At 38.4% G+C, this 72,089-nt stretch overlaps 3 protein-coding genes across 3 annotated transcripts; 2 read left to right on the top strand and 1 right to left on the bottom strand.

The window, feature by feature from the left end:
- Nucleotides 1–12,197: 12,197 nt before the first annotated feature.
- LOC116303078 (uncharacterized) lies at nt 12,198–21,152 on the top strand. The gene is made up of 7 exons (XM_089035345.1): nt 12,198–12,263; nt 12,630–12,701; nt 13,408–13,587; nt 14,098–14,238; nt 15,487–15,782; nt 16,252–17,548; nt 17,999–21,152. The coding sequence occupies exons 5-7, from the start codon at nt 15,570–15,572 to the stop codon at nt 18,181–18,183; spliced, it is 1,695 nt and encodes a 564-aa protein (XP_088891471.1). The 5' UTR covers nt 12,198–12,263; nt 12,630–12,701; nt 13,408–13,587; nt 14,098–14,238; nt 15,487–15,569; the 3' UTR covers nt 18,184–21,152.
- On the bottom strand, nt 18,666–33,366 carry LOC116303077 (uncharacterized). Its single transcript, XM_089035344.1, has 22 exons — nt 33,260–33,366; nt 33,102–33,187; nt 31,153–31,211; nt 30,606–30,664; nt 30,026–30,186; nt 29,886–29,926; nt 29,354–29,454; nt 28,848–28,934; nt 28,320–28,431; nt 27,392–27,554; nt 27,157–27,244; nt 26,554–26,660; nt 26,182–26,276; nt 25,943–26,035; nt 24,961–25,397; nt 24,128–24,261; nt 23,424–23,640; nt 22,942–23,174; nt 22,284–22,388; nt 21,775–21,896; nt 21,301–21,427; nt 18,666–21,115 (listed from the first exon to the last, which is right to left on the bottom strand). The coding sequence occupies exons 1-22, from the start codon at nt 33,358–33,360 to the stop codon at nt 21,000–21,002; spliced, it is 2,844 nt and encodes a 947-aa protein (XP_088891470.1). The 5' UTR covers nt 33,361–33,366; the 3' UTR covers nt 18,666–20,999.
- Nucleotides 33,367–34,707: 1,341 nt separating this feature from the next.
- LOC116303075 (cadherin-23) lies at nt 34,708–70,735 on the top strand. Its single transcript, XM_089035991.1, is given in 34 exon segments — nt 34,708–34,780; nt 36,064–36,318; nt 36,822–37,004; nt 37,519–37,776; nt 38,026–38,727; nt 39,554–40,395; nt 40,982–41,186; nt 41,744–43,534; nt 44,033–44,319; nt 44,743–45,409; nt 45,785–45,849; nt 45,851–46,389; nt 46,886–46,976; nt 46,978–47,191; nt 47,482–47,720; nt 48,429–49,164; nt 49,762–49,926; nt 50,581–51,054; nt 51,819–52,036; nt 52,223–52,628; nt 53,238–54,128; nt 54,493–54,798; nt 55,284–55,607; nt 56,216–56,451; nt 57,097–57,262; nt 57,846–58,535; nt 58,961–59,057; nt 59,059–59,723; nt 60,016–60,201; nt 60,861–61,125; nt 61,449–61,617; nt 66,552–67,093; nt 69,758–69,847; nt 69,930–70,735. Coding segments are annotated over 34 exon segments (13,164 nt in total). The 3' UTR covers nt 70,057–70,735.
- Nucleotides 70,736–72,089: the final 1,354 nt, after the last annotated feature.

Genomic DNA, 72,089 nt, shown 5'->3' with positions numbered 1-72,089 from the left:
TATACAAGTCCAGAAAAGCACAACGAACTAACGAGCAAAAACAACAAACATTCAAACAAGAGTAAGATCAAAATGTGAGTCCCTTAGGGGTGGGCCCTAGGGGCCGCAACTCCTTCTTTATTTTTGTTAACTATTATTAGAGTCGAAAAAAGGTTCCTCATAATGTATGGCAGAGGGGGGGGAGGGCAGGTGAGATTTAGGGGGGATCGGAAAAACTATTAGAGTCGAAAAGAGGTTCCTCTCACGCCTCTAAGGCTGCGTTCATGATGTATGGCAGAGGGGGGAGGGCAGGTGAGATTTAGGGGGGATCGGAAAATTTTTTACCAGTAAAATGGTGGGGGGGGTTTGAAAATATTTTTCAGAGAATTGGGGGATGCAATTTTTTAGAAGAAGCTACGAGAGATTGCCCGGGGGGATAGTTATTATTTGGGGGACTTCAAGGGGGGATCTTAAGAATTTTTTTGTCATTTAAAGATTTCACCTGCCCACAACCCCCCTCCCCTCTGCCATACATTATGAACACAGCCTAACTTGTCAAGCGTTTCAGCAAATAATCGTGGACTCAAAAGAACTACATTACATTTTTTTGTATTGTGATTTCAGGCCCTTATCTTATTTTTACCAATGATGCTGGACAAAACCAGGCAACGTTGGAATATCATCATTTTACTGGAATGGGTTACCTATGGTTTTCCTGTGTTTCATTTGGTTCAGTGAAACTCGAGGTGTTGGTAGGGAAAAAGTCGGTTTTTAGCGTTCAAAATAAACGAAAACCCAAAACCATGGTTTGGAGTAGTGTTGGTGTGAATATCAATTCAACAAACGAAACAGTAAGTTTTTAAACGAAACGCTTTCTCAAAAACAGCGCCGCCAAGTTGGCACTATGCGCCATGTGTCGTTTTTCTTTTTGTCTCGAAACCTATATTTATTTTACTTCATATTCTCTTGTTTTTCATATATTTAATGGTGAAAAACAAAAACCAAACGAAACAGACCGAACAACGCAGGAGCGAGCGACACAAAACCAAATAATAATAATAAAACCAAATAATAACTAAACGAACGATACGCGACTGAACGAGACAAGAACGAACATAACAAACGCAAAAAAGAAAAAGCGAACAAAACAAACAAAAACAAAACAAAAAAAGAAAGAGACAAATTAAAAATAATTACCAATGAAATATCTATTTTTCTCTATTTCGAAAAATTGATATCTTCACACGTGAAAATAACATGTTATTTTCACGTGTGAAAATAACACCATTGCGATGGCTATTCAAAAATACACGGAAAAAATTGCCTGAAAAAGCCAAAACATACTTCATTGATAATCATATAATAAACAGAATATTACATGGCCGCTGCGCTCACTTGTGAGAGATCTTTTCAACACTCGAAGATAAATTTCGTATCTCCGCGCGCCCATGTAATATCCTCTATATATTACTCACTCTGTAAGAAAAAAGAGTACACAAACGAAACATTAATATTTTGCAGGTTTCTATCCAAGGGTCAGTAAGATATGGCGGTATATTAGGACTAGATGACTTGGTCTTCAAGGAAAAGAATGGCAAGTATATGTATACTAATGATGATATAGAACTTAGATTTTGCTCGTGTTGATTGAAACAGGCATTTACAGAACCTTATTTATGACGCTTCGATTGATCCTTTTCCAAAATGGCGGCCGCAAATTTAAAAAGTTAAAATTACATTAAGTGAAAAATCTTTATCAAAATCATATAAAAAAGTGCCTTTACATTAATAACCCTTCAAAGATTCATTATATAGGGTTTTTTTCATTGCTGGTATGGGTTTTGCACTCCGTTTAATTTTAACTCATTTGAATTTGCAGCCGCCATTTTGAAAAAAAAAGGGGGTCTATTAAATCTAAGAACGGAATGGAAAATAATGCCTCTGACACTAGGAGCCGAATTTCCATAAACAACAACATTTCCTAATATGAATGAGAATTGCAAGGAAAATCTTTACAGCGTCGCTTTTCATCTTGATGATGTGTTTTTCCTCCGTACGAATGACATCACATAGTTTTATACGATGTTTACAAATGATAAGGTAAATCTACTAAAATTAGCAGACAATATTCTACGCGAATTTTCTCTCGTATTTCAATTTTTATTTCCTTAAGAGAATAGTATGACAATTGCTGCTAATTAATGACAAAGGAAGGTGTGCAAGGGATTCTGGTAGTGGCAGTATATGACGCTTTTAAGCAACTCTGCCATCTTTTATAGGAAATATTTAACTAGATACGCTTTCATTCGGCTTACTTGAAGTCTCAAATGTAATTCCTGTCAATTTGAATTTGAGGCCTTTTTTATAGCTTTCCTTTTGTATTGGCGAGATGTGTCATGTAACATTCCGGTCCCCTTTTAAAAATTCTGGATTTCCCATGATAAAATATGATACATTTATTGTCAAACTAGAAACCATGTGCGACAAACTAGCACCAGCCAACGGGACACTAAATTGCACATTGAACAATACCGTGCACAGCGTCTGTTCCTTTCGATGTCCTGGAGGAGTGCATGTAGTTGGTTCACCGGAGAGAGAATGTCTTCCATCGGGGATGTGGTCGGGATACAACGCCTCATGTCAGCGTAAGTAAATATACCTTTTATCAAAAAAAATGTTTATTTATTTATTTTGGTTTTAAAGATCGGTCATTATTTATGGCCTTGGGAGAATTTACGGGAAGGGGGTCATAAGCTTTTAGATAATTGGAGGGGGAGGGAGGGGGGATTTGGGGGTTGGAGGGGGAGGGGGGGTCATTAAAAGATAGTGAGGGGTGATCATAAAAAAATACATTCAAAAATTAGAAGATGAGGGACTTAAACTAATTCTCCAGGGTGTGGGTGTGGGTGTGGGTGTGGGTGTGGGTGTGGGTGTGGGTGTGGGTGTGGGTGTGGGTGTGGGTGTGGGTGTGGGTGTGGGTGTGGGTGTGGGTGTGGGTGTGGGTGTCTGAATTTTATCATCTTCCATAATAGTTTTCCCTTGATCTTAATTCCCTCTCTAATTAACCCTAACTAAATCAAACTGGTTAAAGCTGTGCTACGGGGTCATATATAAACTGTACAGTATAGAGGCACCAAGTGGCGCCTTAACATGTTTCCAGTTGGACCCCGTTGAGCTGTGTTACTACTGTTCTTGCGGTGGTGACAAGCGATAACACGTTTTTTTATATTTCCCCCTCCCAACAACCGTACCGCTGAGCATTAATGGGTACAGTTATGGCTTTCCTATTTACAAACTTAAGTGTCCTTGCGACTGACGAATGGCAAAGAAAAATATGGAAAAGTAGAAGCTTTAATAGATGGAAAATGGGGTGCTCTTTGTCGAAACAAAGACATAAACTCCGACGCAATGGCTCGTGTAGTGTGCCGGACGCTGGGATACAGTGCAGAAGCATTCGAGCTACCGTCATATGAAGTAGAGCCCGAGCTGGAAGACGCATGGATTGAAATCCAGCAGTGTAGTGGAAGCGAAAAAACGATATTGGATTGCAAGAGAACAGCTGTTGAGAGACGTGCTTGCAATTTGGATTCTGGTATTTACGTTTTATGTGGAAACTTTTCATGTAAGTAAAAGCAAAAAAAAGAAGAAAAAAAAGGTATTGTAAATTACGCCATTAGATCAACACGTCTTACAAATAAGGGCCCCTTAACACTAAAATTAGCACAAATTTATACACGCTAAAGCACATATATGGTAATCAGGTGTGGTGTAGTATTAGATACATCAATGTTGCTGAGTTTCAATTAGCTGATAATTAGTCTTTGAACCTTGTTACCTCCTTCAAATGGTAGTGGTCAAACACTGACCACCATGTGCTGTCAGCCAGAAAGAATTCTATTGAAAACTGCTGACGAACATTCCGCAAGGGACAGGAAATGCATCAAATGAACCCAGCAATTGCACTATCCTCTCAGCTTTGGCGTCTTGATCCAAATCGCTGGACTAGATCACATGTTTCTCCTCGAGGGTTAAATTGCCCTGCTCAAAAACAAAACATAAATAAATAAATTAAGCTGTAAGTTCCAATTCAAACTGTGAGTTAGCCAACGTGCCCTGACTTAATTAGGTCAGCCTATAAGTTGTAAAGGGTATGATCTGCGAGTTAGTCATATATATGACTTGACTAGATGAATATCACTGAGGTCAAACGTTGCTTCATGATATAAAATTTAAACATTGTTTGAAGTTTTTCTTTAAATTCAAGGTCCACCAGGTTGTAGTTGCGAGTCGTCAAGTCCTTTGAGGTACACCATTATATGCACCTCGACAGCAAGTAGAAATACACCTTTGATGGCTCCTCCCTACACCACGAAAATGTAAGTGGAATATGTCAATGAAACACTATTCTATAAGTGCCAAAAATAGCAAACGGATAATTAACATAAAATGACATCCCATGATGCAGCGCGTTGCATATTTTAACCAGCCATCGGACCTTTTTGACGGTTTCTCTTGACGTCCCGAGGAGCAAGTGCACATAGTGACGTTCCCCCCTCATCACACCCACTCCCACCAGCGTGGCGCGACCATTGACACACTAGCACATTAACCATTTTCCATACATCGGTTCATCACTGGTCAAACACAAAGCACTCAGTCGAGGTTTCAAGGCTCAAACTTGAAATAATCCTTTGGAAGTACCTTGGCGCCTCGCTTGAGCGCTTTGTGTTTGACCAGTGAACCAATGTATGTAAGATGGTGAATTAGTCACTCCCCTCTCTCCCCTTGCTTTCCGCGGCTGTGGACGCAAAACTCCCACCATATCTCATTAGTTATTCGTGTGTATTGTCGGCACTTAGAATATATTATTACGAGAATTATTCGTATCTACAAAAAACCGTGTGGGACATTATGCTTTTAGACACAATTAATTAATCAGCTTGTGTGTCAAAGACAAAGGCTTACTTAATTGGGTCGTTTATGCAGAACTTAAGAAAGGTTTTGATACTATTCATCATAGGATCCTCATTCAAAACCTGCCGTCTTAGTATGGGGTCGATACAAAACGTGTGTCACGTGAATGCTCATTTATCGAGTGCACGACGAGGTACTTACGGGGTGAAACAGAGGTCAATACTTGGACTTTTGGTCTTTTTGATCTTTATGAATGATATTTCAAACTCTATTAATGAAGTAAAACCAAGAATGTATAATGCTAATGACACCAGTATGAGCTTTGCTGACTCAAAACAGAACGATACTTAAACGAAAATAAACCTAGACTTAGATTTTGAGACCTTCCAATCTGGCTTAGAGCCAGCAAACTATAATAAGCCTGCATGTCGTGGATCTTCATTGCTTAGCAAAACTACACACACAAAAAGATTGCTTCTGTGCCCTCGCAATTCAGACGTAATATAAGCTTCCTTTTGATTGATTCATTTAATTCTTTCTTTCTTCCTTTCTTTCTTTCCAGCTCGATGGAAGGTGTAGACATGAGTCATTTAACCAAAAAAGTGTTAAAGAATATACCAATTATACATGACATGTAAGTAACAATTATCAGCGCCTTTGATAACATTTCAATAGTATGTTTAAACATGTGGGCATACCCTTAGTTGTGCGGACAATGGCTGTAGTGAGTTTCACTTGACATATGACTTTTTCCGATACCAGAATTTTTATGAAGGCAACCATTGAAATAGTGAAAAATGGAACATTTGCCAGTCGGTTACCGAATTTAAGACTTATGTAAGTAAGAAAGATATATATATATATATATATAATTGATATGCTTTTTTCATTCCAATTTTTGTCGTTACCCAAAGTCAAGGGACAGCTACATTCAGTGATTGAATTGGAATTTAGCGTGTTAGGTTTTGTGAAGGGAGGAGAACCCGGAGAAGCTAGAGAAAAACCCCCAAATCAAGGGAGAGACCTAAAAAATTCTACTCAAACGGATACCAAATTTGAGAATGAGGCCCGAGGGTGGCAGACCCCAGGGGTGAGAGGCGAGTACACTATCGCTACGCCCTTGATTCCATTTTTGCTTTAATATTGTAATAACTAGCCTTCAGTGAAATGGAAACTCTGCCCTCCTTGCAAGTTAATACATGTAATTTGCTATTGAAAACTTGCCATCAACCACGTCGTAAAATATCACACCAAACAAAGAGGACCCAGAACGAAAAACACATGCATGTAAATTATGTTTCTTCAATCATTTAGCTCTCATATACCTACTCATGATCAACATTCGCTATTTCCTATTTAGAGATCTAAGTGGAAATTGCCTTTCGAGTCTCGCAAGCATCGAATCTGGTTGGTATGGCAACAAGGCAGTATCTCATACTTTGTAAGTAAGAACGTGACGCGAATGAAGCAGGCCACGTGATCGCTTTCTACTATCTCGGATGGAAAAAAGATGTAGTAAAATGAATTATCGTTCTTACTTATAACTAGGGTAATACTTGATAGCATTGTCAGTACCATGGCTAACTAACAATTTGTCACCCTTTTTCCTCGGTCGAGAATAGACTTCATTTGTTCATTTTTGTGGAGAGGAAAAACTCGGAGAACCTGACCGGAGAAGAACCCTCGTGGCACAGGGGAGAACCATAGCAAAGAACGAACTCATGATATATTCTCGTAATTAATTCAACAGAATTCTCATTCTTAACGACAACAAAATTCGAAACATCACAAAGTACTCGACAAAGGGGAAAGGAATGTTGAATAGTTTGTACGTAACTCTTATTTTGTTTTATATATAGAGGGCTAGTAAAACTGATAAATATCCATGTTACTTTGATAGGCGTTTGATACGGTTGATCATTCGATCTTGTTAAGCAAGCTTGGTTCTTATGGATTAAGTGGGAATGCACTCAATTGGTTTCGATCATAATCAAGTAATCGTTCACAGAAATGTTTTGTGAATAGCGCTTTGTCTGAATCTATGGGAATATCTTGCGGAGTTCCCCAGGGATCAACTTTAGGTCCCTTATTGTTTATTGTGTATATTAATGATCTGCCGCATTCCCTTGAAATTGCTAAGCCCAGAACGTACGCTGATGACACCTCAATAACAGTAGTTGCTAATAACGTAAAAGATATTGAGTCAAGCATTAACGCTGAACTTGTGGGTGTTGGAAATGGCTAATTGCTAAGAAACTCAGTTTGAACGTTGCGAAAGCTGAGTTTATTCTCCTCTGTTCAAACCCAAAATTGGCTTCTCTTCCAACATTTCCTGTTATCAAAATAGGGAATACTCCTGTAAAGAGAGTAAAAGTATCTAATTGCTGGGCGTTTTCATTGATCAAACGCTGTCATGGTCTGACCAAGTTGATCATATTGCTAAAAAGGTGTCAATGGGCATTAGTGCTTTAAAGCAAGTCCGTTCATTTGTTACATTTGATACCTTGATTATCATTTATAATGCCCTTATTTTACCATATTTCGACTACTGTGACTAGTGTGGGGTAATTTTAATAAGGATTCAGCTGAAAGATCAGCTGGGATCCCAGGGTTCCAGGGAGAACCTATATATAGATTCAGCTGATTTAATGTATTCAGGATAACTATTGTATTCTCTATTGTCGCTCTATCTATAGTGTATTAGATGTGAATCATTGCATTTTTTATGAATACATTACATCAACTGCTTGCTACGTACTCTCTCCCATCCCAATATTAATACAACACAGAGGTCTAAAACTTCAGTAATTGAGTCTGTTTTTGCGAGTCAGAGGATTAAAAAGAAACCTGATCAGTTTTATCGAAGAAGGAGCATTCGAAGAGTTACATTGGTTAGAACATGTGTGAGTAGCGTAATTTATTTTGGCAGTAATTTAAAAAATTTAATCGCTCGTAAATAACTATCTCTGTTCTTTAAAATCGTACGTCTTACACAAGTTGCATATGTGACATCCTTAAAGAAACTTATCTTAAATAACTCTTGTTTCAGAGACCTCTCGAACAACTTGATCGCTAATTTGGAACCAAACACATTTGTTGGAATTGGAAAAGAAATATTCAATATTATGATGTAAGTGTTAAAATACTCTTTCCTGATAAACAGCATCAGAAACCAAATACACCTATTCGAAATATGGCGACCAATTTGAATAACTATTGTTCTGGACTATATGACTTGCCTCTCATACACGCGAAAACTTTTTTAATTTTTGTACCGGTTTCCACGTGAACCATTTAAACCATTTACTTTTAGTAGTTATTCAATTGGTCGCCGCCCTATTTCTATTCGGCAAATTAATAAATAATAAAATGAGGTATATAAAAAAGGAATACCATACATGAGCGTACATTCCAAATACCAAAATGAGAAACATAGGAACATAGGTACCCTTGCAAGTTGTAAATTTTGCATTCTTATTGGTTAGGAGCGCGTGCATTATGATAGCACATAGCACGCCAGCGCACTTTCTATTTCGTCATTTGTGTCCAAAATACACTAATATATATTTGATTAAACTCATCGTTAATGATGAGCTTGGCGTTAGGTGCATATTCGGTGGGATGGGCGGAGCCAGGCACAAATTAGCGGTAACCATGGTCACCCTGTCACCACCCACCGAACACCTGTCACATTGACCGCGACCAGTCAATGGAATACTTACCTCTACTTACCTGTACCAGTGGTAGGGATGGCGGGCGGGAAATTAAACTCGTGTTGTAGCGTAATAGCGTAATAGCGTAATAGCGTAATAGCGTAATAGCGTAATAGCGTAATAGCGTAATAGCGTAATAGCGTAATAGCGTAATAGCGTCGTATAGCAAGTGCTAGCGATAGATAGCGATGGCGAATAAAGGTTCGCGTGGTTGGCATTAAGCTAGCGTGATCACGTGTGTAGCGTCTTATCGTATTTCGTAATGATAGCTATGATCCATATCTCATACAGGCCACAGAGATCGACTAGAATAGATTGCGACATGCTATAAACAACTTGCTAGCTGAGTCGATCAACGATCGCGTGAGGTAATAAATGCGTTGACAGCGGAGATAGCGGTATGCGTCCGGACAACGCTACTGCGAGATGTCCTTGACCTCGAGTCTAACTTAGCCTAAATTACATTTAACCACATTATATGAACTTTCGAGTTTCAAATTACCGCTGCGTTTCTTGATTACAGACTCATTTACTCAGGCTTAGCCTCGATTTTGTGAAGAATATTCACTTGTTCCAGTCAAAGTCCGTCAAGTTTCAAAGTGTTCGTATTGTTGAAGTTGTGCATTCTTTACTTTACCGTTGGTATTTCGGCGAGTAATTAGACACTGATTCGAGGCTAAGTCTGAGTAAATGAGTCTGTAACCAAGGAACACAGCGGTAATTTGGAACTCGAAACTGGACTATTGCTTAGTAATGTGTTTTGGTCTCTTTACAGTGATGTTTCTTCCAATCGCCTCACTTGCATCAAAAGAGGAGTCTTTGCACAGGATTTGTATATAAATTCTTTGTAAGAAGGAGTTTATGTTTCGAAAGTGTTTAGCTATAGTATATAAATATGATGAGACCTTTAAGTATATTTATAAACCCCAAGTAAAATGGTTTAAATAAAGGAAGCGAACAAGAAAAAAAATTCAAACACAGAGTAAAAAGTCTGTAACTATAAAGCCTTTGCACCATCACGTGACTGCAGCCATGTTAGATGGCAAGAACAATGCAATCATTTTACATGAGAAATAATTCAATTCCCAAGAGCAAAGGCATTTTATTGTTTAGATTTTCAACCACAGGCATCCCAAGCTGTATTATTGTCGTGGGCACGTGATGGTGCAAAGCTTTTATACTGACGTTTTGGACCCGTCATTGATTCGTCAGTTATATTCATACTATAATTGTTAAGCATGGTTGCACATTGAATAGCTAATTGATTTGTTGTATTTTACGCACCAACTAGTGACCGCTATTCTAAACAAACGTTGATGAGAGTTAACTTGCTTTTTATTTCGTTATAGGATCTTGTTCAATAACAGTATCGAAGCAATTGAAGAAGGATCAATAAACAGTATACACCTCGATACCTTGTAAGAACTATCACTATATTAATTCAAGAATCCCCTTTAAATGATCACGTGACCCAACATGCTGTTACCATGGTTATGTACTGTCTACATTATATATGATGTTATTTCACCGACTCATTTGCACTCTAGGGATATACGAAATAACATGTTAAAAGACATCTCCATTTTACCCTGGGGATCGCTTGACGATATCTTTTATCTGTAAGTAAACGACCAATAGTGCTTCTATGAAGTTAAGAGACCTAACTTTAGATTTGCATTGCCTAACGAGTGATACGGGCGACGATTTAAATCACGCAACAGTCGCTAGTAAGGCAAATGAGCAAATAATTTTTGAATTGTCACTCCTTTCGCAACAATTTTTTGTTGTTGCAAAAAGCAAAGAGATTGCGCACAGGGTAGCAAATTACGAGCAATTGCAATCCCAAACACAGCAAACTTGCAGAGCACTATGACACGATTTTGTCTCCCATATTATCACTCCTTAAAAGTTACTTTACTTTACTGATGCTGCGAGCCAAGAGCCCTTCGTCGTCGGAGTTCACATGCAGTCGTACACACACAAAAACTCAAGGTCTGAAACGTCTGTAAAGGTATCAGATTCTATACTTCATAATTTTTGTGATATTTACGCGATACACCGACGCACTTCCTACTTGTTTAATACTCGCTATTTGATTTGATTTGATTTTATCCATCGTTGGATTTTAATCAGCTTATAAATCCTTTGAAACTCGACTGATAGAGACAGTATTCTATTGAAAACTTGAATGATATAAGCTGATAAACATTCCATGCAATAAAAAGAAAGTAACGTCACATTTAACTAAACCATCACATTCTATAATCTTACCTCAAGGTATCTTGGGAACAACTCAATTCAAAACCTCACAGTCAAGATGTTTGAAGGAAAAAAAAACCTTCGAATTTTGTAAGTTTAATTGGATATTTAAAAACAACCCGAGACCATACTTCTCCAGACATCGGATGCTGACCGTCGCATGGTAGCGCGAATCATTTTGGACTATGCTAGAGATTTCGGCCCCAACACCGCTGTCCCGGGAGGAATTACAGACTAATCTAATACAGACACGGCAGAGTACATTTCACACGTAGCGATCCACCTTCCAGTCGTCGTTGTCGTCGTTATCGTGTGTTTGCCGTCGATGTTTAAGCTTCCTACACCACACACACACACACACACACACACACACACACACACACACACACACACATACACACACACACACACACACACACACACACACACACACACACACACACACACACACACACACATACACATACACATACACACACACACACACAAACATATATTGCCAGTAACTGACAGATGGTCTTTACTTGCGCAGGGATATTGGCTACAATGAATTGGGAATCATTAGAAAAGATTTATTTACTGGCTTGAAGACGATGCTTTTCCTGTAAGCATTTAACATCTTTCCCTGTATGTGGGCGAGTAATGAAGAAAAATTATGGAAATTGAATGGTAAGAGAAAGGAAAGAAAAAAAGGATAGGAATGGATAGAGAAGGAGGGGGAACATAGGAAAGGAGAGGAGAGAACAGAAGAAGAGTAGACGAGTTGAGATAAGGAAAGGGAAGGTAATATTAAGGAAAATTGAAGTAAAGAAAACAAGAGCATGCAAACAAAGTAAAAAATGAGAAAACGAAATGAAAATTCAAGTATGCTCAAATTTGAATTAAAGTTTAACGTTAGGATAGTTAGGCCTGTCAATTTCCTCAATTTAGAAATGCAGTCAAATCGAGCATCAGATACATCGAGGACAATGCATTTCAAAAGAACAGTTGGCTAGGATATTTGTAAGTATATCAGTCGCAAAACGTTTTGTGGCCTTAATTAATATTGATTAGGTAATTTTTAAGCAATATACTATTTCCATCTTTAGATTCTTAGATGGCAACGAACTGACAAAGATTGGTAAACTCACCTTCACTGGGCTGCAATACATCTTGTACATGTAGGATGGCATATCAAAATGATATATCGAGGCGGAGAGCTCTATATTTATTTTTCCTTGCCCTTGCCCTTGCCCTTGCCCTTGCCCTTGCCCTTGCCCTTGCCCTTGCCCTTGCCCTAAATAACTCTTAAATCTTTTTCAAGATAAAAGTATTATATTTTCTTAGAACGATGTCAAATAATCCTCTACAAGTGATTGAGGAAGGAGCCTTTCAACACATGACAGATCTACAAGCATTGTAAGAAAAAATATTTGCCTCTTTGGAAAGTAATGTATGACTTTGTAGTTCTAGAGTGAAGACGACGTATAGCCGCAATAGATACCTTTAACTATCATGCATACGTCAATAGACAATCAGCTCGCGAATAACAGGACTTTTGATGAGCTACTTTATGAAAAGTTGTCAGACACTTTTACTCAGGGGACAAGGTACTTAGGCCTGTGTTGAAGCTACTCGCCACAAAGCACAAGCCAACCCATTTCAAGGAAACATTGCAAGTCCTAATGAAATCAAGGTCATCCTTGCGCATGCCTCGATGCAGTCAGCTGAACATTTGTGTTATCGTTTGAACTACTAGTCTCAAGGCAGGATTTTTTGATTCAGGTATTTAATTCAGACGAATATTCGCACAATCAACATCAACAGTTTTGGCTCTAAGTACCTGGAAATAGCCCAGTAAGTGGAATGAACAGATTTTACAGGAGAATATCCAATTGTAGCCCTATCTTTAACTATCTTCCTCATTTCATAATTCATAGTTCTGACTCACCTTAGTTACCGTTGCTATCTCAGAAATATAAATCGTTTCAATAGTTTACTGTCCTGCGAAAAGAGTAGAAAATTGTCCTCGTAATCCTTGTAGTACTCTTTAAAACAGATACTGTATAGTTGTTGGGGGACACCATTATAATTCCATGCTTTTTGGGAAAACTGCTGCGACAGTGATTGGTTTGCTATTGTCTGATTCGGAACTATGAATGACAAGCTCTGTAATCCCATGGCTACTTTATTGTGCTGTGAATATTACGGTTGTGAGGTTACGGCAAGCGACAAAAATGTGTTTGAGTAGACTATTAAGAAAATTGAAGCAAAAGGCATACTCGTACTACATAAAATGTATCATTAAATTTGCTCAACCGGCAATCCATTCAATCAAGACTTCAAACAATTCCAAAGTCTTTTTACGTGTTTTCTGCATTTCAGTTGAATAACAAGTTTTATTAACGTTGAATATTTATTTGTTGGTTTATAAATTTAACCATTTCTTAGCGAATCCGGGCATAAATAAAGAAACTTTCTGCCAGAGAGTGTTTCTATTTAGATACAAAAATTTCCCCACCCACTACTTTTGGCTCAGTCCTTTTAATAATATCTTCAACAGTAATTTTGGAGAAAACCTTCAAGGAATTGAAGTATTGGATCCTGAGCGAATTTTTCTTCAGTCTGCTGGTTACCGCTGTACATCGGCTACACATACAATCTGGCAGTTCTGCTTCCCTTGTCAACAAGGGAGAATTCAAGATAGATGTTCGCGAACGTGGATGTCGAAAATGTCCACCAGGTGAGGCTAATTAATTAGTTAGATTGTACCCTGTGTCCTAGTGTACCCTGGGTTCCACAGGCTTTTCGCTTCAGTGCTTCTCGGTCCGTCTAGGTCGTGATAACGAAACCCTTACAACCGTGAAGCACTGGAGCGAGAGAGCTTCTGGAACCCAGGGTAGTTCTAGTGGTGAACCTTGGAGATACCTTATGCCTAATACTCTAGTTTCGAGTTGTTTGTTGCTCAGGGCTAGCCGCTGTAAAATGAGTTCACGTGTTTCATTGAAGGTACGTGGAATTTCAAAGGGTTCTCATTTAGGAAGTTGTGTAATCTTTACTTCACTGTTGGTGAATATAATTTCTGAGTTAGGCCAAATCTGAAAGAATGACTTTGCAATCGAGGAAGACAGCGGTATTCTGCGAATTCAGTGATCCAATCATTAAATTTTAAGAATTATTATTATTATTATTATTATTATTATTATTATTATTATTATTTGCCCTCTAAATTATGTTGCTACTATGATTGCAGGGGGATTTTATCAAGATAGGATAGCACATGTTGGTGAAATTATCCACGGACTTGGCTGCAAACAATGTCCTCCTGGAACTTATGTTAGCATTGCAAACGCCCCAGGAAGAACTGAAGCATCGTGTTCTGCTTGCCCAGAAGGTACGTCAAGTTGCAACCCTTTTTGGCTTTGTCTTCTGATATAACCTAAGGTTAAAGAGCTTTACTAATTACCTGTGTTGCCTCTAGCATTGATTCAATGCAGCTGTTCTTAAAGTGCATATGAACCCTTCGACAATACTTTCAGTACTGATTCTACATGAAGTAAATAGTTGATTGGTAAGATATTTCTTGATTTGAGTGATGCGTCTCTACGTTATGAAGGTTTATACTTCCAATATGCTAATGAGTGTGACGTCTATTAAGGCTTAATTAAATATACAAAATCGAACTGGTTCGTAGATACAGTATTTAAAAAGCATCATTATTTTACACAAGGTTTACATGAAAGCTATTCAAAATTTTTATTTTCAAAATGGCCAGCATTTAGTATTACTAGTTACAACAAAAACACTCAAATACCTTACCTGACGTCATCATCATTAACATATTGGAAGTATAAACCTTTATAACTTAGAGACACATCACTCAAATCAAGAAATATTTTACCAATCAACTATTTACTTTATGCAGAACCAGTACTGAATGTATTGTCAAAGGGTTCATTTGCACTTTAAGTAGAAATAATCGGATTTTAAAAGAAAACATATTTAATTCGGTGGGATTTCTTTCCTTTTTTGCTCATCATTACATACTATCTTTGATGTGAGAAGTGGACAGAAGAAATGATTATAAGCACGTTTTATAGAATATTCTAGATTTTCCAGGACTTTCTTGAATAGCCTTTGTTATAGAAAGTTCTAGTAAGTTAGGATCATAAAGTGTCTATTTATAGATTAAGCTTGACTTGTTTATCGTAATTTCTGGAAAATTCTATGATGGAATGTTAGAACATTCTAAAAAGATTGTAAAAGACTATATAAGAAGTTGCAGTAGTGTGTGTGTTCAGAGTTCATCGTGAATTGTACGTTCGACACAAGTGCGAAGAAAATATAGTGTTAAAGGGAAAAATTGATCTCAAGGTTTATCGCGAAACCAAGAAGGAAGTTATATATTTTGGGAATTTCAGTATGGTTTATTATCATGTTGTAGCTGTTTTTGCGGTAACATTGGTGGTAAAGGCATAGTGCTGGTTGGTGGGGTTAGTCGTAATTTTGCTGATGGTTTTATAATGGTGTAGGTGATAATTATAAGATGGTGGTGGTGGTGGTCCGTTATGGTGTTGATGATATTGCAGAAATGGAGATTAGAAATGCAAACTAATATTTCTCGTTTTTAATTCTTATAAAGGCACAAATCTTAAAAGATTTGCTGGATTCAGGGCATGCCCTTGCCTGGAAAACTTCTACCGTTTTGATCGCTTTGGAAGGTGCATGGAATCTCCTCTCGGTTACAAATCGATCAACGAGACGGTTGATTTACGTCCCGGCTTTTATTGGATATGGAGTGAAGACGAAGTCAGGAAATCATACATAACTTTCTCTGCAAAGCTGCAAGAGGAAAACCAGGGCTACGATGCCGAATTGAAAAGCTTCAACGAAATCCTTCCTCCAGCATACCCGTGCCCATTCATAGGATCATGCAAGGTATTTTTTTTGGAAGAATTAATGAAAACTACCACTTATATTTGATTAGAGTGGCTTTATACCTAAGTGTTATTTCGACCTCGTGCTATGATGCCACCTCATCAAATACAAGTGGTATTTCTAATTGATTCTTCCAGAACTAAGGAGGTTTTTCCTATTACCTAATAACAAATCTACAATCACATCTATCGGATTTTTTTGGGATATATCAGCCAATCAACTTGTCAGAAACAATTGACATTGTAAAAAAGTAATTCATTACATTTCCTCTCGTCCAAATCTTCTTTTCACCATGTTAAACTGATGAAGATACATAACTTTGACTTGAATCTGATTCCACATTATCCTATTTAAAAGATGAGCTGTCGATATACCACTTTATAATTCGCTTTTTATCATGAAGGGGATACTAATGCTCATGTTCCTGATTTTGATTATAGTGTATTATATATTTTATATTCTTTCAAAGGGAGGATTTGACGCTAATTGTTCCCATGGCTACGAGGGAATTCTGTGTGCTGTCTGCTCAAGAGGTTTCTACAAGATGTTTTCTGGTTGCAACGAGTGTCCATCTGTGTACCTCTTTGTCGGACAATGTCTTGCCGTCTTTATAGTTGTGGCTATTATCACCTTTGTGATTGTCAAAGACAAAAAAGCCAGAAGTGAACGCTCTGCGGCAGATAACATCTTCAGTAGTCTTAAGATAGTCATTGGCTTTTATCAAGTTACAAGTGGTACACTACGAGCTTACTCGTACATCCAGTGGCCTACAGCATTAACGAAGCTGATGAAGTTTGCAGATGTAGTGCAGCTGAACATCTTCAAACTTGTTCCAATGGAATGTCTGAGTCACTCCATCAAGATCACACCGTACGTTGGTCTTGTGACGTATGTATCTCTAAACGTATTGGTCATATTGCTTGCCATGGGATACCTGTATGCGAGGAAAGTCTTCTTAAAAATGAAGAATGTCAACCAGGAAGAAAGGAATAAAAATCTTTTCGCCTGTAAAGCTAACTGTTACCGTGCAGTGTTTCTTTTTCTGTTTGTTACCTATCCAGCAACATGTGAGAAGGTGTTCCAAGTTCTTCCATTTGGATGCACTAAGGTCTGTGACAACCAACAAACATGTAACTGGTACCTACGATCAGATTACTCTGTCCAGTGCTACACATCAGTCTACAACAAGTACGCTCTTTTGGCTTTCTTTGCTCTGCTTATCCCCGTCTTGTTTCCAGTGGTCACTGTTATCATGCTGTGGAAGTACTGCAGAAACCACGTGCAGTATAAAAATGCAACCGCGTCCGTAAAGGGCTTCAGTGAACGTAAGCTAACAAAGAAAGCTCTTTTGAAGCAGGAAAAGAAGAGAAAAGAAGAAAATGAGGTGTCAGTTGGCATGAGGTTCATCTACGAAAACTACAGCACCGACTGCTGGTACTGGGAAGTAATCGAACTGGTGCGCAAGTTAATTTTAACTGCTGTGGTTGTACATTCTGGTCGAGAAGGACGGTCATTCTTGGGCATATCAGCCATCTTTTCTGGCTTTTATGCTATTTTCTTTGCCCAATCCAAGCCTGTCCCATACATTTTTGACCACTGGCTTCATCTCGGGTCTCTACTGGGTACACTTGCTAATCAAATGATGGGCATGTTACTTAAAATTCCTGTAGAAAACGAGTCATCATTGGTGAATGAAGAAGATGACAGTGTGGGTGTTCATGTACTCCTAATTTGTGCCAATGTGATGGTTTTGGTCATGCTCGCTGGTACGTGAATTTTAATGTATTTTGTATTTTGCAATCCTAATGTCCTTAAATTGAAAGCTTCTTGCCTTCAAGGTAAGCCTTTTTATGGGTTAAACTACACTACATTTCAATTAAACTTCACGTTTCCATCGGCAACGCAAATGGATGCTATCATCAGAATCTTCCTTTACTTGAACAATCCTAATCACTGATTTCTAGCCAATTTTGGTTGGGCTTAATGTTTTTCCATTTCAGACTACGTGTCAATCTATAATGGATTGTTTGTTTGAGTTGTTTCATCTCCATGTGTCTTCTCATGCACCACTATAAACAAGGAAGTGATAAGGGAATGACGTGGTTTGAAATGGGACAACATTTCGTTCATTCTAACATTATTTAACATTATCTTGGAATCCAAAAAAGGTCATATTCCATTCAGTCAAGTAAACAGCTTCTTTCTTCCTTTGGCAGTTCGCTATATCTACAGTGTTGCTTTTGCACTTATGATCGTCAAGGAGAATCCACAGTGCAGTGGCAGTTGCATAATGACAGTAATGCAAGTAGTGGCACTGGAAAATGGCAAGGAAGAAGTTATAAGAAGACACAGAGCAGGAAGTTTTGAGAAAAAAAGGGGGGTCCAGGGGTTCAATCCATGACAACAGCAATGGGAGCTGGTGCGTTAGCAGTGAACACTATTACTCGTGCTGCATAACCATCAAGTATACACAATTGTTATACAATTTACTTACTACCTCGATTCTCATTGGCCGAGAGCCCTCAGCCAATCCATAATCCTGTGGACTCGACATGATAAATGCCATATCAGTAGGTTTTCCTACAGATTGTATTTATCATGCCATGTCCATTCAAGGTCATTATGGAGAAACGTTTGAAATAAGTTTGCCATTTCTTTGAAAGCAGAATTAAAACTTTATTCTTAGCTTACAAAATGTATAATAGAGCAACTGTTGAATTCGGTTTTCGCATGATATCGTACATTATCAAGACCTCGGCCGTTTTATCCGTCTCTACGGCTTGGGCAGATAACACAGCCTTGGTTTCGATAATTTACGATATCATGCTCAACCTCATCCAGTACTTGTATATTCATATATTAATTGCATAAAATACAATAATACTCATTTAAAATACTTTATTGATTCGTATATGCAATAATTATGTAAGGGATGAATTAGAAGAAGTCCTAAATAGCAAAAAAGTTTTTTTGTTGTTGACAATTTTGTCAATAAAAATAAGGTAACCTAGTATATATAGTTTACTCGCGCATTATATAAATAATTCAAATATATTACGGTAGTGTCTGAGATATTAGGGACCTTAAGCTGCAGGACGGCAACGACGACGACGTCGGCAAACATACAATAGCACTAATTGCGCTATTCAATAGATACTCGTTGGAATGTACGAAATACTGTGCATCATTGCCGTCTTACTGCTGAAAGTAAGACGTGAAATGCCCTATTTTTACGTACTAAAGAGAACGGTTACGCCAAAAGCTTATCTTTGCCAATTTTCGTTATAAGTAAAGCGCTCCCAAAAGACGACATTTCACTCTAAAACGGGGATGCTTATTGAGTAAAATACTAGGCCAAACAGGAAATAATAGAAGGTTGAAGTGCCTCAATTTCGCCGACGTTGTCGCCCGACGTTGCCGTCCTGCAGCTTAAGGTCCCTATTATTACACAATCCTTGAAGGACACCCACTTCAAGGATGATAAATGGTCTTATGTAGGGCGTATTACGCGCATGTTTACACCCTTTGATGTCTGCAAATTAAAATGTAACCCCTATTTAGCGGCCACCTGACGATTACCCAAGAGTGTCCGCTTAATAGAGGTTCTACTGTAATTCTACCAAATCTCTTAATTCGGTTCTCAAATATTGTGTTTGTTAAGACAGTTAGTTGGTCGCACAAAATTACAGTTTCCAGTTTTTACATACTCGAAGAAAATGTGTATTTCTTTTAACAATTTCTTTCAACTTTGGAAAATTTGCTGGAATCTAGGCATGCGCATAATATTTCCTCTAAGGTCTACTATACCATTCCTTCTATTTTGTCCTGATCTGATATGCATCTTTTTGATCAATGACTGTGATTTGCCACAAATGTTTGGTTGCGCATGCGTATTTAGTTTAAGCAAATCTGTGGACTTATATAAATCCTGAAATTTTCATTGGCCTCTGTACGTTTTCTGCTTCTATAGGTCAACTATAAGTCTATTAGTAAAACGCTTGTAGGAAAAAAATAATAATGGCAATTGCTCCAATTTCCCCAAGTTTTAAGGCAATATTTCCAATGTTTTTATCAATTTTTTTATTTTTCAATTTTCCGACTTTCTTTTGTTCATACAAAAACAACTAGTCTCAGGTACCGTCGGAAAGTTCCACGAACCAATGGACCATTTGGGCTATCATTGTTTTTTTGAACATTCACTCTTTTTTTGGTAATATTTTTAGAAATTTGGATTACTAGTTGAATCCGCGAAACCAATTGCTATACTGATATACATAATTCATTGGAATTTTTAAGCAATGCTAAAATAATTTATCAACGCTACAATTACACCAAAGAGAGAATGACAGGCGAAAAAACCGGAAATTTCAATTGAAAACCATAATACAAATTTGCCGTTTATACTTGTAATCATAGTTTAAGATAAGCACCAACATCTAGCAAATCGCAAATAATTAATTTTTGGATTTAACATTTCCCCCCTCCAATTGGAGAAAGAAATTCAAAATTTCTAGCTAGAAAAAAAGTAAAAATTGCATATTCTTGGATTGCAAGTTACGTCATCGCGGCCATGTTGGTGGTATTTAACAAAAGGCTTCTCATTAGCATCCATTGTTAACCGCACCAAGGTGGCCGCTATTCGTTTGTCTTTGACTCAGTAGGGAATGCTTGCAACACAGCAATTTCTCTCTAAAATACCAGTGATCGTAAAACGTTCTCACTGCTCTTTGATCTTCAAATGCACTAACACGAGTTTGCTTCCAGTATCGAAGCGCTCTTTAAATACAAAACTTCACAGCAGCATACAATTAATTCAATGTGATTCAATGCTTCAATTCTATTGCAATGCGTAATGCAATTAAATATTCCTTTCCTAATGATAGCATTAGCGCGGCGTAATATCGAAAAAACGATAAATAATAATAATAAACAGCTTAACAGCCCTATAATACAAAATTAGCAAGATGCAGACAAATTAAATTTCACTTGTTATGTGGGGCCATTTTGGAAAGTAAACATGTCTTCTTATTTGCCGCCATTTTGAAAAGTAACCAGGCCTTAATGATAGCAGCCATTTTAAAGAAGTAAACATGTTGCATGCTGCATATTGCTTAGTAAATATTATGTATCTCTAGTAGTAGAATACATAGGAGGAAAATGGTCGCTTATTTGCGATTATTCTTCTAATGTTCACCTAATTGTTTTCTGCTTTATCAGTTATCGCTTGTATCGGCCAGTCTTATCTAGCTTCAGTATTTTTGCAAGGCGTTGTTTTGTAGTTGAAATAGCCTTGTGGCGTCCACGCTTGGAAGGGCCTCCTTGATTTGCGTTAGCTAATGGAAAAAATAAATAAATACGGTTTTAGTTCGATGCAGAGTGGTTTTATTGTTTCTGAAAAAAAAGGAGAAAATAGAGAAGGAAGCAAGGAAGCAAGGAAGCAAGGAAGAAAGCAAGGAAGCAAGGAAGCAAAGAAGAAGGAAAGAAAAAATGCATGCAAACGTTTTGGCACAATAAATACCTTGAGAAGTGGAAGGCCCGTGGCTTTGTGTGCTATCAGCACTTGAACTGCTTGCAATGGCCGGAGGAAGTGATGCGGAAGATTGGAATCCCGTTGGACTTGTAATAGGCGATGTTTGATTGGTAGACTACAAATATAAAATATAAGATTATAATCTATTTTAGTATAAATATAGTAAAACTAGTAGCACAGGGGGTGCGTACATTTAGAGCAGATTCCTCCTTCTTTGTCACTTTTTTGTCCATCAAAGCCTTTGGAATAAAGAACCATTGTGTAAAATAAAAACATTGGGGTGGGGTGGGTAGGGGTGGGGTGGGTAGGGGTGAAATAGAAAGGTGGGGAAGACATGCCCTGAACAACAAGAATTTCGCCTCTGAAATATACATGTATTCACTTATACATCCAAATTAAATCAGAATTCTTGACACCACGACCCTAATTGTTTCAAATACAAGGAGTTTGAAGTTTCAGTACCTTTTCATTGTCGCTTGGTAGAGGTGCATTTAATAGTGAAGGTGCTCGGTCTAAGCTGGTACTCAGTCTCACGGACACACGCTGAGGACGCACCTCTTTACTAGGAGACTTGTCAACCTTACCTATAAAATATGCCACCCATTAGTCTATATTATATGGGAGGTGCCCCAGCGTTGGGAAGGGGAGAGACGGCGGGATGTTTGACATTTCCAAAGGGGAAATTATTCCAAATATTATAATCCAAGTAATTATATAAATAGGTTCGGCACAAGTCAAGAGCGTCATCGGGATCAGTTGTTGCAAGATGTGGAAAGCCCTGCCGAACTTGTTTTCCATCTAAAAATGCTGAACCAACTGATTCAGACTCTCTTTGAAGGGAAGGGAGTAGAGAAAGTTGCCTATGAGTATCTAGTTTGAAGCTTTCAATGCCAAATACCCATAGTGCTGGACGCCTCATAGATTTACACTTTAAAAAAATCAAAATTTTTTAAGAGATTCAGAATATTTACTTTTTGGATTCCATGTTGCATCCACTCTTTCACTTTTCTTCTTTTTCATTCCCGGTTTCCAATTACTTTTCTCTTCATCTACCATTTCAGAAAGTGGAGGGTAGGCTGTTGGAAGAAAAGGTTTAAAGTCACGAATAACATCAAAAGGGTTTTCTATTTGTTTGTAGGAAGCTTATCCATCACTTAGCATAGATAAAGGACTTCTAGGACTTCTAACAAGTGATCACAAATAGACCTTATTACTTTGAGAGTATTGATTTCCCATTTCAAAAGTATTGAGAACTTTCTTTGCTTGATTTTCATTCACATTGATTCCTCTTCTTATATGTGTTAACAGAAAAAAGTAGTTATACTCAAAGAAGTGACATGTGGTCTGCTATTTTCATACAAATACGACCTCTAAATACTGCAAGCTGCACATTGACAATTGGTTATTTGCTGCCGCCAGTAAAAAATATGAATGGTACCAACTGATTTGTTTTGATTGACAGATCTTAGCATGCAGCTAGCGAGTTGTCCAAAGTAAAAGGGCCTATATCGTGAGATGCACAGATGTTTAAAAAAATGCTTTTTTTTTCGCAAATAATATTATTATAATAGTACTATCTTGCTTTTCAAGTTGCTTAAAAATTGTGTCATTATTAAAAAAAAAACATACCAAATTTTTTATCTTTGAAATAGTCCGAGTCCCCGAATCCCAAATCTTCTCCACTGCCTTCTTCTTCACTGTCACTATACGGTCTTTTGGAGTTCAGTTTTGTTTTCTGTGTGCTTCGTATTGTATGAGGGGCTGCTTTGTTTGTTGGGTGTGTATCGATTGGATTATGTGCGATTGAATCTTTGAAACTACTGAAGCCAAACAGAAGAGTCTTGGCTGCTTCTATCTCGGCCCTGTGGAATACAAAGCACAACAATTATTGCACTCTTGACCACTGCTATTTTCATAAACATGCAAACTCACTAGCTGAGAGCTGCACGCTGAAATTTGATTTTTCGCTGCCGTCAATCAAAACTAATCAGTCGGTGCTTTTCATATTTTTTGGTTGACGGGAGCAAAAAAGAAAAAAAGAAAAAAATCAGCGTGCAGCTCACAGCTAGCAGTAATAAACAAAAAAATGATGTTTTGCATATGTTTCATACTTTAAATCCCTGTCCTTGGATTCCATTTGAGCTACGGGCTGTAATCGTGCTTCTGTGCTTGTACTCTGAAGCCCCTGTGTTGTTTCTATACTAGCAGATGTGTTCATAAATTGGGGTGTTCCACCCAAACTAAAGCCAAGCTCATCATCAGAGAAATCTAAGTCGCTGTCATTGGGCAGGATTTGGTTGTCTTGTGCAGTGAAACCAGCTGAGCTCACTGGAATGACGAAGGATAAAATTAAATTGCATCAAACCCTTACAAACTCTAACTACTAAGTTTGGGCTGATCTATGTCAGGGAACATCTATTTCACCCCGGTCTGCTCTCAGTCTGACCTCTAGCTCAGCTGGTAGAGCATCGGTAGCACAATTCCGAAGGTCGTGGGTTCGATTCCCAGCGAGGTCGGAAATTAATTTTTCTGAATTTAATTCCAAGGGTCTTTCGCCCAGAAGAACCTCGTTCCCAAGCACTATGACTTATACATATTTCTATATCTTCATGTAAGTCAGGGAAGGACTAACTCACAGATTGAACCCTGAAACAACTTCTAGGCTGATCAAAGTCATGGGCATGGCTAACTTACAGATCAAACCTTGAAACAACCTCGGGGCTGGTCTAATTTAGGGCACACACTAACTCTACACCACGCACTACGCCACAGTCCCTGATTCAATAATTAATAACATGAGATATTCATTACATACTTGATAGTTTGAGCTTCAGTGGCTGTTTATTTGTTGTCGTACAAGAGTATTGACCCTCAGTATCCATACTGTCACCTGCTAAGGGTTGAAACTGTCTACTGCTGTTGCTCATTTCCACTGAAGAACGATTGCTTCTGGAAGATAAAAAATATGTCTTGAAAAAAAAAAAACAACCAAGATCTTAAAAAAATAAAAATAAAAAAGTCCCTTTTTCATGAGGGTAGCACTTAATAGCCATTGGCTAACAAACCTGTGGCCCTCATTCCGTGATCGAATTGGAATTTAGGAGTTGATTTTTGTGGAGGGAGGAAAACCAGAGAACCCGGAAAACCCTCGAAGCACAGGAGAGAACAAACAACTCTACTCATATACAACACCAAACCCGGCGGGACTTGAACTCGGGTTGCATTGATGAGAGGCGAGCGCTCACACCGCTACACCACCCGTGCTTCCCATTGATTTTGGCTTTTTCAATTGAGGATTAATTGTGCAAGATTATTGCACAGGAACTTCGTACTCAAGCAATAATTCTAGAAGTAATATAATAATAATGATAATAACTATTGATAATAATATAAGAGTAAAGAAAGAGTATATTCACCATAACCAGCATCTCCTCATAATCATCATCATCATTATTGCCATCATCCTCATCATTTCGTCATCATCAATGCCATCATCATAATCATCATCATTATTGCCATCATCACCAGTGTCATGTTCATTATCATCAATACCATCATCATCATAACCTCATCACCAATACCATCATTATCGTTATAAATGTCATATGTGAAGTGCTTTTCAATGAGGTAAAGAACTGCTAGCATTACCTTACTATTTTTCCATTTGATACAACTAGTTTTAAGCTCGAATCTACAGATGTGCTGTAGCTAGGCTCTAATTTCTCCAAGCTTTCTTGTCTTCTAGGGATTTTTAATTTAAGTGAAGGCATACTCTTAGAAAGGGAATCCCCCTGATACTCTGTACAGGAATCCTCTTGAGTGTCCAGGGAATCCCCCTGGAAGCCACCAGGATTTGCTATTCTTATAATTGGCTTTGATTCATCAACTTGGCAAGAATATCCTTTTTCTTCATTTGAATTTTGATCTTTCTTTAATGTTCTTTTTGAAGGACCTTGAGTGTCGAGAGCCAAATTTTTTATTGTAATTCTGTTGCTTGCATCTATTGTGACAGAAGGGGTTAGCTTCACTGTAGTCTTTGGTAATTCATCAAATTTTGGAGTGGATGGTCTTGAAGTCTTAGATTTCTGAAGAAGAAAATAATAAACAGAGTTCTTGAAAGAATTATTGGGAACATGTGTGGTGTGCTGTTAAATGCACTGCCTGAACATTGTTGTCATGGGTCCATGATGCCTTACCGCCATTTGCATTGCTCCGTGGCCACCCCAGACAAAAATTGTGACATGCACTTTGCAATAGACTGCCAGTCAATCAAACACGTTGACATCATTTATATGCGTGTGTGATTCAAAAGGTGCCAAAATTTGTGAATTGTTTACAAGTATTATGAGCCCACACTCTCTGGGCCTATCCGGGCCGATCCAAACGTGTGTAAATGACATTAATGTGTTTGATTGACGGCGGTCTATTGCGAAGTGCACGTCACAATTTTTGTCTGGGGTGGCCGCATAGCAATGCAAATGGCGGTAATTCCAACATACTGTATGTTTTAGAGTGCTTTGATGATAAAGGAAAGTTCAAGATATTAGGGTACCAGATTATTAACAGTATCCCACTGTATCCCCAAATGATATGCATAAAAAACCTTATGATTTATAAGCCATCAACTAACCTCTGCTTTTTTCAACTCTTTATTCAGAGATCTAATAAGTTTTCCTGGTTGAACTCCATCAGGAATAAAAAACTTGTGATATTTTACAAACTCCTATAAAAAAAACGGTTTTATTAAAAGAACAATAATACCCAGGGAAAATAAATCTCAGTGAAATTAAATCTCTCTGTTTGACTTTTTCTGCCATTTGTCCTTTGAGGCAACTTAACTTTTTTTTAAATGTGCTATATAGCAGTTACCTCTCCTTTAGTACTCCATTCCTTGAGTTTGTCAGCTAGAGCTCGTAATCCTTTTGTAATATACTGGGGAACTTTGTTTCCATTCTCAAGAAATCCTGCAATTCAAAATTACAAGTGAAACCATTCATTGACAAGCTTACTTTCTCTATCTCTCAACAAATGACTTGACCTTAATTCAAGTTAGTTGTCAACTGATTAGATCAGCCTAAAGATCATACAGTATCAGGTTTTAATCTACAGGATTGGGGTTTTTAGACCTCCATAAAATTGTATATGGAACTTTGAATTTGATCAGATATGGTGAAACAAGCCTGCATGACCTCATGCGAGCTTATAATAGGGGAAAGATTAAAATGTAAAAAGTTCTTCTACCTTTTAACTTGTCCAGCAAGTAGATTGCTGCATACCAGTTTACAGTTTCATAAAATGGATGCTGGAATTTGGTTGGTGTTTTCAGCTTTATTTCTAAGTCATAAATTCTGTAAAAAAAGACAAACAAAACATAGTGAGCACATTTCATTGCTACCGATCTTTTTGGGGTTCAAATCTGTACTTTGAATACAGAAGGGGAATTGCCTCAGACCCAAGTTCACCTTAACAAATCATTCCTTTCCTCCCATCCCCAAAAAGAGTGCCCCTGGAATATCAAGGGCAGGATCCAGGGTTTTTTTGAAGGGGGGTCTCAGGGGTAAATTTTGTGGGCAAAGGAATCCCAGTCGCATTTTTACCACAAGAAGCCCATTTGACCTCAGGAATGACAGGGGGGTCGCGACCCCCCCGACCCTCCCCCTGGATCCGCCCTTGAATATGTATTGACCTGCATATTATTACGATATTTCTGCATATAATTATACAAGATTCCCTAAATTTTGGAAAAAAAACTTAAATTTAACATGCACTAAGAAATTGGAGTATAATGTTGGATGAATAACAAACACGACATACTCTTACTGTAGACTTAAACATAGTACTTACTCCAGTTGGAGTCCAATGTTGAATGAATGAAGAAAGTTGCCACCAAACACCAATGAATCAGTTGGAGTGAAAACACCATGGATCCAGCCTGTTGAATAAGTACATGACTTGTATGCTATCATCAGTAAGCTAACCGCATGTGGTTTATACTGGTCTCCAGAACCTCTCTCCCTAATCTAATTTTATATACCAAAGGATTCAATCAACAGATTACTGTGACAGTAAAATACTGTACCTGTAGGAATGAAGAGTGTTTGGCCCTGCTTGATGTTCACTTTATAACATTTATTGACCATATTACCAAAGAATACTTCACTCTGGCTGGGTGATATTACCCACTTGTGGTACTGCTCAAGGTTGGTTGGAGTTGGTTCCACGAAGTAGAACACCTTTTCACCCTAAAAAAATCCACACTTCATTGGTCAGGATGAAAATAATATGAGGACAACCTCAGAATAGACTACTACTATTGCAGAATGAAAGCTAGTCGAGTGATTCAACCCAAGGTTTTTATTGCTACTGTAAGTAGAGAGTTCTGTTGCCAGTTGGAATTTAATTTTTCATTGATGCAGTCAAAAAGTAATGCAAAACGTTCAGACTGTTTAAGTTTGATTGACAGTGCAGCAAAACAAAAACAAAAAAACGAAAAAAAAATAAAAATAATAGCACACAGCTCCCAGTTACAAGTCTGAATGTCAAAAACTGCTTTAACTCTGACGTGTTGAAGAAATAGAAAACATACGTCTGTGCTGTGTGCAGTTATGAAGCACGTGGGGGTTGGCAGGAACACGAGAGAAGTGTTAGGAGAAGCACGACGCATAGCAGACAAAAAGTGGGCATGCATGCTGTGTGCTCTCATAAAGCACGTGCTCCCAACCAATCAGAATGCGAGATTCATAACAGCTGTTTTATAATGATCATTAATGACCAAGAGACAAGGCATGCAAAATAATACCAATGTCACAGATAATGTGGTGGCAGTGCATCACCCTACAAAAACCAGAAGACACCAAAAATAATGGTAAAATATTGTCAAGAGTATGTTGGCTGAGTATCGGCCATACGTTACAGCCAAGGCTTGGCCAATAGCTGGCCAAAGCACGACTGACAGATGGCTGATATTTAACCAGTACATGTCGGCTGATCATGAACTGGTCACTTACCCTCAAGACATGATACCAAACTGATGTGCCACCAAAATCCACATGGAAGTCTGTGTAACAATTCTTGACACTCATCAAACAGTATTTTTGGACATAGGGCCTCTTATGTGGGCTGCAATGAAAAATATACGTACCAAACTGATTAAAAAAATTTTAAATGCAATTAAGAATTTTGCTTATTTTTGATCAGTTGACTACCAATTGATGCTGCCATATGGCCAGCACTAAAGCTATTTGTCCTCCTAATAAGGTTTTCCATAAGTTTTTATTTCTTTCTTCTGTCAAAACAATTACATTATCTTAATGCAATTACAAAGAAAAATGTATCGACAGCAGCCAATCAGAGCTTATTATATGTGTATAACCATGCAATTATAAATGTGTCTAGAACAATGAATATTGTACAGAATATTGTAAAGAACATCTTAACCAGAGTTTTTAAGATTGGCCATCATGGATTACATGATTTGAGCATTGCATAAAGGAATTTAATGGGGTAATCATTATAATGACACAAAATTCCTGTACCTGTCTTCTGGTAAGTCTGTAGGCCATGCGTGGTTCACCCAGTCCATGTCTCGAACAACAGTTGGGATCTGAACCAATGGGGACAAACTAAACAAAAACAAAAAAACAAAAAATGAAAGACAAAAAAACAGTTAAATTACCTGCCATTTGCATTGCCACGCGATGATGATGTCAACGTGTTGTCTTTTGCAAGTGCATGTTGCGATTTTTGTCTGGGGTGGCCACATGTAGCAATGCAAATGGCGGTAATATTTGGATTTAATTAATGTTTTAAATAATGATTATTAACTAAAGCTATTTTAGGCCATGTGTCATTCCCTGGAGCATTGTATCTTTATTCACTAGTTGTGAGCACTTCCAGGGTACAATAAATAAATGTGGATGCAGTACCCTTGAAAATATTGCTTTCTCCAAATGACCAATGATGCAACAAGGGTAACAACCCTGGGCCCATTCCCTACATTAGGCTGTGCCACATAATAAACACAGACAAAGCAGTTTCTCACCCAGTCTTGGAGAATTCAAGGCTTATGACATTCAATGTCTTCTTCTTGATTGGATTCATGTAATATTCTGTCCATTCTCTCATAACCATCTTGATATCCTCCTGTTAACATTAAAACATGAAAAACAATAAATTGCAATGCAAAGAGTACTTATAGCAATCATTCAATGCATGCTTTTTAAACTACACAGCATGCGATAATCCGTAAAAAAAAAGTCAGAGAATGGATGCACAATATTTCAAAGCCGACAATGAGGACTGGAACTAATTGCGTGGACTTGAAATCCTGTCCAGTCTGATATTGGAGGCTTTGGAATGACTTTTCATGCTCATTATTATTCAACTTGGAGTAACTGGAACAAAATTAATTCAGTCCTAGGACTGAATTAATTCTGTTCTAGTTACTACAGACTGAATTCAGTCCTTTCACATGCCTTTACCAGGTTTCAAGTTACCTCATGTGACCCAAAAATAGCCTATTAATAGGCTGGTTTCCTCATGAATTATTAATGAATATGAGAAGCTAAACATACCTGTTTGTTGACATCAATAACATCCAGCTCCTTCATTGAGCCTAAAAGATATCATCATAAATTATGTAATTATCTTGACACACAAATTTAATGGTAAAAATTAGTTCATTAAAACAAAGAATATCAACCATTGGACTTACCAATATGCTTTTCTACATCCATAATGCTAAAATCTTCAGATGGAACCACAAGGCCAAGACCATCTTTCTTATCAACACAAACTGGCTTTGAAAACCCATTTTTCTCAAAATATTCAAGAGTTAAGTCTTTGCCTTGAGCTTTCACAAGAACGTCTTTTGAACTGCAAATGGCATAAAATTTACATTAAGTACTACTATAATTACATTGGACCACAGCTAACTCTAGCATTCAATCCTGAAACAAGTGCAGGGCTGATCTAATACAGGGCACTGAGCTAACTCACTGATTGATTGGGATTTACAGTGGAGGAAGGAAAAATGAAGAACCCAGAGAAAACCTTTGAATTAATGAAAATATCTTCTGCTCTAATATAATGTAATGCCAGTAACCAAACCTAAGACCCCAGATCAGATGAGGCAAGCTAAGTTGCTGATCTACCCTTGATTTATTGGAAAGGTTATAATTCACATCAGGTTTAGAGTCTTGAATTTAATACATAATAGTTACCATAGATCTAGATCCATATTTAAAATAAATGATATAAAAAATGCCAAAAATTCCAGAAATATATTATGATACCTTGCAAACTTTTTATTTTTGAGGTTGTTAATAAATAAAACTGTCCCTGTCTGGACTGCCTGTAAAAGAAGAAGTTGACATAAGTTAAAAATCTGAATGCAGATATTGGTACAAGAATCTTGGGTCGGACATAATATGAAAGGACAATATTCTCAGTCAGTGGGCAAAGTACCAGTAATAATTTAAATCTTTAATTGCTTTGGTCTAAAATTTGACAATATTTGCAAAAAAAATTACATTCTCTTGCGTGATCTTAGCCATGGCAGGGCTTAAAAAATGGCCGGCCAGTCGCAGGTAAAAATGACCAGCCAATTTACTTTTAGCTCTGTCTATTTGCTGGAAAAAATAATTAGGGGTGGGTGGGTGGGGGGTGGATTTCCAAACAAACAAATAATATAGACTTTTCTTGCAAGCATGATCCTTCAAACTCCACATTTAAAATCACTATTTATTTTAAAAGTGTGTTTTTGAAATGCCTACCAATTCCCTCATCTACAGTACAGGTACTCTTCCTGAAGGAAAATCCCTTACATAATGGTTATCATACCTTTGATCCATCATCAATTTCACTGTAATCATGTCTGTGCCAATTCCTTCTTTTCTTTACTAAAAAAAGGCATAAAAATCAAAGAAAAATTATTGTGTCTCAATGTTTCAACACCATAGCTATTACTAGTTTAAGGTATCAGGGTACCCCTAGCGACCATTGTACATTCAACTCTTAATAGCACAAACCTTTTAATCGAAACCTCAACAAAGTATACATTTTCTGAAAGCTGAATAAATGTAGAAACTATTCCTTTTTTCCTTTTTGTAAAATATATTTATCCTTTTAAGTTAGAGTGAATTATTCAAATTTTCACCGTGGCATCTTCATGGAGTTTGATGACAGCCGGTAATGATCGGAAACCAATGCTTATTACCTTTCCAAGATCACAAGACATCACTTGTCAAAAGCGTGTCTCCGATTTTTGATTTTGTTGCCCCGTTGCTTTTTATACTCTCCTAAAGTTATGACGCCGCTATATCACCGGTATGCAAGGCAAAATCCACGATAACTTAGAAAATAAGCAACAACAAAAAAAAAAGTCGGAGACACACTTTTGAAGAACAACTATCCAAGAGGACTTCCTCAAAATTTCAGTCAAATAGGTCAAATTCGCTTTGACATCGGACTCCAAATGTACGGGTAACTGAACGCAAAATCACTTCCGAGAAAAACACAAAAATGTTTCTGACTGAGCAGAAGCGCCTTTGTTGACACAAACCGTATTTTTACTTGCTATTAAAAATAACTATCGAAATTTTTTTTGGGGAAAATCTAAGAATATTACATATTTTATCGTAAAATGTGAATATATAAAAATCGATACTTTTGAGCAATTTTGGGGTACCCTGATACCTTAAATGTCTTGAACTTGCGCAAAAACATAAGTTTAGATAAAACTGCGTTAAATTGAATAAACAATTTCTATTTGAACGCATCTAATTTTATCTTTATTTGAATCTGGGATTCATTTCGATCATAACCATAAAAAAAAATTAATAAATGTGCAGATGATATCTAGGACTTTGATTTTGACAGCTAAAATATATATTTCCTGATTTTAAAGATCCTAATCTTTAACCTAAATGCATGAAAAATCATCAAAAAAACCTTGTAAAAATTGAAATTTCATTAAGAATTCAAGGGGGAAAAAACCAGCTATGAGCAAAAATATATTTTTAGAAAAGTTTGTCCCCGATTCGTAAAAAAAATTCCAAAGCGAATGCGAACTTCTTTTGAAAATTAATCCAAAGAAAAAAGCCCAATGCAGCCGAAAAAAGTTAGAAACAAGGTCTATCGGATGCTAAAACGAAATTTAAAGCTTTTCCAAATGATTCTTTCAGTTTCTTTCTTTTATTTTGATATCACAATGTTATTATTTTGTTTGCTTTGATGAAGAATACAGAGCACATGCTATCGTCGTGTTCACCAAAAATAGAGTAAAATTATTGCATGTAAGATAAAGTAACTGACTTAAGCGTTTACAAAACTCAAATAAATATTATTGTAAATGCAAGTGTTGTTAATCAGGTGTTTTGGGATCATACACCTTTAAAAACACTAAAAAATTCCGGTGCTTATTGAAGTGAAAAGAAAAAGCTTTCTTGGAAACACGAACAAAATTGCGACAGAACAGCTGTAATTCTTGTTAGTTTATTATTTGATTCACCCTGCTAATAAGTCATAGTTCACGAAACTATGGAAGGTAAATTAAGGAGATTAGAATAAACTTTATCAGATTCACAGGTTAAATTTTGGTCAATTTGTTCGTCTTAACCGCTAATTTGATCAACAAACAATCGGAGTAAAACAGGTTGTAAGTTCTAAACGCATCCTCAGATCGTAGTGTAAAATAATCGAATAATCTCAACGGTTTACTGTATCATGTCAATGAAAAAATTTTACACTGGCATAAGAGAGTAAAGAGAAGGGTATTCAAGGATACTTACAGGTTAGAGGACCATGAACTGAACTACAATTTGGACAATGGTATCGTTCAATGTCTGAAGCTTGATGCTCCTGTATTCCCACACAACTGGAAAAATAAACCCAAAAATTCATTAAAATTAACAGGAACAATGAAATAATGTGAGGAGAGGATAATTACCTTCCATGAAACCATTCCCCACAAGAGTCACAAGCAATCATGAACTGTGAACTGTCGTAAGGTTTTCTACAAATACAATAACGCTCGGGTTTGTCCGCCATCTTGCTTCTTCGTTGACGTATGACGTCACGTCACGCGACCGCTTTTTTCTTGACACACAGGGAACCCAACAGCATTTGTCGGTCACGTATCCGTGTCATACAGGAAAAGACCGTATGTTGGAGCTGAAGGAGGCCAGACGGAGGAACAGGAGAGCTAAACTTACGAAAAGCGGGATAATTTTGGCATGTGTTTTCTCAAGCTGTGATCCTTAGACACTCGTTAATTAATTTTTCGAATTTTGCAAACGTAAAGATTTCTTTGACTGATTTAACTCTGCAAAGACACACAATATGACACAAGGCTAGATTATTATAGGCCGATCTTTAATATTAATACGTTTTTAGCCGAAAATTAAGAAAAAATTCAAGCTACAAGCAAACCGACTACAGAAATTCGAGAGTAATATGAATGTTTTGGGATGAATTTGTTTTTGAAAAGACTATGACTTACAACGAAATACATCTATGGTCGTGATGACAAGCTTGCCACACGACCATCCTGTATTGCTAATATCAGTCTACGAGGGGGTTCGGAGAACAACATCTCCCCACCAGGTAAGTAACCGTCTGGGGAAATTTCATTCCGTTGTAAATCATACCGCTTTCAAAAAAAAATTACTTCCAAGATACATATTGAGCATATTACTCTCAAATTTTCAGTAGTTACTAAAAAAGACATTCTCTTTCGATTTCTGTAGTCGGTTTGCTCGTAACTTGAATTTTTAAAATTTTATGCTAATGAGAAAAAAAAAAACGTAAGTAAAAGGATCGGCCTATAAAGCTCATCGGCAACCGGAGGGGAAATGTTAGCCAATCAGAATTGAGAAAATGTGCGAAACTGAGTTTCATATTTAAAAAAACCCATACCTTGGGGTCCCTGTTTGAAGCAAGTCGTCATGGATGCAGAAACAACGGCATCTTAATTTTTGCAGTGTCGAGATACAAGCAGATCCGTCACAGTCTGCATCGTTCCGCATATATTCATCTTTTGATAATCATGGAATGATTTTCTTCTCTGCCATGGTAACGGCTTTCCTTTCTGTATCTTTTTAATAACACTTATAGCCAGTAATTTTTCCATGTTAATCCTAAATTCTTTGTTCATCATAAGCTCGTGGTGTTGTAGCTCCCAAGGGACATATGTCAAAAAGCTTTAATCTTCAAGCACCGCAGTTCTAGGTAATAATTACTCTAGTTAGCTGTACAAAACTACAATATGAGAATGCCAATAATGACAGCAAGAATTCATGTTGTTTTATAAACTCTGTATGAAGTTTAATTGAGAGAAAGTTCTTCTACGAGCTCACAAGAAATGGCGAGAAATATCTTTACTTTCGAGCAAGAAAAATGACGAAAGTTGATCGTGTTTGGGCTGCGTTAGCTATCGTTTTTCTTTTCATTTTTGTGACGAAAGTATACGGTAAGTAAACAATATTTTATTAGCACATTTTATTCTTATTTGTACAGTTTTCTAAAGACATAATGAGTCGAAGAATACGCCAAATATCAGAAACTTTCTCTACAATTCAAAACGTAGTAGTCCAAGTTTGCAAGAAAGACTATGTTTTAGGCCGTGTAATTAATAAGAAAGGCTTTACGAGAGTTATATAATGCAAAGAAAGATTGCCTTTCAGCATGTGTTTTATTACAATGCCGAAAAAGTAAAATGGCACTAGAAAACATCCGATTTAAAATAACATTTTAGTGTTCACTATACAACCGTTTGGAAGTTTGTTTGTAGTCTTTCACTCCGTTCAATATGCAAGCTCGAAGGCAGTATCTTCGTAAATTGTAAAATGGTACTAAGTTTAATTATTTGTTTGTGCTTGTTTAACGTGTAATGCTTGTTTACACATCTTTCTCTATACATTTCTCTTGGAAAAGCAAAAAAATTAAAGTAAAGAAATAGATGGTCACGTCCTGTATTAGCTTGTCAATCAATCTTTGAATCGGCGCCCATGCCAACCGTAACTAATCGAACTCATGTTTAATCTAGTTAACACTGAACGAGAAAAAAAACTAATTACTTCAAAAGACTCTACCACTACCAGAATACTAAAACAACGAAAATTAGCGGCAGCGAAGTTGAATACTAAACAATGAACCACATTGTTGTACCTCATTTTGCTCTGTTTACCATTCGCCCTCCCTTTAACGCCCCCTTCTCCAAACACTCACCTTATTGGTTCAGTAGTAACTTTGGAAAAAGACTCCATGCAATTATCTATTCAATTTTGATTTGTAAGGGGGAAAAATGAGGCCAGTGCATTTACAATTGCTAAAGGAGGTATTGATAAGTCTATACTTCGATACAAAAATTATTAGAAAGACAAACGCAAATGCCTAGCATGGGACCTAGAGTCCCGTTCGCACTTTCCGCTTTGGGTAGCATGCTGCTCCTGTAATTTTCCTTCTTGATCGATACCGAATAAAAGTCGTACAGATTGCTGCCAGCACCAAAAAAAAAACCAAAAAAAACAAACAAAAAACATTATTGATCAATTCGTACTTCAGAAGTGTTCAACTCGTTCTCTACAGTGCGGCTACCAATCGTTGTATTATTTGAGAGGTTTAGTCTCAAAGGCTCTCTTTCGGACTTTGACTAACTGGCCGCTAACTAGAGGATGGTCGCTTAATAAAGGATGGTTGCTTAATAGAGGTATACTACATAAATAAGTGAGAACGTAATCTTTTCTTTCCTAGGGCTTGGTCCTCCCGTGTTTGCAGCACTCTCGTACACAGGCACAATCAATGAAAACTCTCCTGCAGATACAACGGTTGCAGGGATTTCCATACTGGCGATTGACCCAGATGGGGATGCAATCTCTTACAGCATTACTAGCTCATCTGGGCCATTTAAATTGAAAAGTGATGGTACAAAAGTGCTTACTAATGGGCAGAGTATTGATTATGAGACTACTAATTCGTATACTTTGACTATACAAGCATCAGCTGCAGGTAAATTGAAATCGCATTCTCTTTCATTTACACTCTCGTCCTCTCTTACAAATCCTCTTTGATATTATTATTTATTCGTCCGCGTCCCTGTCCTCGTCCTCGTCCTCGTCCTCTTCATCATCTTCGTCTTAATCTTCATTCTCATTATCATGATCCTCCTCATCATTATCAAACCCTTTCCTCGATCTTCTCCTTATTCCTCGATCGCCTTTCTTTTAGCCTTCTTCTTCTTCTTCTTCTTCTTCTTCTTCTTCTTCTTCTTCTTCTTCTTCTTCTTTCTTTTTTCCTCCTCCTCCTCCTCCTCCCCTAGCTCCTCCTCTCCTCCTCCTTTCCTCCTTTGTCTTCCTCCTCCTTCTGCTCTTATTTTCGTTCTCCTCTTCTTCCTCCTCTTTTCCCCCCTCTTAGTCCTCGTTCTCTTTTTCATTCGTCCTTCTCCCCCTTTGTCCCTTGTTTCTTTCTGACTCCCAATATTAAGTGACCGATTTTTATTCTATTTAAACCAGGTCTCACGGCAACAGTTACAGTAACAATCAATGTTGTCAACGTTAACGAAGCGCCGGCCTTCGATCATTCCACGTACACTGCTAGCATCAGTGAGAACAGCGTCAATGGGACAGACATTATCATGATACCTTCGACAGATGTGGACAGTGGTGACACTCTTGCATACACACTCTTAGGGACAGGTGAGGACTCATATGGTCCATTTTACACGACAGTAAAAAAATCAAATAAAAAGGTTTGCGTCAATCACGTAGGGACCTTTTGCATGTTCAGTCTAACGAGCCAGAGGGCTTATCACTAAAGCACGCAGTCGACGCCAGATTAAATTGAAATGTTTATAAGGTGATTTTTGTGAAGGAAAGTAAATCGGAGAAAAAACCTCGAGGTACAGGAGAGAACCAACAAAGCAACTCTAATCCGGGCTGTGATGGGCTGTTCACAAATAGTGTTGAAAAGCGGCATTAGCATAAAGCAAGAGAGTAAGACGTACTTCATACTTTTTTGCATGCCATGCATGTCTCTGGACTAGAGGGGAGGGGGGATTGGGCTGGGGGATAAAAACTATTGAGGGGCAAATTTCAGCGTCTACTCATACTTTATGCCTCTCGTTATTCTCTCTGTACTCCCTAATATTTCCACTGTACAGCGGCCTTGATTGCATATCACCTGATAATTTAGGTTTTCATTGACTTTTAGGCTCTTCAAGTTTTAGTGTACTGAGTACAGGCGTCATAGAAGTTTCAGGAAGTCTTGACTTCGAGTCGAAGTCAACCTACACTCTGACTATCAAGGCTGCAGACATAGCAGGGCTGTTTGTTACTGCAACAGTCATCATCTCAGTGACGGACGTCAATGAAAACCCCACGTTCAGTTCAGCGCCATATTCAGCTACTGTAGCTGAGAATGATGCTGGTGCAAGTGTTGTGACCGTATCTGCTACTGATGTCGATGCAGGTATGTTCACGTACTTCAAAATAAAACCGATCCCGATAATAGCATATACATATACAAAAGAAACATAAATGTAACGAAAGAGTAAGATGTGTTTATAGTGTGAAAGAAAAAGAAACGTGTCCCAAATGACTTCTCTGGAACGAATGCCGACTCTGGTAATTACACAATAGACCACGCTTTTCACCACTTTAGAAACATATATATATTGATCAATAATTTTAAATCTTTCTTTTGAATTTATATCTTTAGGCAACACTGTATCTTTCAGTCTATCTGGATCAGGAAGTTCAGACTTCGTTATCCATGCGACCAGCGGTGTCATCACATTAAGCCAGGCGCTTGATTATGAAAGAAGATCGTCCTACTCTCTAACAGTCGCAGCTTCAGATAGCAACGGAGGCTTGGCTACAACGTCCCTGACAGTCACCGTAACCAATAGCAACGACTTACCTGTGTCAATTAGTAGTTTGTACGCTGCGACTATAGATGAAGACGTTAGCGTTGGGACGAAAGTGGTTCAAACATCAGCGACAGATCAAGACGGGGATTCGATTACTTACAGCATATCTGGTAGTTCAGACTTTAATATCACAAGCACTGGTATGATCACGACGGCCAAGACCCTGGACTTCGAGACTACATCAAGCTATAGCCTGACAGTTTCCTTCTCCGACAGCGTAGCAACGGTTACTAAGACTGTATCTATCACCGTAGTGAATAAAAACGATGCCCCTAGCTTACCGAGCACTCCGTACACCGCAAGTGTTGCAGAAGATGTGGCAGTTGGTACAACGGTATATAATGTGAGCGCGATCGATGCCGATGGCAATTCAATGGTTTATTCGGTATCTGGTGCTGGTTCGACACATTTTTCTATCAATTCACTGACTGGAGCAGTAACAACAAGTAAAGTATTAAATTACGAGGCTGCGACATCTTACTCACTAGTAGGTAAGTGGTAAATCTTGCTTGTTTTCTTCTTCTTTAGACTTTAGGGACACTACTGTTGAATTGAATTCATTTAAAGGAATGCGGCGCGTGAAGTAATATTTTGGTAACCCAGTAATTGGACTTGATTTTTATTGTTGGAAAACATACATACTGTTAAACCAGTAGTTTACATTGAGGCCCGTACTGTTAGCTTCCAGATAGTGAATTCGCATGCGCATCGATCTAGTGTGAAAGCCTCATGAAAGTCACCCGCAAGTAATATTAGGCGCTATTTGCGTTTTTTAGCTTTCCATTCCTTTTCTTTTTGATTAATCAAGAGAGATAGCCTTTTGGGAAGATCCATGTACCACATTTTCTCGACGTTTGTTTGGGAGTTCATTCTTGATTTCAGAGCCCACGTCCCTTTTTAGGCTTCCAAGAAACCAAGGGGCAATTGGCGATTTATTTTAGCTACTGTCATGTGTCACCATCATGAAATAGAGTTCATATTCTACTCTATAATCATACTGTTTAAATGCTTTGTGTTTGGCTACTACAAAAGTGCACAAGCGTAGGAAAGCGTAGGAAGCGTAGGCGTATTGCTTTCGACACCAAAATTGATTTAATTCATGCGGGATTTCAGTGTATTTGGAGGGAAATAGTACATACAATCAAGGTTTTGCTTTGCGTGGTTTTGCTTCTCGTATTCGCCAAAAGGTTTCAATTTCTCTATGATTGAAGAAGGTAGTTCGAGCTCTGTGGACGGGAATAGTCCAAATCAAAAATTATTCAATATGTTGACACATGCGTTATGCAACAAAATTCAAGTATCCTTTTTCTTTTTCAGTCAGGGTAACAGACGGGAATGGCGGAGAAGCAACAACGAGTCTAACAATTACTGTGACTAACACTAACGACTCACCAGCATTTCTTGGGGCACCTTACTCAACAACAGTTGAAGAAAACTTAGTTAGTGGCACCAGTGTATTGAAAATATCTGCTCTCGATGAAGATTCTGGCGATAGCCTTACGTACAGTTTATCAGGTACAAATAATGGACACTTTTCTATTGGTTCGAGCTCTGGATTGATAACAACTGCACAAACTTTGGACTACGAGTCGACGAGCTCATACTCCTTAACTGTATCGATATCCGACGGAACAGCTTCAACTTCAACAACTATTTCCATAACTGTGATCGATAGAAATGATTCGCCGGTGTTCTCAAACTCTCCTTATTCGTCAACCGTGAACGAGAATAATGCTGGGTCAGCGGTATACACTGTAAGCGCGACTGATGCTGATACTTCTGACACCATTACATACTACTTAACCGGAACCGGAAGTGCAGATTTTATTGTTAACCCCTCAACCGGTGTGGTCAGCCTTACTAGAGCTCTTGATTATGAGAGGTTATCTTCCTATTCTTTGACTGTGTATGCTATTGATGGTCAAGTTGGTGCATCGACGAATCTTAATATCACGGTCAATGATGTGAATGATGCACCAGTGTTTCTGGGAACTCCCTATTCTACTCAAGTCCTAGAGAATCAGTCATCAGGGACAAAGGTTTTGAAAGTAACAGCCAGTGATGAAGACACTTCAGATATCTTGACGTATTCACTGAGTGGTACTAATAATAACCATTTTGCTATTGGTGGATCTACTGGAGTCATAACAACTGCTCAGGTGAGGAAACTGTTATTTTTAATTTCCTTGAAGGGAAAGTTTTCCTCATCATTCCTCTCATGTCTCACCCTGCATAGCTATAGACCTTTCTCATGCGGCAGCCATGTTGACTGGGAAAACGATTTTTATCTGTCTTGTGTAGCTTTACTTTCATACATTCTTGGGAACCCAGGGGTAAAGTTTTCGTTTCTCACTTCCTGAAAAAAATTCTGCGGAGCGAGAGAGGAGCGACAGAATCTCACCCCTGGGTTCCCGAGGATGCACATTTACCATGCTGGCTCGAGAAAAGTCATCGATTGCTTATGCTCCAATGGGTGTCATGGACTAAAATAAGTATGCACTTATTCGCATTCAAACGCTTCAGGATGAGTTTACGCCAGCTGACGCGTGATACAAGTTCAAGTTCTTCTGCATCAAACCACTGATAAACTACTAGCACTAAGAGGTCATGTGACCATACTCTCTGAGTAGTTGAGTTCTTTATGAGAAAACTATTGGGATTAAGAGATATAAGCGTCACGTCGCCTCAAGTTACAAGTTCCCAATTCATTTTTGAAATAAAGTTTGTTCTTTTCTTCGAACTTAGGTTCTGGATTACGAGTCCGTAAGTTCCTATTCGTTGACGGTTACAGTAAGCGATGGCACTACCTCAGTAACCTCGCCAGTGTCTATCAGCGTTACTAATGGCAACGATTCTCCAACCTTTGTCAGCGCACCTTACAATGTTAGCGTTAATGAGAACGATATCAGCGCGACTGTTTACACAGTTGTTGCTACGGATCAGGATTCTGGTAAGTATTAGCTGTAAACTTGTTTGCTCTCTGCCCTTCGTGCCATGTGGCGCTTGTGCAAACGCTTTCAAATCCCATTTGTTGTCTATTCTCCGTTTGCACGTTATGTCATACGTTGGTAGTATTTAACAAACGATTTCACAATAGTCTCGTTTGTTAATACCACCAAAAGGGCTGTAATGACTTTGTCTCATGCCTTTGATCCTGTGAATAGTCGCAAACGATAAATTGAATGCTTGGACACGTTCGAACTAAGATTAGGAATTGTGCACATTTTGCTGTCAGCAATGTCAAGTTCTTCCGTGTTCGCGCATCTCGATTTATGGCTCGTTCCTTTAAATTGCAAGAAAACAACGTATAGCATCATATCTCTACAAAACACGTACAAAACTACCTGCAATTTCACATAGGGTTCCCACGTGGCATCAAGGGAAATCCTTGTATTCTTGGTGCTTGCATAAAATGAAAGCTAAAGAGCACCACCAGTTTTCAACAATATCTTGGCGAATATCTTTTAACAAATCATTAACTTGTTTATTTTCTTTCTGACTTCGCAGACACCATAACGTACTCCCTCTCTGGCTCTGGAAGCACTTCATTTTCCATACACTCGACATCAGGTGTGGTTTCACTTGCTTCATCATTAAATTACGAGCAAGTCTCGTTATACACTTTAACAGTTCACGCATCAGATGGACGCGGGGGTACTGCGACAACAAGCCTAACAGTCAACGTACAAGACCAGAACGACCACCCAATCTTCCAGGGTACTCCATATACTACATCCGTTAATGAGAATCTTGCTATTGGAAGCGCTGTCTTTAGAGCAATAGTCAGTGATGAAGATATAAGCGATAGCCTAACGTACTCTCTGTCTGGTACCAATAGCTCACACTTTCAGATTTCCTCAAGTGGGGTGATTCAAACTGCAGCGGTCCTTGACTTTGAAACAATTAATTCGTATTCTTTGACTATAGCAGTGTCGGATTCGACAACTACAATAAACCAGCAAATGACTGTGAATGTTAACGATGTCAATGATAGCCCAGTCTTCACTAATGGTCCTTATACAGTGTCAGTAGAAGAGAACAATGCTACAGCTTCTGTTTATACAGTTACAGCAACAGATGCTGATAATGGTACTCTAAGGTATTACCTAACGGGTCCTGGAAGTGATTTATTCTTGTTGAACTACCTGACTGGCCTTGTTACCCTGACGCAAGCATTGGACTACGAATCAAAGGCGTCTTACACTCTTTCAGTTCTTGTTTTTGATGGTAACGGTGGATCCAACGCGACCACGTTGACAATCAATGTTGTCAATCAAAATGACCCCCCATCGTTCCTCAATACTCCATTCAGTGTGTCTATAAATGAAGACACTGTGTCTGGGAGTAGAGTGATCCAAACTTCTGCATCAGATCAGGATTCTTCTGATACACTAACTTACTCTATTAGTGGATCCAATAACGGACACTTCAGTATCTCCAACACCGGCATAATTAGCACATCCCAAGCACTTGACTTTGAAAGTATCAACTCGTACTCACTTACAGTCAACGTCAACGATGGAACAGTAACTACATCGACTCCATTGACTATAAGTATCAATAACATTAATGATGTTCCAGTCTTCAGTGCCGCACCTTATAATGTCTCTATTAACGAAAACACCACTTCTTCTACAAGTATCTTACAAGCCTCGGCCACAGACCAAGATGGCGACACGTTGATATTTTCGTTTATAGGAATGACGAGTTCTGATTTTACTATTCATAGCAGTACTGGAGTTATAAGTACGGCTGTAAAATTAAACTACGAAAAGACAGCGTCATATACTCTCAACGTCCAAGTTGACGACGGAAAGAGCGGAAAAACCTCAACTACGGCTTCCATATATCTCGTAGACCTCAACGACGAGGTTCCCATATTTGAAAGCGCGGTTTATAATGGTCACGTGACAGAAAACGCGGCAACAGGCACTTCGGTAATGGTTGTCACGGCCACAGATCAAGATTCCATTGACAGCACGCTGACCTACAGTCTTGCTGGCTCAGATAGTACGCACTTTTCAATCAGTAGCAGTGGTTTGATTCAAACTGCGTCTGCAATCGATCATGAATCAATACAAAGCTACTCTCTGACCTTGACCGCCACTGACAATAGCGGGAATACTGGAACAACAACTGTAATCATCTCCGTAGTCAATGCAATCGATAACTATCCGGTATTCGATAAAGCATCGTATGGTGCGAATGTTTCCGAAGACAGTAGCCCAGGGACGAGCGTGTTACGAGTCACGGCGACTGATGCAGATTCTGGAGATAAGGTTATCTACAGTATTTCAGGTACTAAGCCACATTACATTATATAACCCCACGTTTGTATTAAGTTATTTTAATCATGGCTTTTATCGATCTTAGTATGCCTTAAAGATGTAGCCCCTTACCCTAATTATGTTTTATATCTAAACTCTCACATTCCTAAATGTCAAAAATATTTTAAGAATATCAAGACAATAGTAAAAAAATAGCAAAAAATAAAAATATGGTACGTCGTTATTCTTGAGGCCTAAAGACCCCTTCTAGTACGTTGGAAGGCAGCTCAATTTGGAGGACATAACAATAGGTTTGCAATTCTCAGGAGATTGAAAATAATTTTGTTTTGTCCTCCAAATTGAGCTCCTTTGACGTCACATGTAAGGCTTTAATAAGATAATTTACAGTAGGATTTTTTTTTAATCGGCCACCCTTGGGGAATTGTCAAGCGGCTACAAAAAAGGTTGGTCGCTGAATATAGATTGCCTTTAGTAGTAGTTTCTATTGTGTATTGAATCTTTCTTCCAGGCGCAGACAGCTCCAATTTCACCATCAATGAGAACACCGGGGTCATATTCACAAATGTAGGCCTTAATCGAGAAGCAAAAGATTCCTACGTATTTACTATGACTGCTACAGATAAGGGTTCTCAGTCCTCCACAGCTACCGTTACCATAGCAATAACGGATAAAAATGACAACAGTCCAGTGTGTAGCCAGGCTGTTTATACTGCTTTTGTATCAGAGAATGCGACCACTGGTTTATCTGTGATAACAGTTTCATGTCCAGATATTGATGCTAATAATAACGGCCAGGTTAGTGCAACTCTATCGTACGTACCCATGCGCCTCTATTGCTTATTTTTGTTCAATCACTAACAGTTATCCCTTATCAATACTGATCATCATCATTACCATCATCATCAACACCATCATCATAACTACCACATTTATCTTTATCATCATCACCGTCATCATCATGACCACCACTAGCAGAGACCTCCACGACTTCGGCCGGCACAACCACCACCATCATCACTAACACCATCAACACCACCACCACCAGAATTAACTCTATTTCCAACATCGCGGTTATAACATCATCATCATCATTATCATAATCACCATCATCTTCATAATTATCATCATCATCACCATCATCATTATCTTCATAATCATCATCGCACCGTCACAATTGGCGCATGGTGGTCTAATCTCATCCCTTTTGTTATCCATCAGGTAACTTACAGCATAGCATCAGGAGATGGTGGAAAGTTTACGATTGATTCAAACACTGGAGTCATTAGCACCTCAGCTGCGCTTGACTATGAGTCCACGTCTTTCTATACAATCAACATCCAAGCCAGTGACACAGGAAGCCCACCAAAGCAGACTACCACATCTGTTATCATTGACATTCAAGGGATCAATGAACACGCACCTTCATTCATCCCAAACAACACATATCAACTATCATTGGTCGAGGACATCTCAATTGGACATGACGTCATAACAGTGTCGGCGAATGACGCAGATGGGGGAATACAAGGCCAGGTCACTTATGCAATCACTAGCGGAAATACATACGGGAACTTTGCAATCGATAGGACAAATGGACTGATAGAAATTCGCAAAAACTTAGATTATGAAACTACTTCACAAATACAACTGACAGTTGTTGCCACAGATGGAGATACCGGAAGCCCTTTAAGTGCTACGGCAACTGTTGTAGTCAACATCGTTGACAGTAATGACAACTCTCCCGTATGTAGCCCTAGTTTATTGACGCCTGCAGTTCTAGAGTCAGCGGTGCCTGGGAGTGCGGTTGTGACGTTGAACTGCAGTGATGCTGACGAAGGGTCCAATGCTGAGATATCCTATACTATTACGAATGGAAATTCTGCTGGTATGGAACGCATATAGAGAGGCTAGAAAAGACCTAATAAGATGTGACTTATTGATTTTTCAAAAACGAGCTCTTAGATAGATCGATATTCAATCTAAGTTCAACTCAATTTGTATTCTTTTTATCTCTAACGTTGCTATATAGACTAGTGATTCACTTGAAAACAAGGGACTATGGCATCACAGGTTTTAAAACAACTTCACTTCACCAAGCCCCAACCCATGATAATAAGTGAAAAAAATTTTTTTTTTACTTTAATTGGCAAGAACTTGAAATACCTTACACACAATGCGTAGTGCCGATAATGATTAAGTGCCTTGCACAAATTTGCAAATATTCCCTATAATCACAGGCTGTTTTTGCTATATTTCGTAGGTACATTTAACATCTCCAGCAGTGGTTACATCAGCACGGTGCTGCCTCTGGACTACGAATCCACTCCAGACATACTCATTAACAGTTACTGTCACAGATAAGGGAATCGCTCCAAAGTCTTCCCAAGTTACAGTCATAATAGCCATCTCTCCAGTCAATGAACATATACCAGTATTCACAAGCAGTGGGTCTTATTCGGTCTCAGTTGCAGAGAATAGTATCGCGGGCTCAGAGCTCATCAGGGTAACTGCCAATGACGCAGACAGCTCGAATACCGCTCACGGGATCGTATCCTATGCCATCTTAAGCGGAAATGATGGGAATATATTTCATATTACTCCAGACAGTGGAGCGATTTCAATAATGAGATCTCTAGATAGAGAGAGTGCGTCGTCCTATTCACTGGTAGCCAAAGCAACGGATGGTACAAACGAAGCAAATGCTACAGTGTTGATAACTGTGTCAGATGTTAATGACAATCATCCGGTGTGTAGCCCAACGTTTTATGCGGCAAGCATCAGTGAAGATGCAGTGGTTGGTTCGAGTGTTGTACAGGTTACGTGTATTGACAGCGATGAAGGAATCAACGGCTTGTTGGTGTTCAGGTACAGAGTAGATATTTAAAAAGAAATTTAAGACGACTTGTTTTTGAATGACTTCTGGATCCAAAATAAACTAAAATCTTTTTAAATTCAAATATAGCTTACAGTAAGATTATTGTAAATGGGGAAAACAATGTTTGCACTCTTTATGCAGAACTCATTCCGGATAAAGCATAATTTCGAAACAAGCTCAAGAAGTTTTTTTTACTGCTTTTACGTTTATTACCGACGTCTGTATTGCTACGCGGCCACCCCAGACAAAAATCGCGACGTTCACTTTGCAATAGACTGCCGTCAATCAAACACGTTAGCATCATTTACACCCGTGTGTGATTCAAAAGTCGCCAAAACTTGTCTATTGTTTACAATGTTCATTATGAGCCACACTCAACGTGTTTGATTGACGGCAGTCTATTGCAAAGTGCACGTCGAGATTTTTGTCTGGGGTGGCCGCGTAGCAATACAAATGGCTGTAACCATGTTTGCTTCATTTTTTTAGCATTATTTGTGGTAACACAAATACTGATCTATCAGTGGATGCTAATGGTACTATTCGAACAGCACGTGCTTTGGATTATGAAACAACGTCCTTCTTACGTCATAACTATCAAGTCACGTGACTCAAGCAGTCCCAGCAGCACACAGAAATCCGTAACAGTGGAGGTTACCATTGACGTCATGCCTGTGAATGAGCATGCGCCAGTTTTTACATCCCCGAGTTACGCGTATAGCGTTCAAGAGGACACAGCCATTGGGACGTCATTGCTTAGGGTCACCGCCACTGATGCGGATGATGGACTGCAAGGTAAATCTTTTACATAGATTTTGACATCATATGTTTTATTTTGCTGTAAAGACACAGTCGTCGAGAATGGTAACAGAAAAAAATCTATATTAAGAAATTGTTCAGTTTGTTTGGGTTTTTTATTCAATTTTCACAATTGTAGTCCCCATATATTGGATAATTTCTGTCCTCCAAGATGACTGTCATATCTTTTGTTACTTCACATGAGCACCCCCAAGAATATGCAAGGTCATACAAAACATCGATATTTCGTTGAGTATAGCATGTAATGCGTATTCTATCTGTTATAGGCGAGATATCCTACTCCCTGTTACCATTATCAGCACCATTCTACATCGACAGATCAAGTGGTATCATACGCATCAAGAACAAACTTGATCGGGAAACCAGCGCATCATCAACACTGACGGTCACTGCTCATGACAGCGATCCAGTAACCGCTGATCGGCGATCAACTAACGTCAGTGTTGTGGTGACAGTTACAGATGTGAATGATAATGTACCGGTATTCTCACCAAGTCATTACAAGGTTCGTTTACATTCTCTAGGGGCTTGCACCATCACAACGATCACAGAAGGCAGGAACAATTGAATCTGGTCTAATCTAGTTGGCATGAAAAATAACTCAGATTGCCAGGGGAAAGAGGCTCTATTTTTGTGCTCCATGTCAGAATGCCATCAAGTGATTGCGCAAAGTCTCTCTCTTTTTATATATTCAATTGAAGAATCGTTGTCGGGTTCAGAATAATAGAACATACAAGCTGAGACTGAAGTGGCACATGGGAAGTACGCTAATTAGATGCATGCTGTGACCGGCGACCCGTGGCATCATCCACTGTTTTTGATACGCGTTTGGCATTCTAAACCGACTGCATGGATGGCGCAAATGAATAAATTATAATATAATTATGTCATTTCCCATGTGCCATTTCGGTCTCAGCTTTTATGTTCTATGTTTTTGAACCCGACAACGATTCTTCAATTGAGTGTATATATTAACTCATAAGAAATATAAAGTATAAAATAGACCTTTTTTAGCTTTGCAAATTGTTCATTTCAGATCACATGACATTCCCTTGAGAATGTTTTAGTGGCGAACGTGTTAAAACATTTACACATGAAAGAATTACCTCCCAAGAGTGGCATCACGTGGTATAGAATGTGCACAACAAACAACGAAGCTAAAAAGGTCCATTTTATTCTGTTAAAAAAATGTTTTTTTTTTTACCTAATAAAGGTGACTGTTGCTGAAAATACCACCGTTGGCACCAGTATCTCTCAACTACATTGCACTGATAGTGACCTGGGCACTAATGGGAATCTCGTGTACAGCATATCAGAAGGGGATCCTGGTGGTTACTTCAACGTCTCATCCAATGGAAGTGTTACAACTATTAAACAACTAGACTACGAGACACTACAGTCTTATGCCTTAACGGTTCAAGCACGTGACAGTAGTTTACCAATTAGCGCGCAACTTGTCTCTGAAACTCATCTTGACGTCATAGTCGGGGCTATCAATGAGCATGCGCCTGTTTTTAGCCAATCAGATTACAAGGTTACGATAAGTGAGAACAGTACTATCGGGACTTCTTTGCTGGATGTCGATGCGACCGACAGCGATTTGGGACCTCAAGGTACAATCTCATTCTCGATATCAAGTGGATCTCCTTTCTACATCGATGGAAACTCTGGCATTATTTTCTTGAAAGAACCGCTGGATTACGAGACTGTGGCTTCGTATTCCCTGGTAATTACAGCTACTGATAGTGATACAGATTCTCCCAAAGCTTCAACAGTGAATGCAACCATTCTGATAAATGATGAGAATGATAACGCTCCTACATTCACCCCATCAGTATATAGTGTTACGATAGCAGAGAACGCTACGGTTGGTACTAGTGTGTTATCTCTGACATGCGCAGATGCTGACTCGGGAACCAATGGACAATACAACATGGCGATCGTTTCTGGTTAGTGTTCTTAAACACACATTCCTCTAAAAATCGATCAAAGCTAATAATTGGCTGACCAGGACAAAGGGGGTTGGGAGGGGGAGGGGTTGTTCCAAGGGACAAGATCACAGCCATATACAGCAAATATTCATTTCTTTCTTTAGTTTTCTCCATTTTGTGTATGTCCTAGAGTAGCGGATTTTGCATGAGTACGAAACGGGAAACGTACGTACGGTGCTGGCTTTCAGCAAGCACAAAGTACGAGATGACTTGAAGTAACTTCCGAAATGGCTTCTCGTTGCCAGTTCCAATAGCTCCTCCAACCATAGCACGTAGTTACAGCTACGGTAACATACTTACGATTACAGTACGAAAGCCGCTCTATAGTGAAATATTCAGCTCCCTTTCGACTTAAACTTCCTGGATATTTCATCCAAGTCATTCATTGTATCTACACAATATTTACTGTTCGACTTTTTTGGCCCGTTTTCTCTTTCTTTTGCTTGTTTTTGCTCTTGTTTTTCTTGTTCTTCCTTTATTTCTTGTAAATGCTAAAATAGATGGATTACAGAGAATTATAGTGCTAATTCCAAACTTCTCTACCCTTCCATCCAGGTAACACTGGTACTGGATTCTCTATTAATAATGCTGGTGTGGTTACTGTGGCAACGAGCCTCGATATGGAGACCACCCAATCGTATTCCTTGGTAATCACAGCCACAGATCAGAACACGTTTACTAAACTCACTGGAACAGCAAAAGTATCTGTTACAATCACAGGTGAGGAATTTGTAATACCGAGTTTGACTGATTGTAAAAATGATTGCGCAAGCTTCATACAGCTATTTAAAAAAGAGGGTTTGCTAAGGTATTGTTGCACAATTAAAGATAATGAGTCAATTACTATAATTTAGAAACAAAAGTTGGCGACGTTTCGACTAGAGCCCCAGGTCTTCATGCGAGCTTGGTCACGTCTGGTCTTGTTTGGTCACGTGATGGTTGTACACGGCTTGACAACCGGCGAGGAATATCCCTTAGGATATGAACGTTCCACGTGTAACGTGCAACGTGCAACATGCAACATGCAACATGCAACATGCAACATGCAACATGCAACATGCAACATGCAAAATGCAACCAAAACCTTTACCAACCTTCTTTGAATTAGCTGTAGACCACTTTATCTTAGGCATAATATTTTCCCCTGTTTCAGTTGTATCCATATTCACTTGCCTTATCATGCGCAATCGTTAAAAAAAAAACCTCTAGAGAATGACATCCCTCATTTGAAATGGGAAAACAATGACGGTCAATGTAAAAGGGACTATTGAGAACGACTTTAAAGCGTAAATATAAAGGAACACCCAAGGAAAACGATTGAGAGACTGGCTTTTCTTATCTCTTGTGAATAGTTAATCTTTTCTTTCTTCACAGACATAAATGAGCACACTCCGATATTCACCAATGGAGGTTCATATACAGCCTCTATATCAGAAAACTTATCAATAGGCTCCCTCGTCACCAACGTCTCCGCTACAGACAATGACCACGGGCAGAAATACGGCGTGGTTACCTACAATATCACTTCTGGTAATAAAGAAGACAACTTCGTCATCAGGCCTCTAGACGGTGCTGTGTTTGTGAAAAAGGCACTCGATAGAGAATCCATAGCTTCTTACACTCTACAGATCAAAGCCACTGATCAAGATCCAGTTTCTCCTAAATCATCCATAGCAACTTTATTGATAACTGTCTTAGATGAGAACGACAACGCTCCTCTGTGTAACCCGACGATATATAGCAAGTCCATAGCAGAAGACGTTGCCATAGGAACGCAAGTGGCTCAGATCACGTGCACAGATAATGACGTATCACCGAATATCATTACGTCATATGTTATAACATCAGGTATTGGGTTCACTTTATAATACTAAATGTAAGGATATGAAGCTTCTTTTAGTTAAAATATCCGGGTTTTTAGTAAAAAATATGCGGGCTAAATTGCATGCGTGAGAGCACTCACCACATGAGAGTAGAGCTCTTTAGGTAACTCCGTTGATTAGAGGGGTTTTCTCCAAATTCTATTAGTAGTTTTCCTTCCATTTTTGAAACAGAACAGACTAAAATATAATTCCATCCGTAAGCTGGTCGACGTGCCCTGAGTTTGATCAGCAAGTTGTTTCAGCGTATAGAAATACGTACATTTGAAATGTTTTGTTAGGTAACTAGTTAATCATGAATTGAACTTCAGAGAACAGCAGCTATATTATTGGGCAAACAACTTAAATAGTTCTATTCACAGTTCCCTAGCCTCGTTCCGAAACAAAATCTTATCCCTTGGCCTTACATAAATGTTTAACTCGTAAATCATTATATGCCTTTTATGTAAAAGTTCCCTTCACAGTTCCCTGCGCCATCTTAAAAGGTAGCCGTGCCTTTGCATCGAGCGAGACGAAAGTTGAGCTTGCAACGATAGAGGACATGCGAATAACTGTTTAAGATGTCAAAAAAGGTCTCTATCATTGCAAGGTCAGCGCTGTTCTTTCTTCTATGCACAGGCACGGTTACCTTTCAAGATGGCGCAGTTAACTGTGAAGAGGACATTGTATTATAATATGGCTGCCCTGATGCACGCTATATATACTAGACACAGGTATTTTCCATGACTTTAGGAAACTCAACGCTTTTTCAAGTTTCCGCTTCTGGGCTTGTGACGACAGCAGGTGCCTTGGATTACGAATCAGTCAAGGAATATGTTCTAGTAATCACCGTCACAGATGGAGGAACGATTACTAAGTCAAGTCAAGTCACTATTAGTGTTCAAGTTTCTGGTACCAATGAGCATGCGCCAGTATTTGGAAGTTCGCTTTACAGTGTCAGTCATTTAGAGGTGGGTGCAATTACCCTGTTACGGTTGTTGGTTCAAATTTGTTATCGATATATGATCATGAGTAGAGTTGAGTTACTGGCTTTCTATTGCGCATAGTAGTCCGAAATGGGAGAACATTACGCCCATGCTAAAAGTTTTATCAAAGATACTGTTTGACTATTGAATGTGTTTTGTTATTACTCATAGAATTCTGCAATTGGCTCAACCATAGCAACAGTTGTAGCTACAGATCAAGACCATGGTGGTGATGGATCATTCTCTTTCTTTATCTATTCCGGAAATGACGAGGGTCGCTTCCTCATCGATTCTTCTTCCGGTGAAATAGAACTGAAAAGACCTTTTGATAGAGAATCGTTGGACTTCTACAATATTACAATCGGCGCAGTGGATTATGGCACTCCAAATAAAACAAGTGTCACAACAGTTAGTGTTACTGTATTGGATATCAACGATAATGCACCTAATTGTAGCCAATTAGCGTACGTTCTTCAAGTGCCTGAGAATAAGACTATCAATAGTACTATAGTTAGTCTGGAATGCATTGACTTTGACAAGGATTATAACTCTCTGATAACGTACAGCATTATTTCAGGTAAACATTTTAGTCTTTCTTTGACAATCTTTTTGAAAAAAAAAAAAAAAGGTTTTTGTTGAAGTATTCCTCGTTGTATTTTTAAAAGTGTATTGTAGGGTATCGTTTAGCTTAACGTCTATTGTTAGAGGCATTGTTTCTCCTGTGGATTATCTAGTCTATGCAGGATGATAATCTGCTAGCAAAGCATGGCATGAAGAAGCTACATGACGCTTTTCTAGCAGAGTATGCATATCCTGCAAGGAACAAGAGCCCATCCAATTACATTCATAATTATACAGCTTCTCATTAATCCCATATAGGTAACTGTCCAATTATTTTCTTAATTGGACAGGTCTTGTTGATATGGGATTAATTAGGCAGCTATATAATTAATAGGTAATGGGATTTCATGCTCCCCAATCAAGAAATAATTAGACTCGAAAAATTCCTCTGACTGCCAAATTGGACTCGGCCTAAGGCCTCATCAAATTTTGTCAGTCCTCGGAATTTTCCTCGTCCAATTATTTCTTAATTGGACAGCATGCAGGGAGTCCTATTACATATACTAATTTTTTCTTTCAGTCCTTTGTAGTTACTTACCGATTTTTATTATTACATAATGTATAGGAAATACCAACTCTGATTTCGCCATCAACAACGCCACAGGAGTCGTAACACTCGCAAATTCCTTAAACCGAGAATCCATTGTCTACTACGACGTCATCGTTGTTGTGCGTGATAATGGATCTCCTTCTCTCAGCACCCAAGTGTCGGTCAGCATAGAAGTAACAGCAATCAATGAGTACACGCCTACCTTTACCAACAATGGATTTTACAATATAACACTAAATGAAGATGTTGCAGTAGGGACGACTGTCTTGATTGCGCATGCGCATGACAGCGACAGTGGTAACCAAGGTCACGTAGTATATAATAAAATAAGTGGTGACGTGGATGGTACGTTTCTGCTTGATTTTAAAACTGGAGAGATTGTGCTTAAGAAAACTTTGAATTTCGAGAAACGGTCTTTTTATAGCTTGGTTATCAGAGCAACTGATAGTGCTTCAGGGTCGAACGTGGCAAAATCTAGCGACGCGGTGGTTAATATTACAATAAACGATGTTAACGATAACACTCCTTTCTGCTATGAGAACTTTAAAGTCATTCAAATACTGGAATCGGCTGTTGCTGGTACGACTGTCTTCAGGGCAAACTGTACAGACTTAGATTCAGCAGATAGCGGCTCACTGAGCTATCAAATTGTAACAGGGAATGACGACATGAAATTTAACGTGACGTCAACAGGTGACATCATGTTAATCAGCCCACTGAGTTTTGAGGTGACGTCGATGTATAACCTTATTGTAGCCGTCAGCGATGCTGGGATACCGTCCAAATCGACCAATATATCTTTGACTATTGATATTCAGCCTGTTAATGAGTTTGTACCGACCTTTGCTCAGGGAAATTATTATCAATTGGATGTACTGGAGAATATAACCTTAGGTAAGTAAACTCGTATGTCTAGAAATGAAGTGCTGTAGGTGCGTTGTCATTAGTAGCGCACACCAACCATGCCTCCCTAAATGCACCAAAAGCATATAATGGGGCAGTTTTCGTATATGAATGTGGAAAGCTCGGTGCCTTAAGCGTGTCCTATGGTTACCGTGATGTTTTCTAAAATTGTAATAGGCTGATTTTTTTCTCGCGCAATGTGATTGGTCTGGCAGTGCCTTGACCTTGGCGTGACCGAGAACGCGCCGTGTTTATGCCGTGGTCGAATTGATTGGATGGCGAGTAAATTCTCGCGAAATGTGTTCTGTCTGGCGTATCCTTTACGGTGCCACGACCGCGTACCTTTACTTTATTTTACAGGTAACAGTTATTTTTAAAGCTCAAGTGCAAGATAACGACACGGGTATTCATGGCTCCTTCAAATACAAACTAGAAACTGGAAACGAACAGGGGAAGTTCTACCTTGATCCAGTCAGCGGTCGCTTGATATTGGTATCACAACTGGACACAGAAACATTGGATCATTATAACATTACGATTGTAGTACAAGATGGCGCACTTCAAGAATCAGACATAAAGCGTTCAAATGTAACGGTTTATATTAAGGTGTTGGATGTGAACGACAATGAACCACAATGCACGCCAAGTCTGTACTCTGTTGAGTTATCAGAAAGTAAGAATTGATATTGTCGAATTTTAGTTTCGATTCCTGGACTGGACCTTTCTCAAAATTAATGTGAAGAGAAATCAGACTTTTTCTCGATGAAATTTGTGGCATTGCTTTGTATGTACATGTTTTTTGGATGCGTGGCATTCAAGACAATTTTGAGAAAGGTCCAATTGGACCTTGATTCATAAACACATAGCGGAAGCCATGTTGGATGGCAAAGACATAGTAATATTTTGTAAAACAGAAAATCAAAATTCTAAACAAGATAGAAATTTCTCTATTTTGTCATTGCAAATGGCTGCCGTCATGCAGTCGTCAAAAGGCTATATGAAATCGAAAGAGAAAAAAATGTTTTTTACTGGGTTAATTCACTTCTCTGCTTTCACTGTATACTTAGTTCAGGGCAGATGTTTTGTTTTAAAAATGCTATTCCGAATTCTTTAAAATAAAGGTCTTTATTCATTTACTAATTGGTTACTCAATTTTAGGTATCACAGTTGGATCTAACATCACCACTATCATCTGCACTGACCAAGACGCACTGGGACCCAACAGTCAACTCACGTACACATTCGACAGCGGGAATACTGGGAACCACTTCAGATTACAAAACAACACAGTCATAGTTGCAAGTAGCCTTGACCATGAAACGTATAAAGAGTATAGTCTTGTCGTCAATGTATCTGATGGAGGATCACCTGCCTACGTCACTGTTGTCATGGTGACTGTCTACGTAAGACCGGAGAATGATTACGCGCCATTGTTTCAATACTCGAATTACTCTACGAATATTTCAGAATGGACTGCAATAGGTAACATATATTAATATCATTTAGAAAACTCATTAATAATTCATGAAGAAAACACAATAGAAATCATGACCATGAAGGTGATTTTAAATCTGATAAAGATTCGTCTTCATTTGCATAAACTTTAACTTGGATTTTCTCTATCAAACTTGGTTCATTTCGTAAAAAAATCGGTACACAATGAGAACAAACATCATAAGTTTTCTAAGCCGTTCAATAATCTCGCAGATCGTGTTTTATCGGGTCTAAAACCACTCGGCTGCGCCTCGTGTTTTATACCCGATAAAACACTCCTGCTCGTTTATTAAACATTACTTATTAGTATTTTTATAATTCATTAATGTAATGAAGCATGAATAATGTTGAAAATGGCAATAGATATTGTGCAGCAATGAAAAAGTAACGTTATTGCATTATAAAATCGAATTTGTTTAGCCAATCACAGCGCGCAAACTCTGGAACATTACGGCACTGTTGTTACAAAGGCCGTTTAGCCTGCAGTAATGTTTTCCTAACCATCTCCCAAGGTCTGTATCTCCAGTTTCTCCATTGATGAATAAAAACTATTATTTTTTGGGACTTTTTATAATGATTGACATTGAACATTGTAGGCACGAAGATATTGGACATAAACGCTACTGACGCAGATAGAGGTATCCATGGCAACCTTGAGTATTACATCACTTCCGGTTTAAATGGAGGGATTGACTTTATGTTAGACAAGGTAACAGGTGTTATTGAGGTTGGATCTCCACTGGACCGTGAGACGCGGGATACCTATGTTCTGAATATTACAGTTAAAGACAAGGGGTTCAACGAAAAAGAAAGGTTATCCCAAGTGATCTTGGTGAGTAGAGCTTACAAGTTTTATTCATGATCGTATAATGTAAATTAGCTGTAAATTTGAAAGTGTGATTGCCAAAATAGACCCAATTCACAAAAGGTGGGGGGATCAGAGAAACCTGGGAAAAAAAAAAAGGTTTTACAAGCAAATTACCTGACTGGGATCTCCTTTGCTTTTAAAAAAAGTTTTTTCTCCGTTTTTTCTCCTTGTTTTCTCCTTTTGCAAAATTGAACTCCTAATCATTGCTTGCCCTCCTGATTGCGCTGCTTTGGTGCTGATGCAACGGGCCTACATGGTATATGTTCAGATCATAATTTGTATTTTTATATTTCTATATTAGTTTGTAATGCGCGTATGAGCATCTTCCTATGTAACACGCGCAATATAAGTATTGAATTATTATTATTATTATTATTATTATTATTATTATCATTAATTCAGTAGATGAAGATCTACTCTGTACAAATATTATAATGTAAATTCCATTTATTTATTTTTACTCATATAGGCAATATTCCAATAACTTGCGCAAAGTGGCTCTTAATACACTGTGCCGCGGTGAACATGCTGATGGTCTGGAATGATTTCAGACATTATACTTAGTGCTCAAGGGGATCAGAACCTGATGCTTTTGTTGTTTTACTGCAGGTTACTATACTAATAACTGATGAAAACGACAACCCGCCGATCTTTACCAATGATATCTACACTACCACAATACCAGAGGACATCCCTGTTGGTAACTCCGTTGCCAAGGTTACCACTACAGATGCGGACATTGGTAATAACTCAGTACACACGTATTCTATAACAGGTAAGTTTTTTTTACAGTTATGACTTTATTTCACTTTTTGCTTTCAAATTGTATTTGATAACCATGTAGGGAATTACGTGTTATAGTGGCCTAGCTTTATTTCTTTCACCTATCGATTTTAGGGTCCCGGGCTGAATTCCTGAACTCGGGAACACATTATAAGTAGAGTTTGCTAGGTATTTCCCTTGATCTAAGAGTTTTCTTCCTGTTATACAGTTTTCCTCTTTCCATAAAAGCCAACGCCCTCAATTCCAATTCGATGTGTGAGTTATCCAAGCCCTGACACGTTAGTCAGCCTAAAGGTTATTGTTAATTTTTTTGAGTAAGAAATTCTAGGAAACTCGGCTTGTAGCTTAAAGTTATTGGATATGTCCCTCCTATTACTTATACGTAAATCCCGTGTCATTCCCTTGATAATAAGATCCTTTATTTGAGTCGTATCCATATTCACTGTCTTCTCATGTGCAACTGTTAAACAATGAAATAATACTCTAGAAAATGAAACGTGGTCCGAAATGAGAAAAAAAATACAGGATTGTGAATTTGTCTATTGACTGATTTGTATATCGATATTTGATTCCAGGAGGTAATGGCGTAGGAAATTTCTCCATCGTCCAATCAACAGGCGTCATTACTGCATTACCAGGTCTGGATTACGAGACCAAAGCAACATATTACCTGTCAATCACAGCACAAGATGGAGGCTCGCCCCATCTCTACTCGGTTGCAGGAGTACGCATTTTCCTTTCAGATGTCAATGACAACAAACCAGTTTTTAGTCCTACACTTTATCTTACAAGCATTCTCGAAACTACTTCTGCCGGAAGTGATGTCATACCAGTTTATGCTAATGACATAGATACGGGATCTAATGCAAAAATATTGTACTCGGTGGTTGGAGGCGATCCTAAGAATCAGTTTGATGTTGTGAATAACACTGGAATGATACGAACAAAAAAGAACCTTGATCGTGAAGACATCTCGTCTTACGAGCTTGTTATACAGGCGAAAGACACAGGAATCCCATCTCTTACTGAGACGGTAACAGTTAACATAACCATACTAGATGTCAATGACAACAACCCGGTCTTTGGGAGCTCATCGTACACTGTAGCGGTAGCAGAAGATGCACCCATAGGGTTCAACTTTTTGAACATTTCCGCAACAGACGCTGATAGTGGACAGAACGCTAAGATAACGTATTCTATTGTCAGTGGTAATACAGGAAACAAGATAGCTATCGATCCAAGCAAAGGAGTCATGTCTAATACAGGTGAATAGATTTAGATACAACAGATTTCCAAACTATGCGTGCAGTACTGTACATATTGAATAGATTCAGACCTTTACCCATGCCACCTTCACCGTGGTTTCGATGATTACGGAAAATATTAGTCCCGTCTCATTTAGAGACGTTAACCACCTAGGACCATTAGTTTATCAATAGCGATTGTTCCGAGTCATCCTCTTTAAATAAAATTGACTCAATTTGCCATTTTTTTATGAAACTAAGACTAAGGTCAGAAATCGAACTTCACATGAGCCGAACCTAATGACTTCAAAAAAGATGCCTTGGTATCCTATTGTTTCAATTATGTTCGGCTCATATGTGTAGTTCGAGGTTTGACCTTGTGTGGGAGCATTACTTGCTCAATAATATGAATGGATTATTAATCTTATTATCATGTATTACTATAGGATTATTTGACAGAGAAAATATAGCAAGCTACCAACTGACCATCAAAGCAGAAGACTCAGGGACACCTCCTAAGTATTCAACTACAAACGTCCATGTACGATAACACACCATCATTCACAGACACAGACTACAGCTTTGCAGTAACAGAAAACCAAAATATCAGGCTTTTTATTGGTGAAGTCCAAGCCACAGATGTTGATAATGGCACGCATGCGCAGCTGGTGTATAGTATTGAGCCTGGTACCCATAGCAACCATTTTACTATTAATCCACTCAATGGCCGAATGTATACAGCGATATCTCTGGACAGAGAGTCTGTGTCTTTCTATCGATTAAAAGTGAAAGTCATGGACTCGGCCACTTACCCCAACCAGCTATACAATATAACAACAGTTTCGATAACTGTTTTGGACTTGAACGATAACGCACCCGAATTCCCTAAATCGTTGGATAACGCTTCAGTGGCAGAGAACTCGCCATCCGGGACATTGGTTACCAGGGTGACAGCGACAGACAGAGACCATGATGCTAATGCACGGGTGAAATACAGTCTCTCGCATGACAACCCAAGTGTAGAGTACTTTAGAATAGATTCATCGTCCGGAGAGTTGTTAGTTAATAGTGCACTGGACTATGAGATCAAACAAGCAATCGAACTTACTATTACTGCAAAGGATGATGGGTATCCATCGATGTCAGGAACAATGAGGCTAAGGATAGATGTGATTGATGTCAATGATAATGCACCTGTGTTAAGTGCAAGTAAGTATCAAAATTCACACGATTACCACTATTCCAAAGAACCTTTGCAGTCGTTACCTTATCTAAACCTTATCTAAGCAAATAACGCGCCATAACCACTGATTTTCCAATTATTCTGAATTAAATTTTTCTAAGCTCCTTCTTCAATGACCCCTAGACCTTTTACTCTTTCCTACTTTGGTTACTTCACTTGAAACTAATGCTTTAGTTAAAAGTTTTTCTAGAGCTTTGTATTTTAATTTTAATTTGTTGTTGTTGTCGTTAAAAAAACATTTTTTGAATTGGTGTTTAGGTTTCTACGAGGCTGAAATACGAAGCGATCGGTCCCTTGGTCCCCCAGCTATTCTGACGTTGAACGCTACCGATAAGGACAGTGGTCAAAATGGTAATATTACTTACGATCTAGAAAGCGAGCAACAACTGTTCGCTCTCGATACGTTTACTGGAGAAATTACCCTTAAAGCGTCACCGGGAAGTGGTAAGTCATCGGTTACACATAAATTGTCAAATGGAAATTGAAGTCACATCATGAAGATGAAAATGATGATGATGGTGATGATAATGATGATGACGATGATCATGATGGTGATGGTGATGATGATAATCGTGATGGTGATGGTGTTGATGATGAAGCTGATGATGGTAATGATAATAGTGATGGTAATGATAATAGTGATGGTATTGTATTTTCGATTCTTTTCTTTACATGTTAACACAAAGTATCTCTCGACTTACTATTCTTCCCGCTCTTTCTCTCTCTCTCTATTTATTTCGATTTACACGTGCGAATATGCAAATTAAGTTCATAGTCTGTTACGTCATGATCTCGCACAGATGATGATGATGGTGGTGAGGATAACGGTGATGATAAAGGTGATGTAATGGTGTTGATGATAAAGATGATAATGATGGTGATAATAATGATAATGGTGATGGTTGTGATAATAATGGTGATGATGGTAGCGATGACGAGGAAATGTTGATGACTATGGCGATGATGCTGATGGAGATGATGATGAAAACGACGGTGACAATGTTAATGATGTTGATGGAAATTACACGTAGTAACAGAAACAGTAACTCTAGATAAGCCTCATGTTTACCCTCCTTTTGTTTTATTGCCTCATTCTTCCATAGGTCAAAAGTACACATTCAGAGTACGTGCTAGTGACAATGGCGCTACTCCTTTACACAGTAATTACGCTAACGTACGAATCGACACTATAGAGGCTGAGCAAACAATGGTCGACATCACCTTAGATATCACTCAGGAAGAGTTCGAGGCAAATAAACAGTACTTTTTAGAGAAACTCTCAGCAATGCTTGGGGCTGATGTTAGGATTGCTGAGATACGCGAGGAGAGTGATAAGAAAAAGAGGAAGAGAAGAGAAACGAAAAAAGGGTAGGTTTGTCAGATCAAATAAAGAATCGGCCTTTTTTGCTCTAACAGGACATTCTCCAGGGTCATGTTTGTACTATTTTGCGGCTGCCATACGCCAGAGGCTCCTTTACATTGATTTCATTTCGATCCTGTCAAGCTGCTGCGCAACTACTGTGCCGGTACTGACTGGCGACTAGCGATACATTCACGTTTTTTATTTTCATTATTTTTTATTCATGATATATGCTGGTTTTCACAATTTGGCGCATGTGCATACGCTTTTCTGCTTTATAACAACTTATAACTTTCGATTGATACTGTCTGATTTCGTTTCTTTTTTCAAGGATAACGATTACTTTTTATGCTGTGACGAACCCCTCAACTAACGCAACGGACGTACAAGAGAAAATAAGCCAGGCCAAGAAATACCTATCACGTGATTCCATCCTCCAAGTCCTATTGGACGAAAACGGGAACCTCAATCCCGTTTTGACTAATAGCACTGAACTTGGGGTAAGTATTTTATTGTCATGAAATAGGATTGATAATAGCAAATTGACTATTTTCTGCGCTTACTTTAATGGGAATACGCCCTTTATGGTCTTGAAACGTTCTTGTAGGAAAGTGGTGGTAATGACAAAGCCAGTTTCTCCAGAGGACGAAAAACGGGTTTTTAGTAAGGGAACAAGATGTATTTCTCATTCATATGTTTTCTCGACACAAAATCACTCCACTTTTGGGAAAAGACATCGAGTTTCATTTTCATGCTATAAACGATAGATGATTGAACGAAGTCGATACGATTGATTTTTCGTTTTATTAAAATAACAACAGCACGCTATCCTTTTCGAAACAACGACGACTATCTCTCTCTTCAGGCTTTTCTCTACCTACACAGCACAGGGTTCCCTATTCGGAATCTTATACGCATAAACCGACAGACTCCAATCCTTTTATCAAATATGTAATGTTTACAACATGAGCTGCCTGGGTTTATGGGCTATACAATTCCCCGCTACAAAATCGAGTGGCACCCTGGGCACTAGAATGACCGTGTTAGGCCTGGAGAGAGCGTGGGTAGACGAGCCGGAATTCACTAATTATTCATATATCCTTTGGAACATTTTGAATTCATATGCTAATTAGATACAGCCACTAGTGCTGTATCAGAACAGTATACATCCACCAGTGGTTATATCTAATTAGAATTTTCATTGTAAGGTTTGTATCGGGTTTACATGATATTCATGTGACCTGATTTCTAAAGCTGGATTGGCTAAGACCCTCATTAATTATTCATGAATTTTACAAGTAATATATACAATATGAGTGGCCGTGTTGTATTAGATATACGACCACGAGCCGAAGGCGAGTGATTGTATATCTGATACAACACGGACACGTATATTGTATATTACTTATGAAACGTCTAGGTGTATACATTCATGTTCTACTATAATTTTAAAGATAAAATTGAATTTGGCTAAGAAAATTAGAGTTAAAGTTTATGCAAATTGCTATTCAGATATATATCTGTCCCTAGAGAAAAAAATCCAAAATTCAAAATTCAATATCATTTCATGTGTTATAACTTTGATCGTTTCCTTGGCAATGCAACATCTGTTTGTGTATTTGCATCGCTTATTGAACCTGCCATAGCACGCAATTATTTTCGCAGTCGTTGATTACCTGACTGCAGCCTTTATACAGCCTCAATTCCATTCTGCGCTATAAATCTGCACTTTAGAGCGCTGTTTTTAAGATCGAGACTGTCAGATGTACAATGCTAAATCTTGGTGGTCTCTCACCGCCGTGCACTTCAAGCCATGAGTCGTGAGCTTCAACTGAAGTGACTGCATGTGTGAGTGGAGTTTGTTTAATGCGTTAGTCTCGTTCTTGCCATAAGGATTTTTTCTCCGGTTTTCCTCCCTCTTTAGAAATTATCGCGAGTTGAGTGTTGTGTGTTGTAAATAACGAATCTAGGCGTATTGCATGCGGAGCGAACCCAATAACGGACATGATGACGCATTATGGTAAAATATAAGGTACTTTTTTTCGATCACCTTACTTTATCGCCGCGTCCTGTTTATACGATATTTCGCCAACACTCAGCCAAGATAAGATTAAATTCCACGATATGTTCATGTAATTTTCTCTATACCCAATAGTTTTCATTGGCTAAAGTCGCATGACATTTCTTATAATTAAAATCACCTGTCTATTACTATGTTGTTTGTCAGTATCCTACAAGGGCGGATCCAGGGTTTTTTGAAGGGGGGGTCTCAGGGGTAAATTTTGTGGGCAAGGGAATCCCAGTGGCATTTTTACCACAGGAAGCCCATTTGACCTCAGGAATGACAGGGTGGTCGCGAACCCCCCGACCTCCCCCTGGATCCGCCCTTGTCCTATACTGACAGTAAAGTGTTTCCTTTGTTACGGACAAAGACGTTGAGTAATAAACATAATATGTTTATCATTCTAGTTCTAGTTGGATATTTTTTTGCCAAGTTTTCTTGTTCATGAACAGCAAAATTCGCATGTATATACCATAACTTGTGCAATGCTTTTGCTGGTGACACGAGTGAAAAACGTCTGCGCATGCTCTGAACCCGTATGCAAATTTTAAACATGCCTGATAAATTGGACTTCACAAAATGCCAAAACTTAGTGTCCATGCTTAAAACTTAAGGTAATTCTTTCATATTGTGTTTCTCATACAATTTGAATTCTACAATTTCATTCTATTGTGTTTCTTGGTCATAAAAAAGTATACTCTCGAAGTATACTCTTTAGTATACTTGGAGGAAAACAAACATTTATTTTCTCACTCAAACTCTTCAAAATTCTTAGAAAACGTGCTAAAATGTACGCACGCGCAAACGTGCCCTAACGGTGGATTGATGTATTGCTTCTATTCAGTATTCACTTGATACCAAATCACGATGCGATAGATACAGCGGCGACCCAATATTTAGCAAAATTGTATATCATTCTCTTGGTCAAAGAAGAGTCGGTGTGTTTTCATCTTGATCGGACAATTAAAATTCCGTCAATCAAAAGTACACCGATTAGACAAAGTGGGATAATGGGTTAGTGTAATCAAGGCAATTAGGTGTAATTTCTAACGATATAGGCCTGTTTTTGTTCTTTATGCAAAAATGGATTTTTAAACCTATGTTGTCTTCTGAATTCAATCAGTTAGCAGCACATCGCGGTGGAACTGACATCCATTTGTACTCTGCAGCAAGTATAAATTGAGAAACCATTTTATACTTTCGGGAAAGGCAGCCATTTTGAAATGATACTACGAGGCGAAAATTCCACTTTGATGATAAAACTATGCCAGCTTGGTTTCAAGTACGATTTCAACTCAAGAATAGGGTTGATTTTGGTGAACAGTATTACAGGAGCATCAGCTATCGTTACTAACCTTCTTATTCTCATTGCCATCTGGCACACACCATCTTTACGAAAGCCATCGCACATCCTGATTGCAAATCTCGCATTAGCAGATTTCTTAGTTGGTTCTGTTAGGCCAGCCTTTGTTTATTTTACGAGACGTTTTCATACTGCAAGAGCGAGAGGAATTTTTTGACATCATTTGCATTCTATCTAGCGTTGGTCGAGCGTTCAGTTACTGGCCTGGCACTGTTTCGTTATACACGCTTATCATAATCAGTATTGATCGAGTACTGGCGATCAAACTTAAAATGAGATATCACTCTATTGTAACTTCCAAGAAGCTTACAAAGGTTCTGTCATTTGGCTGGGTTTTTAAAGCAATAGTATATTTTCCTTTATTTACATTGGTGGACGCAAAATCAATTCTGATAATCGTTTCATTTGGAATGATGTCGTTCATGACCATCATTTGTTTATGCTACCTTAAAGCAGTAAAAGAACTGAGGAAAATCATGTCCCAAGTGTCTCATTCTGACAGAAACACAACCTCCACAAGCACAACGCCAAGCTTCAATATCTTTAAATATCGACGATCTCTAAAGACAATATTGATCGTTTTTGCCACACTCATAATTTGCTGCTTCCCATATCTTGTTTCTACAGCCATTTTGGCGTCGAATTACGACGTAACAAGTAATTATGTAACCTTTGTCCACTTTTCTGAAATCATAGTTTTTGCTAATTCTACGTTGAATCCTTTACTTTACTTTTGGCGTGTAAAAGAAATTCGTCAAGCAGCTAAAAAGATAGTTATATCGATGTTTGTAAGAGACCAAGACCATAAAACCACCGTGACAATAGATTCGGAATCCAGGCCACACACTGAATCAATGCCTTAGTCTTATTTGATGCTTCCTATCTAAGACTCCGTTTACACGGTACCGGACAAATTTTTAACCGTTCAAAAAGTTGTACGTTTGGAGGTTCCGTTCGCATGGAACTATGCTATTCCGCGGACAAAAATTCCTACGCCTAGCTAAATTTGGGACTTGCAAAATCGAGGTAGGATTTTTAACTTGCAGGGATAAAAAATGACACCTTATCTGGATGAATATTTAAACAGTAATCCTTAAGCAGCATGATTTGATGGAAAACAGCTAACAATATCATATCGACCCGGTTCCGTGTAAGAAGAATGTACTCGTCAACGAAACGTCCAATAAGAACATTGATGACCGACCATCATATCACGACATTATCAGGGACGGTTCCGGGTAAATGGTATGTACTGGTCACATTTTCGAACGGTTCGTACCGTGTATAAACGCAGCCCTGACAGTGAGCAAAATAAAAAATAAATAAATAAAATTTATAAAATTAATTAATAAATAAAATAAAAGAATTAAAAGAATAAAAAATTTTAAAAAAAATTGGTCAACAGCTTATTTGCTTTGGCATGAGATGAATTCTTGTCATACATGAGGCATGCAAAATTCCAAGCAAACATGCGCATCCCCACGTGGATTGGCTTGCGCATCACAAAATAATAAGACTACCTCACTACTTTTCTTTAGTTCACACTGAGAGCATAGAAACCATCTGCGAATAAATATTGAAGTTGTTTCCGAAAATCGATTTATTAAAGCCGTCCCCAGGAGAGTCTAATTTTATCGACTGAACAGAAAAAACATCTAGGGAAAGTTCGATGACCGATATTGACGGGTCGATCGAAATCTGCCAAAAGGAAATACTAGCTCAGAATCACTTATTTGGGCAAGACTTCTGCTTACTGATCATTACCAAGAAGGGTTGCAAAGGTTGAGACTTTTAACTAAAGCGCAAAAAGAATGAGACTGCGAGAAACAGAAGAAACCAGACTAACTTGAAAAACCTACATAATGAACCTCAGTCACGATGTCGATTGCGCATATGAAATGAACAAGTTAGCTAACCCAGCTCATCGTTTAGTAATGTCAACTATGTACTCTGGTGCAGCATTGATAACAACAGTCTTAAACTTTCTGATTCTAATCTCCATCTGGAAGACACCATCCCTTCACAAACCTTCCTACATCCTGATAGGAAACCTTGTTCTTTCTGATCTCCTGGTCGGTGCCATTGGAGAACCACTGATGGTCATTTATAATATCGCTGCCCTAAAAAGCTGGTCCTTGAAGAATTTTTGTCTAGTCTTAAAATGCGCCAGAGGTGTGGTTTACACATTGGGCTCAGTTTCACTGTTTACTCTGACAGTCGTCAGCTTGGATCGTCTGCTTGCAGTCAAGTTAAGGAACAGATATCAAAGTATCGTAACTAAGAAGCGTGTACTCCGCGTATTACTGACATGGTGGATCATAGCGTGTGTTGCTTCAGCAACAGTGTTTGGTAAACTAAGTTGGAATGGTGAAACTTCGTCAGCTTTGATTCTCTTTGCTGGAACTGTAGTTTTCATTTTAGTCCTAACCATCACTATTTCCTATTCGATGGCCTTCTACAGCTTACGAAAGATCACCTTGTCCTCAGTATCTCCAAGTGTCCAGAACGCAGAAGGTGGTGTACTTCCAAGTTCCAACATTGATGTCGCCAAGTACAGAAAATCCCTTTTCACTATGTTTGTAGTTTTTATGTTAACCATAATTGTTTATGCTCCATTTGCTTGCATTCTAATTATTGCTTCCGTGTCCAATTATTATAAAAGCAAGTTTTCATCACCATCCCCAAGAAGGACAATTGATGTTACAATCTTCATCTCTATATCTGCTGCCGAGTTCTTCTCTCTACTTAATTCGGCGATGAATTCTCTGGTGTACTTGTGGTGCATTCGAGACATTCGAGAAGCAGTGAAGACTACTATAAAGCATTTGCCATGGACTTGTTATAAATAAGACGGACACATTGCATCAAACAATGATTACTGTAGAAGCCTTTTCAATCAGTTAGGTCGTTTCAGTTAGCCTCGGGCTGGCTTAGATCGGCTCAGAGGTTGTTTTATATACGGTTCAATTTGTGAGTTATAGCCAGGCCTGTGACTCAATTCAGCTCAGGGGTTGTCTTAGGGTTCAATCTAGTGAGTTAGCAGTGTCCTTACTTAGATCAGCCCAGAGGTTGTTTCGCATTGTTTCAATCTGTAAGTTACAAAAGCCCTGACTTCATCAGCGCAGAGTTTGTTCCAGAGCTTAATCTGGGAGTAAGCAATACCCTGCGTGACTTTGATCAGCTCAGGTTTCTATGTAGGAGGAAAGCATACCCTGATTTTCAGGCTTCTATCATAGCAAAAGGTATTTCATTTTGTCATTCTCACTACCCTCGTATTCGTAATTATCCCTCGCTATTTTAGACCACCGTCTCCTAGAAACTAAGGGACCACACGACCTATGATTAAACAAGGTGTTAGTGGAATAAAAGCATTAGAACTCAAACACGATCTCTGCAGAGGAAGATTTTTTTGAAATAATTAAACGATTAAGTCTGATTAGAATTTCATGTCATCTCTTTCCACTACTATTGAACGCTGTTAAGATTTTATGTGTTTTCATTGGACATAACGTACAGTGAAAGAAATTAAAGAGATTTACTTTGACTAGTTTAGGAGTATAATGTAACTGCAATTTCATTCTTTGAATTTAATTTCTTATTTGTAAATGGTGTTTAAAAACAGAGCGCTCAAAAGCTATATAAATTATTGATTTTGAACACAACATCTGCCGATAGGGACTTGAGACCTGAGACCTAGGATATGAATATCGTCTAAGCATCATAGGATTCAGGTTTTTCAAGCATGGATAAAAAAACAATTTATAATGGGTTTAGCAGCAGCTTTTTATGAAACAAATTAAAAAATATCTTCTTTCTTTACAAAGTGAAATCTCATGCTGAAAATATTTAACAAAAATAAAAACTCATTGTTCTAGCTTCACAGCATGCATGGCTATCTTGAAACCCCTCTGTCCATTGATCTTGAAGACAGAGATATAAATTAGAATGGCAATTCAAAATAACAAATACAGCGACCGTAGACAAATAATGATACTCTACAATTTGGAGCTCTTTTTATTGTTGTAATAACAATATATAGTAAAAAGTAATAGCTTGGTTCTGAAAACTGGCGAGCGCTAAAAGAGAATGTCCAAAACTTCGAGGAAAAAATAAATATAAAATTGGTCAACAGTTTATTTGCTTTAGCATGAAATGTATCCGTGTTATACACAGGGCAATAACACATGTTGATTGGAAGTTTCCAAGCAAACATGCGCATCACCAAGTTGATTAGCATGCGCACCATCACAAAATTGTGAGATTGCCTCACTACTTTTCTTCAGTTCACACTGAGAGCATAGAAACCATATGTAAATAAATATTGAGGTTATCTTCAAAGGTTGGTGTATTCAGATGAACCTGTCACCCGGAAAGTGTAATTCCGTCGACCGAATAGAAAAGACATCGAGGAAATGTTCGATAACCGATATCGAACGTACCGATTGAAAAACGCCAAAAGGCAATACTGAATCAAAATCACACTTATTTGGGTGAGGCTTCTAACTCGTCAACTTCATCATAGTTATGTCAAGTTGCCAAGGTCAAGTAACTAAAGCGCAAAAAAAGAAGAAGACTGAGAAACAGAAAAGAAAGGACTAACTTGAAAAATCAACACAATGAACGACAGTCAAGATGGCGGTTGCGCAAATGAAATAAATCAGTTAATTATTCCAGCTCAGCGTTTAGTAATGTCTATTATGTACTCTGGTGCAGCATTGATAACAACAGTTTTGAATTTTCTGCTCCTGATCTCCATCTGGAAGACACCATCCCTTCACAAACCTTCCTACATCCTGATAGGAAACCTTGCTCTTTCTGATCTCTTGGTCGGTGCCATTGGAGAACCACTGATGGTCATTTATAATATCGCTGCCCTAAAAAGCTGGTCCTTGAAACATTTTTGTCTAGTCTTAAAATGCGCCAGAGGTGTGGTTTACACATTGGGCTCAGTTTCACTGTTTACTCTGACAGTCGTCAGCTTGGATCGTCTGCTTGCAGTCAAGTTAAGGAACAGATATCAAAGTATCGTAACTAAGAAGCGTGTACTCCGCGTATTACTGACATGGTGGATCATAGCGTGTGTTGCTTCAGCAACAGTGTTTGGTAAACTAAGTTGGAATGGTGAAACTTCGTCAGCTTTGATTCTCTTTGCTGGAACTGTAGTTTTCATTTTAGTCCTAACCATCACTATTTCCTATTCGATGGCCTTCTACAGCTTACGAAAGATCACCTTGTCCTCAGTATCTCCAAGTGTCCAGAACGCAGAAGGTGGTGTACTTCCAAGTTCCAACATTGATGTCGCCAAGTACAGAAAATCCCTTTTCACTATGTTTGTAGTTTTTATGTTAACCATAATTGTTTATGCGCCATTTATTTGCATTCTAATTATTGCTTCCGTGTCCAATTATTATAAAAGCAAGTTTTCATCACCATCCCCAAGAAGGACAACTGATGTCGCAATCTTCATCTCCATATATGCAGCCGAGTTCCTCTCTCTACTTAACTCGGCGATGAATTCTCTGGTGTACTTGTGGCGCATTCGAGACATTCGAGAAGCAGTGAAGACTACTATAAAACATTTGCCATGGGCATGTTATAAATAAGACGGACACATTGCATCGAACAATGATTACTGTAGAAGCCTTTTCAATCACTTAGGTCGTTTCAGTTAGCCTTGGCCTTGCTTGGATCAGCCTAGAGGTTGTTTTATATACGGTTCAATGTGTGAGTTAGCCAGGCCTGACTCAGTTCAGCTCAGAGGTTGTTTTAGGGTTCAATCTAGTGAGTTAGCAGTGCCGATTAAGTCTGATTAGAATTTCATGTCATCTCTTTCCACTACTATTGAACGCTGTTAAGATTTTATGTGTTTTCATTGGACATAACGTACAGTGAAAGAAATTAAAGAGATTTACTTTGACTAGTTTAGGAGTATAATGTAACTGCAATTTCATTCTTTGAATTTAATTTCTTATTTGTAAATGGTGTTTAAAAACAGAGCGCTCAAAAGCTATATAAATTAGTTGATTTTGAACACAACATCTGCCGATAGGGACTTGAGACCTGAGACCTAGGATATGAATATCGTCTAAGCATCATAGGATTCAGGTTTTTCAAGCATGGATAAAAAAACAATTTATAATGGGTTTAGCAGCAGCTTTTTTTATGAAACAAATTAAAGATCTTTCTTTACAAAGTGAAATCTCTTGCTGAAAATATTTAACAAAAAAAAAAAAAAAAAAAAATTACATTGTTCTTGCTTCACAGCATGCATGGCTATCTTGAAACCCCTCTGTCCATTGATCTTGACGACAGAAATATAAATTAGAATGGCAATTCAAAATAACAAATAAGCGCAACCGTAGACAAATAATGATAACCCACAATTTGAAGCTCTTACTGATGTAATAGAGAGTTTTAGATTTACGTTCACGGCAAACGTGAAACGTCAGTTGACCAGTAAAAAATTCTTTTAAATGACTGAAAAAGAATCGCAAAAAAGTCCAAGTAGTAGAAAACCAAAAGTGTATTTTGGTGAGAAGGTTTGTAAAAGGTAAAGTAAAATACAGGAAAACTATGAAAACGTGGCCACGTTTGCCGTTTGCGGGGAGGAAACAAAAGTCAATCTAAAACTCTCTAATAGCAATAGATAGTAAAAAGTAAAGGCTTGATCGGTGAGATTATCAATTCAATAAAAGCGAAAAAGGCTACTGCAAGCGATGAAAATTATCCTGAAAACTGGCGAGCTCCAAAAGAGAGTGCCCAAAACTTTGAAGAAGAAAAAAGATATAAAATTGCCCAACAGTTTATTTGCTTTGGTATGAAATGTATCCGTGTTATACACAGGGCATAAATACTTGTTGATTGGAAGTTCCCAAGCAAAAATGCGCATCACAAAATACTCCAGTTTCGAGTTCTGTTTGCTCAGCTTTAGTCTCGTTTGTGCGTTATAACATTCAGCTATTCAACCAAAACCCGTGGCATTTTAATCAACTTGTATTGATTCGTAGTTCGTATATTCCTTACTATACAATGAACCTTAATGCACGAAACAAAAGAACACATTTGTACATAATCAAGGCTAAGACTGAGCAAAGCCGAACTCGAAATGAGAGTATATGTAAGATTTCCTCACTACCTTTTTTTATTTCACACTGAAAGCATAGAAATCATCTGCAAATACATATTGGAGAGGGGGAGAAGGGCAAACTGGCGAGTGAATAGAGAGGGACTGGGGATGAGGGAAGACAGAGAGACGCCTGCTATGTTGCTTGTAGCCTGCGTAACGGCACTTTTATTGGGGCTTAAACGCTGCTATAACTTTATGTGTTTTCGTTGGACATATCGTACTGTGAATCAAATTAAAAAGGATTTTAGCATCCAATAAGAGCTCAGCAGTCACTCACAATTACGTAGGCCGCGAATGATGCTTTTTTTCTTATTCAAAGAGAGAGGCCGTATGAATGAGTGCAAAATTAGGGTTTTCAAGTAGATTTAAGTTTTAGTATTGGCTGATGATAACGATTAATGAATTTCCAAGGGAAGCAGCG

This window comes from Actinia tenebrosa, unplaced genomic scaffold (genome assembly GCF_029948245.1).
Source record: "Actinia tenebrosa isolate PJP-AT-01 unplaced genomic scaffold, QUT_ActTen_1.0 PGA_scaffold3__52_contigs__length_22856419, whole genome shotgun sequence".
In the NCBI taxonomy this organism is placed as follows: Eukaryota; Metazoa; Cnidaria; class Anthozoa; order Actiniaria; family Actiniidae; genus Actinia; species Actinia tenebrosa.
The sequence above is the reverse complement of the archived record's forward strand: the minus strand, read 5'-3'. Positions and strand labels throughout refer to the sequence as shown.

Excerpts from the sequence above, each read along its gene's own strand:
- LOC116303078 (XM_089035345.1), top strand. The coding sequence starts at position 15,570 with ATGGAATCTCCTCTCGGTTACAAATCGATCAACGAGACGGTTGATTTA. Across the intron at positions 15,783-16,251 it reads CATTCATAGGATCATGCAAG|GGAGGATTTGACGCTAATTG; the intron begins GTATTTTTTTTG and ends ATTCTTTCAAAG. Across the intron at positions 17,549-17,998 it reads GGTTTTGGTCATGCTCGCTG|TTCGCTATATCTACAGTGTT; the intron begins GTACGTGAATTT and ends TTCCTTTGGCAG.
- LOC116303077 (XM_089035344.1), bottom strand. The coding sequence starts at position 33,360 with ATGGCGGACAAACCCGAGCGTTATTGTATTTGTAGAAAACCTTACGAC. Across the intron at positions 26,036-26,181 it reads AATGGAGTACTAAAGGAGAG|GAGTTTGTAAAATATCACAA; the intron begins GTAACTGCTATA and ends TTTTTTTTATAG. Across the intron at positions 21,428-21,774 it reads TACCAAGCGACAATGAAAAG|TCTACCAATCAAACATCGCC; the intron begins GTACTGAAACTT and ends TTATATTTGTAG.